The sequence below is a fragment of the Arvicola amphibius genome, chromosome 9 (genome assembly GCF_903992535.2).
Source record: "Arvicola amphibius chromosome 9, mArvAmp1.2, whole genome shotgun sequence".
Lineage (NCBI taxonomy): Eukaryota > Metazoa > Chordata > Mammalia > Rodentia > Cricetidae > Arvicola > Arvicola amphibius.
In genome coordinates, this window is record NC_052055.2 from 106,657,688 (window position 1) to 106,729,776 (window position 72,089).

Here is a 72,089-nt window from a genome sequence, read left to right on the forward strand (position 1 = left end):
AGAGAATCCTCTTAGAAAAAAAAAAAACTCCAAGAACCAGATACAACAAATGAAAAGATTGCCAAGACACTAGTTATCAGCAAAAGAAGAGTAATAAATCACGTGAACAAACAAACCCATGAATTTGGCTTTAGGGTTCCCTCTACTTACTGCCTTGCAAGATGCCAAATATGCAGGGAAATATGGGAAGTCTGGAACCACCTGGAAAATTCTCTAAATTGAAAAGAGAAAGGTAAGTATCTGGGACAAGAAACATAGCTGGAATTCTAGGGCCAGAGTAGCAGAGAGGAGAGCACCAAAGAAGAATTCTCTAACTATGCGGAGGCTCCCTGTTGAGTTTTCAGCTGAGACCTAGTGGTACATTCCTGTAAGGAAACTGCCTGTGGCCAAGAAAAGAATTCACAAAGAAAGGAGAGGCATGCCTGCCTTGAAATCTAATGAAATGTGGCACTAGGCAGATCCTGGAGTGGCTTACTTTAGTAGTACAGGAATAGGTAGGTCAGATTAAGTCTGGTGATTAGTCTTAAAAATCAAACCTGAAAGGACAAAAGAGATATTAACAGAACCTTAGATCTAAACCCAAGGAGACATGTATGCATATAAAATTGTCAAAGGAAATTTTATAAAGGCTAACATTCAATCAAAAAATTATGAAACATGCAAATGCAATCAATTGAACCCAAGCTGGAGTTGAAACAGGTGTTGAAAACCATGAAAACTGTCAAGGATGGAGATGACAAGAATTTAGCACAACCTGAAATCTCTCAAGTTAGTCTACCATAGGCTACAAATTTCTTCCAAGATCCTTGAGACTTCTGGGTCAAAAGGTTTTATTACTTTTGGTCAAGGAAACATCCTGATTTCATTTTCTCAACATTTATTCTTACCTCAAAATTCAAGGGTGGCACAGTGGGGCATGGGTGAAAGTTATACCATCTTAATTTTTTTTGTCTTAACTGAGAATCTTATCTTAGGAAATTAAGGGCTTTTATAATAGATTTTGCAAATAAACTTTTATCCCAAGGTAAAACTTTATATTTACAAGATTGAAAATCAGCAATGTGATCTTCACAGCAGAGGACATTTTTGTGACTTTGAAAAGCTCTTTATAGTACAGCAATCTCTAGAAAATAGCTCCTAATATCGCCTAAAACTCAATTTACATTCAAGTTTCTATATTCTTCCTGGAATTTTCTACAATATTTTAAAATATAACCATATTTTTATTTTAGAATACCCTACCTATCTATTTATCTGTCTGTCTGTCTGTCAGTCTGTCTGTCTACCTAGCTTTCTTTCTTTTTTCTATCCCTCCTTCTTTCTTTCTTCCTTTCTTTCTTTCTTTCTTTCTTTCTTTCTTTCTTTCTTTCTTCCTTCCTTCCTTCCTTCCTTCCTCCCTCCCTCCCTCCATCTCTTCCTTCCTTCCTTTCTATATCTATCTGTCTGTCTGTCTGTCTGTCTGTCTGTCTGTCCTCATGCTTACATATGCACCACAGCACTTGTGTAGAGGTCCAAAGACAACTTGCAGAAATCTGTTTTCTTTTCATGTCATGTGGATCTGGGAATCAATACAGTCCATCAGGCTTGACAGTTCACCATGTCAGCCAACTCTCTGTGCTCCAAATGTTGCCTCTTATGTCTCCTTTGTTTTAGAAGAGATTTGATTTTTAAAAATGTAAAAAATTATCAATTTACTTTTAGGTTTGCTGAAGCACCCTATTGGATCGTTTTACATTCTTAGCACATAAATTCATTATATAAAGAAAGTTGAGTCTATGATCTTAACTAAATTTAGATTAAAATGTCAAAGAAATTTTAAAGATGAGGTCACATATTTTCAATTGTAGTCCATTAGTCTGTATATTGTTTTTTATAGAATTAATTTTAAGGTTCAGTATCTAATAGAAATTACATTACAAGATTTTTATTAACTTAATTATAATTTACCACATTGTATATTTTCAATTCCAAATTTGTTTTTCATGACATGGTATCAGCTTAAATACATTATTTAGTTTATTTTGTAATAAAGGGCAAAAGCCAATGATTCTTACAATGCTTTCATAATAGATTTATTTAATGTGGCTCTCCTGTTGAGAGTGGTTTTTCCTAATCAATTAGAGTCCTTTGGTTCCTTTGAAGCACAAGTCCTAAGAGAAGAGCTAAGTAAACACTATCATTATTCAACCTAGGGACTACACTGAAATAATTATGCTCAAAAAGAGTGTTGGATGTTTCAGTCTCCTGGTTGACATGTTTTAAATAATCCCCCCCCAAAAAAATGATGAAGCACAGCAGTTTAATTTCTCAAGCATCAGAGCATAAAATTTTCATGGCTCCTGCCAATTCCTTGATTTAAAATTTCCATGGAGATGAAGAACCTTTTGCATTTCTCAGAAATGTAGAGGTATTTTTTCTGGGGGACAATTATGAATTTCAATACAGATAACAAGATAATTGAACCAGATAAGGGCATGCAAAATCTTCATTCTGATAGGAAGGAAGTACACCTTGGAGAAACTAGAACTGAGGCACTTTAAGAAAATGGAGTCAAACCGGACTCTCTGAATGTGGCCGATGGTGGAGGCTGACTGAGAAGCCAAGGACAAAGGCGCTGGGCTTTGATTCTTCTGCATGGACGGGCTCTGTGGGAGCCTTCTCAGCTTGGTTGATCACCTTTCTGGACCTGAGGGGAGTTGGGAGGACCTTGGTCTTAACATAGAGTAGGGAACCCCGATGGCTCCTTGGCCTGGAGAGGGAGGGAGGGGGGATATGGGTGGAGGGGAGGGGAGGGGGAGGAGAAGGGGAGGAGATGGAAATTTTTAAATATAAAAAAATAAACCATATTAAAAAAAGAAAATGGAGTCAGCATCAGAGATGCCAACTGAAATGTACTCAAATAGAGTGGTGGAATGGGCCAACAATCACAGAACTTTGGTGATAGAGACAAGTTGAAGGTCATTTGCAATTATTCAGTAGGTTCTGGGTCATCTTGAGCTATATGAAACCCTGTCTCAAAAAATATCAAACCAAGTATTCTACTGAAACATAGTCATCTGGCAGCAATGATAATAATAGAGGTCATGCTTATTTGAATAAATACACCACTGTAATAGGAGGCTGCTTATTCATTACCATCTGCCCAGACCATGAAATAACCACACAGAAACTATATTATTTGCAATACTGTTTGGCCAATAGGTTAAGCATATTTCTAGCTTGTTCTTATATCCTAAATTAACCCATCTCCATTAATATGTGTTTTGCCATGTTGCTGTGGCTTACCAGCAAGGTTCCAGGGTGTCTGTCCCCGGCAGTGGCTACATGGCTTCTCTCATGACACCACCTTCTTTCTCCCAGCATTCAGTTTAATTTTCCCCACCTAGCTCTACAAATAATATAGTTTCTGTGTGATTATTTTTATGGTCTGGGCAGCCAGGAATGAACAAGTGGCCTCCCCCAACACACCAGAGAAATTCTGTGTTTCATTAAAAGATAAATGTCTAAAACAACATGATGCTTGGAAATTTTCTTTAATATAACTCAGTGGTGGTAAAATACGAATGTTTGTGTTGAAACAAGACTATGTTGATACTGGTGAGGGAATGTGAGCAAGTCCATGAGGATTTCTTTCATAGACTTCAGTGTTTACCTTTGTACATTTGAATTATTCATCAGCAAATTTATAATTCATAATGCTTTTCAAATGATGGAAAACTATACAAAGCATGTCATTTCTGGAATGGACTATTTATCATCACTCTATCATTTGGCAGACTCCATTAGTTAAATATGCAACAGGCATTTTGGACTTTTTTGCCCTGATGGTTGAATAAGGACTGTGAATAAATGTCATTTTAATAACAAGATAATCAGAACCTCCTATATTCATTTAATTCATATATATTAAAATGGTTGTGATCAATGAAAATACCAGATTTCTTTTTAGAGAAAAACAATAAAGGATGACACAGTTTTTAGTATTTTGATTAATCTAAGTTTTTATTCTGCTAAAATACTTTGTTGTTTCTAATAGGCTAGCCTGTGGAATTCAGAGCTCCTTTAGAATGCTTGGTAAATTCAAAGAAATGGTCCTTTGTCCAAACTTAAGGGATACATAAAGGATATTTGCCCCTGAAAACTTACAAGACAAGCCGAGATCTTTAAGATGATTTAGGAAAAGCCTTTGAGAAGCTCATTTCACCTGGAATTCCCTAGTGTAGAGCCAGGTTTTTAATGTGATATACAATTCGTGTTATTTGTTTTTCCTTTGAACAGCACATTTTTATCATGTATTATTTGACATGGACTCTCCTAGGCTTGGAAATTAAAAACAACACCCCCCCCCAATCCCACAAAAACCAAAAAAAAAAAAAAAAAAAAGAAAGCTACTGGAGCTATTTTTAGCATCTACCATAGATGAGCCCTCTATCTCTTCACTTTGAGGTCTCGCTATCCCTGTTTTACTGTTTCTTCAGTTGGGGTGAGAAAATATAAGTATGTCTACAGCATCTGGGGTTACTTGCCCAAATATAGAAGCCTACTCTTCCTGCCTTTACTGTTCTTCCTAATATTCAAGAGTATTTTCAGGGAAGAAGCTAGGATAAAATAAAAACTCTATTGTTAGTATCTCATTTTGTACCAACTGCTGTATTGCTGGAAGCCCATCTACACATTCATAATGACCAAATTCTGTGTGCTAATCAGGTGCCTGGCATCATTTTTTTCTGAATGTCTTCATTTTCTCAGTATTCGCACCAATTCCCCTTAGTTTTGGTTTTTCTTTGGCTCCTCTTTGATAAAATGACTGGCAGTTATGAATGTCAATCCAAAACAAACAACCAAATAAAATAAATCCTCCCAAGAGTTAGATATTAAACCTCATGAATTACCCTTGTATCACAATTCATTCTGTGAGACTCATGAATGTGTTCATTCCATACAGTGTAGAGAGACTCAAGTCAAAAATCACTATAAAAAAGACTAATGAGGTGTGTGTATGAACATTTACAGAAAAGAGAAGGTACTCAAGTCTGGTGCTTAACACTTTGCATCTATAGCTCCCATTAATGGAGGCTGTGTGCCTGAGAAGAAGATTTCTGGAGGCCAACTGTGTGAGACGATACATGAGCACAGTGATTTGATTCTCATAGATTCATATATCCTCTCTCATTCTCCCTCTCTCTTCTTCCTTCTGCCCCTAACATGCACAAAGTCACAAATGAGTACATTCTCATGTAATCAATAAGATCTGAATGAAATCATATAATATATGGTCATCTGCATAATATATGCAGAATTTTCCCCTTCCTCTGTTTCTTCTGGGCAACAATGAAAAATTTTGATGCAGTAAAGCCGGCCTACAAAGTGAGAGTATAAAATAATGGCACTGAAAATTCATCATATGATTATACTTATGATAAATTTTAGTTTGCCAAAGGTTTTTGACAAACAGTTATGAAGAAACAGGGGTAAACACTATCCAAGTCATGTCAAAGTTAAGGCAGAAAGGCTAGAACATTCCTTTTTTTCCTTTTAATATAAGATTTGTTTTATTACTATTGATTTGTTTTGCACTATATATAATAATATATAATAATAAATATATACATATATACATATATATATATAATTTCTAATGGTTACTTAAGAAAACAAAGATATTATGACATCCAAACACCCTATAAAAGGCATTCCATATTGTGAGGCATAACTTTAAAGCCAAATTTATCATACTACAGTTACAAAAATCTTCAGCAGTCTTGGAGTAACTATGTATTTACTAAATGTATTTTCTTCAGAAATTTCTTTTTTTTTTTAGTAATTATGACTAGAAACACTTGAAAGATGTCAACTATGGATGAGTGAGTTGATTTCCTGGGTTGCTACCTTCTCTTAGATTACTGATAAAATAAGGGATTGCAGACAGCACTTTCTCTACACACTTTTCTGCTACAGTTAGGAAAACCTCCAGATCACTTCCTTCACACAAAGTCAACAGCAGCATTTGGAAGACATTTGCATAGGACTTAGTTGATGGTGTTGACAGGTACCAGAGCATGACCTCGGCAGGTTGTGAGGGCTTTACATGAGATTTCTTTTTATTCTTAAACGCATCACTTCTGAAAAGGTTCAGAGTCAGGGAAACCTGGAAGCATCTGTTTTGCACCTGTCTTGAGACTGGGGAAGTGCGCATGATGAGGTTGTCAACTTGTCAGTGTTTTGAGTATGAAAGAAATTTCAATAGGAATCAAGCTAAAAAAAAAAAAAGTCACAATCCACAAAAAAGAAAAGGAAAATAAAATGAAAAATACCCTCGAACCGTATCTGCAAAAGGAAACAATTTTGTATTCTTATCAAAATGTAATTACATGAACAGTCACAGAGACAAATCTGTGGGACTATTTTTGTAAGAGGAATTTACAGTAAACAAATACAATTAGAAACAGGAAGGACTTTGATTCTGTTTGGTATGTGACCAATAGTACTTCAAGTGCTATTGTGGGAGATTTAGAGAAGAGAACAGTTGACCAGGTCACTCAATATCAGACAGAATCATGGTGACACCAACAGTGTTCAGTTCTGCAGGGAACCGTGGAGTCGGCAGGTCGCCCTGAGTGACATTTGTCATAGGTTTTTCAGGTTAGAGTCCCTGGCTCCTGGGGCACTGTGTGACTTCAGTTCCTGAGAAACTGGCACACTCCCTCATGCAGCGAGGCATTCAGGTCTCTTTGTGTTCCTCCGTAAGTTCCCTTGGACATCAAGGAGGCATGGAGTTGTGACAGGGTAACCTTGGGTATTAACCTTCTATACCCTGTATAGTCTGCAAACGCCATTATATTCTGGAAACTACAACTGTATTCATCTGTCAATTGCCATTGAATTCTGTTTTTGATAAAGGTATAGAAAGTATGATTGCTCTCCATAAAGATTTCTAACCTCAGTTGTGCTGTAACCCCTCCAATCAGCCTGAGTTAATTCTGCTCAGCCATATCAAGTGACCATGGCCCTGTCAGTAAGCAATGGCCCAAACACAGTTGCACCCGCTCATTCGTGTGCTTGAATTCCTTGATGATTTCTATTTGTATTTATTCATTTATATTTTTGCATGTGGTGTTCTATATGTATATGCAGTGAACCATGTGTTTGTGTGGTTGTGCATATGGGTGTGTTTGAGTATATATGTTTGTGTGGGGGGGGGTATAGGCCAAAAATTGATGCAGGGCTTCTTCCTCTACATCTCTCCACCTTAGTTTTTGAGACAATGTCTTTCATTGTACTGAAGGTCACAGATTCAGTTAGACTGGGTGGCTAGTGAACTCCTGGGAGCTACTATCTCAGTCTCTCCTGCTGAAGGGTTACAGATGTGTGCCATTCTGTCAGGCTTTTTACATGAGTGCTGGGGACTCAATATCAAGTCTTCTTGCTTTCCTGGCAATCGTTCCATGGACTGAGCTATCCCACCATCACCATGATAGCTTTGTTGTTGTTTGATTGTTTAGATAAAACTCTTGCTATGTGGGGCTAGAGAGATGGCTCAGCAGTTAAGAGCATTGCCTACTCTTCCAAAGGTCCTGAGTTCAATTCCCAGCAACCACATGGTGGCTCACAACCATCTGTAATGAGGTCTGGTGCCCTCTTCTGGCCTGCAGGCATACACACAAAACAGAATATTGTATACATAATAAATAAATAAATAAATAAATAAATAAATAAATAAATAAATACCTCTTGCTATGTAACTCTAGTTGTCCTTGTATTTCCTATTTACACCAGGCTGGCCTGGAACTCACAGAGATTTACCTCTGCCTATTTAGTATTGGGATTAATAGTTTGTGCTACCATGCCTGACTGATAGTTTTACATTACTACAAAAATCATCTTCAAAAGAAGATAGTGTACTAACACCGTACAAACTGAGAATGCTTGTAAACAACTTCTGTGTGCTTCAAGCTGTATGGGCTTCAAGTCCAACAGACTCTCTAGGGGGTCACTCTAGACGCTCTCTCCCTCTTAGCCATCCACTGCCTCTGAGCCATTACTGACAAACCCTCCTTTTATTCAGGAATCCTACTCTCCCCCCCCTCAGGAGAAGAAGCCAGAAAGCTCATAAGTAGTTTAAATAGGTTTCCCATCGTTTATTTTCCTGGTGCAGTGAGGACAATTAGCATTTTTATCTAATGGTCTTCATTGATTACTCAGTGGTCCTTATTGCTATGGGTTCCGATTAACGAATATCATCGGCAGACCACTGACAAAATATTGTGTTTAAAAGTCTCCAACAAAGAAGCTTTTCAAAATAGGTGACTCCACAGATAGAGTTACTTGCAGCTGTCTCGGATAATTGGAATCCTGTCCCTGGAACTCACCTGATGGAGATTATAAGATGTGACATAGACAAACTATTTCTTACCTCTATACATTTGTCATGATATGCACCCAAGACCCCCTTACCTTCATACACAAATTATGTAAATATTAAAAACAAAAAATAAAAACAGGTGGAAAGCCTAGAGATTCTAGTAAATATTTGAAGAATTTCAAAATTAAAGAGTGTAATATATATACATATATGTATATATATATATATGTGTGTGTGTGTATGGTGTGTATGATACATATATATGTGTATACATTTTATGTGTATCAACTTTAGTATATATATGCATATATATATACACATGCATACACACATATGTATATATACATTTGCATATATATTTGTTTTTGAAGATTGGTTAGTCTTGTGACAAAACCCTGATATTTTAGGTTTATTGTTCACCCAGAGGGGACTTACTTCGTGTACATGTGAAAATTTTCATATCTTCACATAGAAAGTGGACGTTAGTTCTCTTTATTATTGCTGCTTTGAGGACCAGTCTCTAACAGCTCAGGATTTGAGGGGGGAGCCAATGGAGTCAGCAGGCTATCACTCAACTTGACTTTTCTATCTGAGGGTGTAAAACTTAGTTCTCTGGGCCCAGTGAGGGAGTTAAACTTAACTCTCTGGAGCCGACGATAAAGAGGAAAATGCACACACGCACACACACACACACACACACACACACACACTTAGGGTCTTTTCCCATTTTCTTTCATTCTCTTATGTCTTTACTTTTCCTTGACAGCTTATCTATCCCAACAAAATCTTTCAGGCAATATTAAAATTACAATGTGGTATATTCTAGTTTTCAAGTGAATGATTATAATGAATACAGGTAAATAATATGTTTCTCATTTCCCTTACATGGTTAAACAAAACCATTTCAAGAACACAATGCATTCATATCCAAGCAGCTTGTGATAGATAAACAGAGTGTGAGCAAGCAAGGTATTTTTCTCAGCCAGTTCTTTTACTGGCAGGACACACGTTACAGTTACGAAGGATCAATCACTTTGTTACTTATCTCAAAAGGTAATCTTATAAGGAAGCTTAAAAGATCACAAACCTAAACTTTTATATGTGAAAAACAATTAGTCATCTCTACTTTAAATCCCCAGGGTTCATAGCTATTCATCAAGTTTTTTTTTTTTTTTTTTTTTTTTTTTTTTTTTTTTTTTTTTTTTTTTTTTTTTTTTTTTTTTTTGTATCAGGAAGCTGAGAGCAGAAATGAGTACAAGGAAGTAATCATCACCTTTGATCATCAATCCATTTTAGCAAGAAATCGTGTGTTAGCCAGTGATAGCCAGGCTGTTATTTTCCTTGCTCCCTGAATTCAAGGAGTCCCTTGTTTAGCTGTTAAGAGTATGCTTTTAAATTATTTTTCAATTTTTCAACCTCAAAGCCATTAGCAAAACCATATTAATCTAACTTTAAGTAATTATTTAAAGCTTTGTTTTAACTATGATGTACACTGAAACCTGTGAACATGTCTCCTAACATTAAGATTAAAAGAACTTGAGCTAGCTGGGTCCAGGACTCAAATATCTCTCCTAATCATTAACCTAAGCCACAGTTTATACAGCTCCTCAAAAGAAACTAGCTGTGTGATACTTCCTTGTTCTTGTTTTCTATCCTCTGTAGCCCATGGTTTACAGGGGTGGAGGCTATATCATATCTTGCCTTTGTCTGTATTAGTTTTCCCACTAAGCTAACCTCTATTATAATCCTTTACTATAGCTATTAAAGAGTCTCAATCATCAAAATCCTATTTAAATAACACTATTATTGTATAAAATGATTGCTTCAGCTAAACAGAACAGCTTAAGAGGAAATCATCTTCATAATAATCCACAGGTAAAAATGTCCACTAGAATGGAGAACTTCCATGAGATGACATGACATTAAAGGCAGTGGGGATCCCTCACACCCATTCACACCTTGTCAGAGAAAAATGGCAGCAGCACACATGTAAAGGTGCAGTAGTAGCAAGAGACGTTCTGGGGATGAAGCTCTCAGGGCCTTGCCTACCCAAGATTCACCCATCGGTGCCTGGCATGCAGGTGGGCTTATGGCCTCAAGCGAGTTGCCACCTGCAGATTCTCTGACATGGCCACTGGCACTTTATGGCTGTGTAAGTATGCCCTAGAACAGGCATTTTACATCTGTAACCCAAGCTTTGCCAGCCCTGGTGTTCAACACATTAAAGACATTAAGCTAAAAATGTATGCGAAGAATGGACCCTAATTTAGAAGAGAGCAACAACTGAACTTTAAGCCATATGGATTGTTATTATCATCTTTCCCATACTCAAATAAAACAAAAATAAGCGAGGGTGAGTCTCCTGTGTGGAATATGGGCTGTTAGTCATGCCCTGGTCTTTCTAGGGACTCTGAGGTAATTCAGAATGGATCACTCAGGTAGCTATGTATGCGTATAGAAAGAAATGTATTAACGACAAAAATGTTATTTAGTTTGAAAAGGCAGAAGTATAACATTTGGCCTTCATCATGAAAATATTTTAAACTTTATCTGAAGATAATAAAAATATCAAAATTTTTAATCTTCCATGATTGGTGATCAATGAGTGAGATTTTAAAACACTAGAACTTTAAAATTCATAAGTTTTACCCACTGAGATCTTCAGATATGTTTGTATAGACAGTCACACACAATAATAATCATAAAGATGTGTGAACTGCTAGTTTTCAGTTTTAAATTTTTTCAGTGGAGATTTAAATATGAAAGAATGGGGCAGATACACTGATGTCTCTGTTTGATAGTACTTGAAAGTCACAAAGAAAGCCCTCCAGGACAGACAATGCTTTAAATGACTTCTTTGATCATAACTGTTTCACATTAGATTTAGAACACAAATAATAGTCTAGAAACATCCTCATGTATTATGTGAAACAAGTAGGAATAGTCCTTGCCAAACAAGATAGCTAGAGAGAAAACTCACAGGAAGTCCCTAATCATTAAATAGAACAAACAAGGTTCTTTGGTGTTGAATTAAAATAACTAGGACAAAAACATTAAGTCTCAATTTTAGTCAATCTAGTAAGCACACAAATATGTAAATTAATTGAATAATGCTCACCCTCTCTTATTTTATCCTTTGTTCTATTATTACCATCGCCCATGACATTCCCAAACTGTATCATGAAGGAAACTGGTTTAACGTACATGCTATAAAATCATCTGCTACACTTCTAAATCCACAGGTTATTGAGCTCTGCCACACAATTCCTCATTTCAAGGAATATATAGTCCTGAAAAAATGTATTTTTGAACAAATTAGTGAGGCATGGTGGTGAAGCCTTGCAATCTCAGTATTTAGGAGGCTGAGGAAAAAGAAATAGGAATTCAAAACTAGCCTGGTCTATATGAGTCTCTGCTTCAGAAGAATATGAAATCAAACAACAAAACTCAGGTTCCCAGATAGTACTGACAGTGACATGTATTTTAACCTGATTTTGAGAGCCGCCTCTTTGGTTTGACCCCTATCAACAACTAATAAAAGTTTTCATCATGAAAAGTTATAAACGGTGGGCTAAAGAACAAACAGACTTCTCTTATAACATACTAACAAACTTTTATTAGAACATAAACGTTGTGGATATTGCCAAATGAATTTTGTGCCAGATGGCGTCACACACACCAGAAACGAAGACATTTTCAGAAATACTGATAGAGGAAAGAAAGTGAGTTCTTCTCCTTTGGAAGAAAAAAATGGGATATACAACCATAATGAAAAGAAAGAGGCCATGAATTGGAAAGACAGCAAGGAGTGGGGAGAAGAAAGGAAAAGGGTAAATGATGTGATAATATATTTATAATCAAAAATAAAAAAATTAAAAAGGTTATCCTTTAAAACACTGGGGTGTGTTAGTGGGAAAGTACTGGATGATTAAGTCACCTGTGTTTGCTAATGAACATGGATTGGAGTTAGACACTTACCTTTCTACTAAGTGTAGAGCTTCAGACTCTGTCTAGTTCAGTCATTTGATTTCAATTCCTAGCCTAGGTTCCGAGATTCTTAGAAAAGACATCCTTGGGCTAGGCAATTATAACAAGGGATGAGGAAGGTTTAAATATCAAAGGATAAAGAATCACAATGGTAAGTTATCTAAAGTAGGTGCTGTATGACAGGAAAGTTATTCCTTAAATCTCCTAGCAGAATAAAACCTTTAATGTTTACTCAGATGGAAGAGAACATTAAGACCGTCTTGATGACTGTTCAAAATAAAGGTGCAATATTTGCTGTGTCTAAAAAGAATATATATAGTCTGTGTTGTGTCTGCTATTGTTTGTCGAATAGTAAAAAATATATTACTATTCAGGACTAATGATAGCTATAGTATTTCTTTTCTAGATAACAAGTTCTAAAGAAAAATACCCTCAATGACAAGGCTTGTGTATAAGACTAAGAGTTCTGACTAAATGCAACTTAACATAATTGCCAAATCAAACTTATATTTCTCTGAGTAGGAATTGCTTAAAGGGAAAATGGCACGGTACATTCTTGAAGCCTAGAAGTGGGAAATGCATAAGGTAGACAAGTTTATAAAATCTGGTCCTTATTTTTGGAGTGCTAACATATCAATTAACTTTGATGTGGGTATGTTGCATATGCATATGGCGGCAGAAATGCTTAGCATCTTTAGATGTGTGCATGTATTTTTAGCTACGTATGTGCTGTCAAAGCAGCTAGAGGTACCACATTTATATGCACAAATGCAACCTGTTTCTTATTCTACCTCATTTCATCTTTCTTCCTAGTATCTCATCTAAGAGACAGAAAGCTGATTAGATTCCCATCATTGATAGAATATGTTTTTAAAATTAGCTGCACATTGTCCAAATCTTCTTCAAAGTTCTTGATAAAAATACTTTTATTTCATATTTATTTTTTCTTTTCTTCCCGATTTAAAATCCTTTTAATGTGTAGATGTGTTATTCTCTAAGAGTTCCCAGAAAAGCTCACTGTTACCACACCCCAATGTTCTACTCTCACTTAGAGAAACATGTGTCTAACAAATTGAGGAGCTATTTATCATTATCATTATAATTTATATATTTAACATTATGTAATATATGAATATTTATTTGCACATGTTAGTGATTGACTTCCTCATTTCTAAGTGAAATTCAGCCAAAAAAATTGAGCAAACACAATCACCCAAGAATTATTATTTTTTTAAAAAAACAATTTACCTGTTGCCTATTATACTGAACATTGACCATATTAGTTTCCTACCAAAATATTGCCTAGATTACATCTAACTTTTCTAAACAAGCTACTGCTTCAAAATAAAAGTTTAATACCTTTACTGTTGAATCAGGAAGGTATAGCTACAAAAGTGGATTATTTTGCCATAATACTGTCATGGAAATAAGATTCATTGTTGGGGAAGTGAGCCACTTGTTCTTTCTAGTTTAGACCTGAAATAATCACACAGAAACTGTATTAATTAAATCACTGCTTTTCCTATTAAAAAAAAAAAGAAATGAGGAGTCATTGCCCTTTTGCAACTCCCTCCAAAGAGAAGTTAACATTAAGTATTTTCCCAGGCAACATACTGCAATGTGGGATAAATTTCTATTAGATATTTTCACATCTGAAATATCTGTCATATTGTGATTATATTCATCCTTATATTTCTTCCCAACCTCTACTCTAGTTCAATCATCCTCTGCTTAGAGATGGATCTATTTATTCTTCCTCTAAATATATAAAAGACCAAAAAGAATTCTGAAAGTTCTTGTCAGAGACTCCAATCTTTCATGGTCTTTGTCACGTTAGGGTTTTCTTGTGAGGAACAATTTCTACAATTTTCTTCTTTCATTCTAAGGTCCCGAAGCTCTAAGCTTCTACACAGGGTTATGAAATTTCACAAGGTACGATCCTTTAAAATCAGGATGCTTCTCAAGTGTAAGTGGATGGCTCCTTGTCTGGATGTGAAATTAAATTTTTAAAATTATACACACAAGAAAACAGTAGATATTTATCCTCAGGCATGAGCAGTGGATTAGAGTTTTATATATATATATATATATATATATATATATATATATATATATATATATATATTTGTGTGTTTAACATTGGGGTTCTGCCAGACTGTTGACCACAGCACCACTTTATGCCTTCAAACTTGGCCCTGCAAAAAGGTCCTGGAAATACATTTCCTGAATTCACCTCGTCTAGGGACCTGGGCCAGATTCCATTAATGATAGATCCATGCATGAGCAAAAGAGGAGGAAGCTTCACTTAACTGCTTCTGTGGTGGATAAGCTAGCTGGCTTCAGCAAATGGGAGCGTTTGCAGAATAGTAAGTTGCTCATGTTTCCCTACTAACAGCCTTCTTCTGTGATGGGGAAGGCAATGATTATAGAAGAGGAACTTTGCTAATTAATAAAGATACTAACCTTGGGAGAAATAAATGTGAGAACCAAACTGTGTGGTGGGGTTTCCTTTGGTTTTACAATTTCTTATTACTCTGTGACTACATTAGCAGGTGATCGAACACAGTCACTGTGTATATTTACCAGTGAGAGAAATCGTTCTTTGTGTGATTCCTTAGAGAGCTTTTTTCTGTCTGAAAGAGAGCTTCCTATTGTGAAATGATATCATACAGGTTTATACAGAAAAGAAGTAATTTTTAGAATTTCTGAGCCCCATTTAGTTATACTGCCCCAAACAGAAAAGTTTTGTCTTTGCTTTTATTTATCGATCTATTTATTTATTGCGGATAGGAAATTTTAGGGAGATAAGAGTAGAGTTACTTTTCATGTAAGATAAAAAAGTTCTGATATTGGAAAAAGCAGAGTTAAAGTCACAAAAGAAGCCTGATAATTGAGTTTGTTAAAGAGCTTATAGAACCCGAAGAGGAGGGACCCTATAACGGAGAGAAGCAATTGTAAAAGCTGCCAATATTAAGCGATAGGAAGGGAGATGGCAGAATTTGTAGGATGCCTTGGTATAAGAGTTTATTTATCTTCAGGATAAAGAGACAGAAAAGGTTTTAAAGTTGTGTGAGTGACTTTGAACTTGGTCATCTCAGATATTAGGAGTGGTGATTCTGCATGCAAGGTTGCCCAGACGGTACGATGCATGGGGCTTTACAATTCAGGCTGTCGGTTTGAATGGAGCTTACTCAACTGTGTTTTTTGCTGAATTACAAGCTTCACTCCCTAGCAGCTATCTGCCATCTTCTGTTGTTCTTTAAAAGACACACACACACACACACACACACACACACACACGAAAAACGAAAAAAAAGCTGAAAATAAATATTTACTTCAAAATATCTGCAAAGAAGATATGTATCAATGAGGTAACACTATTTCTGAAGCAACATAAGAAAAATGTTCCATTCAATAACATTCTTTCTCGTCATTCTACCTATCAGGGCCACTGCCCAACTGAGTCTTTCCTGGGCGCACACCACTCTGCTACTTTTAAGATATTATTTTATGGGTTGTGTTGGTACAGCATTTGAATATAAAAGTTATTCACAATGGAAAGCCATTCATACTGATTAGAGCCACAAGAGAAATTACCACCCATTCCTACTATCCCATACAATTCTATCTCTTTTGGTACAAGCTGTCATATATTCTTTTAATTGCTCAGCAGTTATTAAAGATATAATCAGAATTAAACTTCTCAAAATATATGAAATGCAAGCAATCACTTGTGCCCATGTGCAATATCTGTCTGAGGCATTATATAACTTCATTTAATTAATTCTCCTATTTCATTTCTATCAAATCTTCAATTCTGGAAACCCTGTAATTTCTTATAGCTGCCATCTATTAGTTGAAGGTGATGTTGCTTATATTAATGTATATTTTTCAATGTGCACCTTAACTACAATTGTCCTTACTCCTGGACCAAATTTGAATGTATCATTTTGTCCTGGGTTATTTCTTTGTTTGGCTATTTTTCTAATTAATTATTATTGTAATTGTGTACAAGGCTTTGATAGTTGGATCTATGAATTTTATGTAATCATGAGTCATATTTCCTCATATTAATTTAATTATCCCTTGAATTGGGAAAAGAAAATATTCTGAGAGACAATAGGATGCTCACACCAGAGAAATCATTAGATGTCATATTATGTGTCATTGTATCTCTTAATAGTTATTTCTATCTACTGTGGGAAAAAATGAAGGGTACTTTTTAGAAGCTTTTCTTAGATTTTACATAGTTTTATTTGATTAATGTAGCTCTTTTGCCTAGATGTATTTGCATGCAACATTCTCATGCCTGGTGCAAGTGGATACCAGATGAAGACATTTGATTTCCTGGCATTAGATTTAGAGACTGCCCCAAGACTCAGTGTTGGCTCTGGGGATCAAATTAGTGTCCTCTAGAAGAGCAGCTAGTGCTCTTAACCTCTGAACTATCTCTCCAGTCTCAAGAGGCATATTTTGCCTTAAGACTTAGATTAAACGGCACTCAATGCTATCAGTATTCTTTTATCTGTTAGAGACACAACAGGAATTTTTCTATTGAATGTCTGTGTTTACAAAACCCTTATTACCTCTCTGTATAAGTTGTAAGACACGACTTTTAGAGAGGATCAATTATCTTTGTGTGGAAAGAATAAGTCAGAGAGTTCCACCTAGACCTGTGAGCTCTTCTTTCTTTGTTGCCTGACTTGTTGCTGACTTGCAGACTCTTGATATAAAATGCAAACACAAAAGGCCTGCTGTGCTCTTGGCCTCTTCAAAGCTATTCTGTTTTTTGAAGATGAAATTAATGGAAGAAATGGAGAAGAGTGTGGAAAAAAAGTTTTTCCCTATATTATATATTATTTAGTACTTTGGCATCATTTCCCTCTAAGAAAAGGATAAAGGCTCTGAGTGCACATCTATCAAAGAAACGCCTTGTCTTCAGATTTACTTTTTTATTGCTCTACTCCTAAACTCAGAGATCATCTCTTGGATTCATTCACGAGTCCGAATGACTTTTATTTCCTTATACCTTCTTGTCAATATTATGGCCAAATATATTTATCTCAAGAGCAGAGGCAGTAAATTTAATCAATGTGTTTGTTATGCTATTACATGAAGCAGTTACTTTGACTATTCTCTGTTTCTGAAACTGGCGCAGGATGCCTGGTTCAGGTAGCTAGTGTGGGATGCTGGTGTGAGATGCCTGGTGCAGGTGACTTACCTCATTTCTTTTCAGTATATTAGACTGAGACAGAAGTGCTGTCTGTCACATGTTGAACTCAGCTGGAGCATGTAGAAAATTAACATGATAATTTTAATCAGCAAATATTGCTATAGATTATTTTTAATTTGAAGACTTGTTCACAAATAAAGCAGGCATGGAGCTTATTTAGAAATAGGGTCATCAAAGACAAAATTAGGATGATTCATACTCTAGTTGGGTATTATTTTAGTACAGTACTATAGTAAGACTTCTGAGGAGGTGAGAGAAAGGGAAAGAGGGGAGGAGACAGAAAGAGAGCAAGTGAGAGAGATGGCAGAGATACAAAGACAGAGGCAGAAAGACAGCCACAAACACAGAGAGAAAGATAGAAGGGGGTGAGAGAAAGAAAGAGGGAGAGGTGGGGAGATTCAGACACGCAAGTACCCCGAAAGAATGATAGATGAGGATGATGCTTCACGAGACAACCCAGTAACTACAAACAGACACAGAGGGGCTCAGGGGACAGATTCTTCCCCATTATCCTCAGGGAACTCCAACCTTTAGACACTGTGTTTTCAGACTCCCATACTCCAGCGCAGATACCACTAAGTCTACTGTTTAAGTCACTCAACTCATGGCACTGTGTTATGATAGCCAAAGCAAACTGACATAACCCTTGGTTGTTGTATGCTCATAAGACTTCCCATTTGTCTCTCACTCCTGAACCCACTGGATTGCATTACTCCCTGCCTAATTTCTGATGATTCCCATTATCTGTAAGGTTGAGACCTCTTATCAAGGCTCCGTCTCTCTTTAAACTGTTTCTCTCCCAACTGATTTTTAGGTGTTTGTATAAATAATAACCTGGCCACTGCCTTACTGCACGGCTTCCTTGAGTTTGCCAAGTTTATACCCTAGAGCAGTGGTCCTCAACCTTCCTAATGCTGGGACCCTTTAATACAGTTCCTCATGTTGTAGTGATTCCCAACCATACGATTATTTCATGGCTACTTCATCACTGTAGCTTTGCTGCTATTATATATGATAATGTAAATATCTGATATCTAGATTATCTGATGATATTCTACGCTTAAGGGGTTGTGGCCCACAGGTTAAGAACTGCTCCCCTGGAACTTTCATGAACATGATGCTCTACATGAGAAATACTTGTCCATGCCCTCTTCACCTGCTAAATACCTATGCTGCCTTCAGTCTTCACCTTGACTTTGACCGTTGTGTAGATTTTCACTCTTTCTGGTAAACATTTGCTGAACACTGAAACAGTTCATTTGAATCTACCCACAGACCAGCTATTGGCCTAATCAACATAACTACTGATATAATAATGACTATTATTCTCTGAAGCTTCAGGCTCTACAATGTCGGAGATCCAGGATAGTGGTGATTCCATAGGCATCAAACTCATGGTAAAAATTCAGATCTCTCACTGATCGGCACTGGGAAGCTGGGAAAATTACCAACCTCAAATATCTCAAGTTCATTCTTTTGAAATAAGATGTGTCTCACAGTATAGTTAAGAGATTGAGGGAAGATAATTCACACACATCCCTGATACTGGAACACTGGGCCATGTTGGTTCTTGTTGCCAAGTTAATACGTTCACTGATACAGTCAGGAAGATTTAAATAATTTTTTTTTGTTTTTTTCGAGACAGGGTTTCCCTGTAGTTTCTAGAGCCTGTCCTGGAACTAGCTCTTGTAGACCAGGCGAACTCAGAGATCTGCCTGCCTCTGCCTCCCGAGTGCTGGGATTAAAGGCGTGCGCCACCACCGCCTGGCTAAATAAAATTTTTTGAATATAATTTTTGTGGATAATTATCATGCTTTAGAGTGAATAATTACATGATTGCTGACACCACAATTAGTTGAGTGTAGGAAGCAGGTGACTTGTTTCACAATAGCAGGATTCTGAGGACTGTGTTTAGCACCATCTAACAGTGGGCTTATATAAAATTTCCATGTTGATTTGCAGAGAGGAAGGTCAATCCAGAAATAAGTTTGCCATCACACTGTGTTATCACGATGGGTATGCACGTGTGTACACGTATGCGCTTCTGTGAAGGTGTGCCAATATGACTCTAACTGGAGACAGATGGCATGTTGAAATTGGGAAGTTCAGAGTAAATGTAATAAGGGATAATTTACAGTGGTGTGAACGAGATCTGGGACGACTGATGTGATATAATACAGAATTAGAAGCTGCTGTGAGTTTATTTGAAGAGGCAAGGAAAGGAAATGTGATGAGAATCTGTAGTCTGAAGCTATACAGAAAAGACATTCCAACATGAGCTGTGGCTTGGCTAGAGGGATCAAGAATAATTGCTCCGAACTGACTTGCTCCCCATCTTGGGATCTCAGTTCCCCCTCACTTTCCAAACCTGGGTAGATGCTGAAGAAGGGGGTCTACTCGGGGTACACTTGCCCTTGTCTGGGGTAAAATTTTTCATTTTTTTTCTGAATCTCTACACATCTATCCCTTTTTCTTCCCCCTTTAACTGTTTCTCAACAGTGAGAGTTGTTACCTATCTTCTCCTGTCCGTCTGATCTTTCCCAGAGACGTCCGTTGGGGACAGCGGAGCACTGCTGAATCAGTGTTGATTTTATTGCTGAAACTGGATAAGGGCTGTGTTAGGATCTAAAGTTTGTTATATTGTCTTAACACCTTGGCACTATTGTGTTGGATAGCCATTGATACAACTAAGGCGGGAAAAGTACTTATGCGACAGCTATTTATATGGTACTTCTCAGCACACATGGAATAAATACGATAAGTCAAATGTTCTGACTTGGAAGCCATTGATGATAATATTAAAACTTGCCATAGGCTGCAGAAATAATTCTGATAAAGTGCATATTTATCTTTACTTATGAGATACACAATATTTAATTGTTCTATAAAATAACAAATAGATTGTATTTAGTAACTGTATAAAATATCTTATCTTAAGATACCTTATACATTTAATGTATACTATAAGTACTATTATAGACCTATGATGATATATTTTTAATATGGATTTGCATGGAATATCTGAAGCTGCAACTCAATGAAGCTAAAATCCCAATAAAACATTCGTCAACTTTTATAAGCTGGTACTTCTTTAAAGATACATAGATGAACAAAGAAAACAATATATAACCTCATTATTGAGTATGGAAATTCTAAGTAACGTATGATGAGATAATACTGATCACTCAGTATCCTGGACAAAGGCTTGCAGTGGTTAAGTATTGATAACGACACAGGAGAACTGGAATTCTTACACAGTCCTGTAGCAAAGGCAAATGATACAACAGCTCTGAAGGAACACTTTGGTGTTTCCTATTATTTCAATGTACATTTACCATGTGGCCCAGTAACTTCAGTCCTAGATGCGATGTCATACAGCAGCACAAGGCATATAACACAATTGTAAGTAACAGTCTGCTTCTATCAATACTTAACTATTTATTTAGCATAGTCCCCAAACATAATCAACTTAAGACCATTTGCAGTTAAATGAATAAGCAGGTAGTAAATTGTAAGTGAAGATGTTATATCCAAATTGGAGAACATTTCTCAACATAACCGAGAATATATTACTGAATTCCACAAGTGGGATAAGTAAACCAATCCTTAGAGAAAGAAGACAGACTCTGAAGTCACCTGCTGTATAATTACAGCCACACAAAACCCTAAAATACATAAATCTAAGTTACATGGACATAAAGATAGCTCATGATTGCCCAGATGTATTGTTAGGAAAACAGTTTCCTAAGATGGGGACAGAGAAAAACTTTTTTCAGTGATAGAAATATCTTTTCCGGATACCTGAATATTCGCATATTTGAACTAGTTTCATTTTAGTCTATAGGGATTATGTGTCACTAAAATAGTTTTAAATATTTTAAAAATATGGTAACCTCATTAACTAGCTCAGAAAGTTTCCCATAGTTTTAGAAGCTTCCTAGAGTTCCTTACGTAAAACTCCTACATAATATTTAGGACTCTTGAGACTGATAATGCTACAGTGGATTCTAGGATCTTTAACAGCATTTGAGATGCTCCATTTATTTTTGTATAATTTTAGATATACATAACATACACATATGTCTTAATATTTACTTTCAGGCTGGGATTTCTTTTTGATTTGTGTGGAGATCACAGTTTTAAGAGGAAAGATTTGAATAGGTTACATCATTAAACATTTAGCTATCATTGAAAACTGCTAAAATTTCAAGCCAAAACCTCAAGTTTAGAAGAAATTAAGAGAACAAATAAGGAAAGATTTATGAAAAATGCATGAGAAATAATGAATAATGCAGTACATAAAAGACCTTTTGGGACAAGGTCAAGTTGAGCACCCAGGACACATATCGAAGATCAAGCTCATGGATCCCCTGTGCTTGCCCTAACATCATAATCCACACAGCTGGCCCAGAGTCTCATGGAACCCTTGTGGGCCTATTTTTGTCTACCCTGGAAAATTTCTCTGTTTTATTTTCCTATTCTTCACCTTCCAATCATGAACTATGTTTAGCATTTAAGTATTTTGTCAATGTTTTCCACATTATAATTTTCTTTATTAACCTCAATGTAGCATATATGAATAAGAAAATTAGTGATTTTTCTCTCTTCCTCTTTTTGTAAGTCTCTGTTGTCTCTCTGTTTCTGTCTCTGTCACTCTGTGGGAGGGTGTGTTTGTTAGGATGCTCTACAGGACACAATACAAGTAGCGAGGCTGTTTTCTACCTGTATCTTTTGGCTTCTGAGAATCAAATTCAAGCTTCCATGTTTAGTCTGAAGTGTTTTATTTGCCAAGCCATCTTAGCACACCTATTCTCCTGCTTTTGAGATCTTGCTATGCCTCCCCTCCACTCCCCCAGGCCAGCCTTGAACTTAAAATCATCCTGGATCAGTCTTCATTGATTAGAGACATTGATTAGAGAATAAATAAACATAGTTATTCTTCATTTTGTACATGGTGTGTATATGTATATGTGTGTTTAGATCAAATGTCACATGTGGCTTGTAGACATGTTCAATCTTTCCCATGCACCCAGTACTCCCATTGTTCTCCTTACTGTAGTTTTATCTTGTTAGCAGCTTCCAGATTATTATTATTATTATTATTATTATTATTATTATTATTATTATTTTATTAAAAATTTCCATCTCCTCCCCTCCTCCTCCCCCTTCCCTCCCCTCCCTTCCACCCATACCCCCACTCCGCCCCTCTCCAAGCCAAAGAGCCATCAGGGTTCCCTTCACTATGTTTAGTCCAAGGTCCTCCCAGCTCCCCCTAAGTCCAGGAAGGTGAGCAACCAAACTGACAAGGCTCACAGTGAGCCCGTCCATGCTGTAGAGTTCATGCTCATCACCGTTGCCCTTGGTTTCTCAGTCCTCCTCCACTGTCAGCCACATTCAGAGAGTCCGGTTTGGTCCCCTGTTCCATCCGTCCCATTCCAACTGGACTTGGTGGTCTCCCGTTAGATCTGTCCCACCGTCTCAATGGGTAAACGCACTCCTCACGGTCCTGACTTCCTTGCTCATGATATCCCTCCTTTTGCTCCTCATCATTTTATATTCAAATGATAGCATGTGTATTAAAAAAGAAAAGTCAACACAAATGATAAGTTTCTGAAGGCGCCTAGGATGAGTATCTATAGGAGGCTAGGATGAGTATCTGAAGGAATTTAGGTTCTTTCCCTTTACAAACAGATGGCCCTTTCTTCTTTAGAGTTTCTGCTTCATCTGCAGATGAGACTACTAAAACAAATTATACTTCTAGATATCCTTTGTCATGACAACTCCATAATTGTTGAATTATGTTATGAAAACAAATTGAATGGTATTAATCAATACTGCCCACACTGTACCAGCCTATTACTTTACTATACCACAGTGGTTTAGTAACTGTTCACATAAAATGCAGGTAAGTGAATAAGTTCTCTAATACTCTATCACTTTAGAGTGTCAAATATTAAGCATTCAAATAATCTTACTGCCCATTGCATTTTGTGTTACAATATCTTAAAAATTTGTACTAAGTTTTAAGACTGCTCATTTCTTACCATTCCAGGCTTTAAAAAATGTTTGTTATCTAGACTTAACAAGTATTTTAAAACCCAAGTTTAAATATCTGATATTTCTGCCTTTCTATTCCCTGATAATCTTCTGGGTTGACTGGAGACTTAAACTATTCAGAATTGAGTCAATTGCATAGAAGTGTTGAGCAATTATTGACTTATTTATATTCTATCAGTGACAGTAACAAAGAGGCATAATCTGTTAATGTCTTAACTTTATTTTACCTTACCTTTGATTTTGTAAGACCTAATATACTTTACAAGAATGTCTCTTATACGTTATGCTAACTACAATTTCTTTCATGTGTTTGCGATAAAGTAATTGATCATATACTGATCAACATTTAAGAGTTTATTTGATTATTGTCTCAAAAACAAAATTTCACAGGAAAAAAATAAATACCTTGCCATATTTTATTGTTTTCAAACAGGGAAATTATTATATTATGAACATTGGAATCATTTCTATGTCTGCATATTGAGAAGAAAACATGTTACAATGCATTTATTTTTTCAGATAGTAGTATCTATGTTTCCTATCATGGGTGCCAGGCCATTTACCTGCTTAAGTTTCTTTTGAATTATTAACTTTCAGTTTACAAAAGAAAGTACCATAGCTGTCTTTTCAAAAAATGCATTTGAGTAATTTACAGAATCATGTATATCTTTTCCAAATGATGGGTGATCTAAATGACATCATGAACCAAAGCAATTTTCTAGCATATTCAATGCAATTTCTTTTATTTGAGCAAAATATATTGTATGAAAAAATGATTATTAGTTTTACTCTGCACTTTTTATTCATTCATTTCAAGCCTGTGTGCTGTGAGGCTTCTCCTTAGAATTCAGTCTGCATATGTATTGCAGGAAGACCATATGGAGATTAATTTGTGATTTTTGCCAAGTTCCTTCAAAATCTAAATTTCACAGTAGTCAGAGCCAGAAAGGAGTTCTGCATTTAAAATCTAAATTTGAAATGATATCATTCCTTTAATCATTTAAAAATATTTACTGCTGGTTTTTTTCCCTAGAGATGAATACAAGACAACACCCATTCTATCAAAGAGCTCATGGCCAGCTGGCAGATTCATGAGGTTAAAAGTGGAAATATTCCAGTGAAGGAGGAATATCGCAACTATTCTAACTAAAATAGGATTTCTTTGGAAACAAGGAAAAGGTGTGAGAATATAGGATCAAATAAAGGCAATGAAAAATACATAGAAATACAAAAGAATAGAATGTTTTCAGAAAGGCATAAGATATGAGACTGAAGGTAGTTCATAATGAGGATAGCAGTGAGCCATGAAGAAAAGAAATGATAATTTTCAACTTCTGTTAGACATTAGCATCAGAAAAATTTGGAGGAAGCCCTCATAACCAGAGAAGATGCACACTGTGCTTTATTAAGAATGTATAAGTGTATGTTACTCCAATCTCCATGGACTCAAACCTTATCCAGTCACTCATGGTATACTACAGGGCTTGTATATGTGCATTCTGTACATTGAGAAACAAGGGTACCTTTAGTAGGCCCTCAAAATGTACAGAGATATATTTGATTTCCTCATGCATACCCATTACAGAGTCATAAGCATCTACATAACTTTACCAAGGTCACTGCATCTTTTGAGATTACCGTAATTTTCCTGTTGCCTTGTTACAATCTCTGATGCAGATAGCTTTGACTTACTATATTTCTTGGCTGATCTACCTCTCTTTGGATTAACCACCCCTTAGTGTGTGCAAAGGGCATTGTTCTGCCTTTTATAACGAAGCTCAAGAAAGGTGGAAAAAAGCACTTTCTTCTCTGTCCTGCAGAAAGCTGAAGAGCAGGGTGTAATTTTAATGAGCATGATGAAAGTGAAGAACACTGAATGAGAATTATGGAGCAGATGTAGTCAATGGGACTGAGCATGGGGCTTCAGGCTACTTCAGTCAGCAGTTTTCACTGTTTCAGGTATCATTCAGGACTTTGCTTTTGGCAATATTTATTCCATCACTCAGAAAAAGAAGCCTCTTGACTTCATATAAATATCCATCTATGAAACTTATTCTTCATAATACTGTTTGTTCCCTTAGCTTGACTGACATTTTTAAGAGAGATTTTTTTGGTCAGGGTATGTGACCTCTAAGAGAAGAGGTGTTATATTTTATCTTTAGATGCTTCTGCTCATATACAGAGTTTAAGAAGTGTATTTCTTTTCATCTCAATTTGAATGCCCTTGACTGGCTTGATAGAGCATGTGAAACAGAAGAAACCCTTGACAGCTACTATGCTAGTCATTAAGACCTTAACCTTCTAATCTCTTCAAATAATATGTCTGACTACCTTAAGGCTACCCTTCTACAGAGGTTCCAAAAACCAGACACAGAGAAAGGGGGCAGATCAACTTTCAGCTATGTAAGTGGGAATCCCAATGTAGCTATAAGATAAGAAAGGAGCTGAGCACTGCTACAGACTGAACTGTTTTCTCACAAATTCTGTTGTAGAGGACTTCAACTTCAAGGTAATTATGTTTAAAGATACAGCCATTACAGTGGTGGTTATAAACAAATGAGACCATGAGAATATATCCATAATCCAATAATCTTGGTGTCCATAAAACAAGAGAACAAGACTCTATGAATACACCTGGACAGGAAAAGCCCATGTGAGTACAGAAAAGGTAGATGCCATCCAAAGTCATGAAGTAAGGATTCCTTAAAAAGCCAAAAGCACTATCAGCATGATCAAAACTCCATCCTATAGAACAAGCATTTAAAAAGATATGAAAGTAGACCAAAAAATAATATCCAGTGTTAAATGCCAGATGAAGAGCTTAGTGTAACTTCATTAACCTCTTTGGCCTACAATGCAAATTCTTTCTTAATAAAATAACAAGCTGGGTAGAATTGAAGAATGGAATGCTTCTATAGACCAGGTGCTTTCCATTCATTGACCTCAGGTTTATCCCTATTATGCAATCAATTGTACTCCAACCTCCTAAATCCATATCAACTCCCAAAGTTGTATGTATGTATGTAGAGTAAAAATTTTTTAGAGAGCCAGAAGCTCATTACATTTAGTTTAGGTCTTGAGTAGAGAACCTTTATGGGTGGCATGTTTCCCTTATAAGAGAAAGGGACAACAGGGATCTCTCTTTGTTTGAACACAGAATAACCATTGGAAAGCCCAGCAAATAGAGCTAAGAAAAATCTCACAAACTGTTGGTTGTTTCTCTCTTTGTTGTTTGCCTGTCAAAACTAGAAAGTCTGTAATATGCTGTTCTTGCAGGCAACTTATAGTAATACTTTAAATGTACTATTTTAATTACTTAATTTGGTCTTAACTCTTCTGATGTTTCCACAATAGTGGCTGAAAGGTATATGTGGAGCTGAAGAAATGGTTCAGAGATGAAGAGCAATAGTTTCTCTTCCAGAGGACCCGAGTTCAATCCCCAGCACCCACATCGCTGCTCTCAATAATCTATAACCCTAGTTCCGGGGCATCTTATGTTCTCTTCCAGCCTCTTGTAAGCAGCATGCATGCATGTGATAGACGCAAATATGCAAAAGACACATAAAGTCAAATATAAACAAGCCATGCACAGCATCTGTTGAAGGAATGTGAAGTAGTACAATCAATTTGTTTGTGTAAGCAGACGTTAAAACTGTGATTAATAGAACTCACTTACAATGGAAGTGACATGTGGTAACAGTGATTGACATGGAAAACGGTGCTCCTGTTTGAAATCAAAGGTGCAATGTAAAACAATCAAGTAAAAGACTATTTTTACACTAATTGGGCCACTCTCAGCAGTCCCTAAATTTCAAATTAAACAAATACTTTCTGCACGCTCGCTGTAGCATCAAATTACATAATGCATTATAAATTATAGTTAAAAAGACAGTTTTCTTTTGAGTGTGTGATACAGGGCTGAGAGGCAATCAACCTCCCACTGTATTTTTCTTTGCAGAAGGTCTCTATTCAGCAAAACATGGAGGTCTCAGTGCCATCCAATGCCCCAACAACCCGCTATTCATTCACCTTTACATTTTTGTGATTTAATGGACTTGATAACCTTTTTTAAATGGTCCTTATGCCATCTTCACATAAATATACCAGTAATCTATAATGTCTCTGAAGTTTATGTTTAAAGAATAAGGTTGTACATCATTTCTCTTAGCTAGTTTGGGAGGTGAAGTTGCCTTTACAGAAATGATAGGAAATTTAAGGTGAGAAATCATAACTCTAAATAATATCTAACCCAATTAGAAATTTGCAGAGGAAATCTCGTCTTCTGATTAAGGTTTTTTTCCATTGCAGATCGTATTTCAAAGTCCTATGTAATGAAGTTCTTCAGATAAATTATTGAACAGTAAAATGAATTCATTTTGATCAAATATGAATTGTCTATGATCACAGGACAAATCAATCAGCTTAAAAATGTATGCTGTGCTCAAAGTCATATATTTTCATTAATATTTTTATTTATGAGGAGCAGACAGGAATATGGGACAGGCTGCAATTTTAACAGGAGGACAAAACTTGATAGTGCTGAAGTTGTTAAACTCATTCATTTCCAGCAGCTAGATCTCTAACTCAGAGATCAGATTCCAGATGTAGTCATCCAGAAGAGCAGTAGGTCAAACTGAAAACAAGCTAACAGGACGAGAACAATAATGTATGGCGACATAACAGAGATGGAGGAGGTAAGAGTAAACAAAGGGAAGAGATGCTATTTTCAAGTTTTAATCTTCCTAGCCTTTGTCAAATCCCATAAGAGATAGTTTTGCAATAAGACATTGTTGGCCATTGGCTTCCCCACTCTAAGCTTCTGAAAAAAATTAAAAAGGAATGAGACAGGGAGGTATCAAAGTACACAGATGAGATCTAACAGAACAAGACTCATAGTCATGGCCTGATCATTTTGTCCTAAGTTGAAAGAAAATACAACCACTAGGGTGATTCTTATTACACGGGTTGTCATTCCAGGTAGAGTCCTGCTTCTGTGCTCGCAGTCAACTGATCAGTATGTTATGAGCTTCTGTATGGTACTTTAATGATTATCTTTTGATAGGGTTTAGTTACTGACACCTCCATAGGTGATAGATCAAAGGTTTTGCAACATAGTACACAAAATTATTTTTAACTCTCTCCATTTCAAGCCATGGAAGAAGCTGTTATATTTTCATCAATGAATATATTAAAAATTCAAATATCTATCATGGTTTTTTACTGGTATGAAAGTCTTGAAGTGATGCTTTTGATTATGTAGAGTTTTGGAGACTTGGTAAAAATGTTATTGTGCTTTCCTTTAAGAATTAAGCCAACTAAAACTGTGAATCACTTAGCCAGAGACCATCTTTCAGGAAAGGTTATTGACCTGAATAAATATTAAGGAGATGGGATGAATAATTATCTCCTTAATGAGATAATACACTTACATATCCCAGGAGTCCTTCCCTCCCTGCAGGCGATTGCTTACACATTCTTACAGCTAAAATTGCCTGTTTTTTGTTTTTTTTTCTGAGTTCTAACTCAAACATCTTAACCTTTCCTTTTCTCCTCTTGCTATCCTTTCTTTAGACAAAGTGTAAAATCTTAAAGCTACCAGTTTGGACATTATATTTTTTGCACTCTTTCAGGAAAAGCCCCTGACTTTCCAAGCAAGGCTTGCCAACTTCTGTCTCATTAGTGTCAAGATGCACCTAAAAACCTTAAAAGAACATAGTTTAAACACATATATATCTAAGATGCTAGATCCCTAAGCTATTCCACTGCAGACCGCCATGGGGCAGTGGTGAGAACATATATTCTAGCTCAGTGACTTACACTCATAAAGTGGAATAATCTTCATTCATATTTATTTAATGTTTTCAAGCAGACGTTATCATTAGTACCTCCTTATTGGCAGAGACTAGCTTCTAATTGAGAGTTCCCCAAATCCAGATATTTATATTTTGCTTTTCTTTTAGGGTGGTAATGAGCATTGGCTCCTAAACATGATTTTACTCTGCTCTGTCCAGGAAGGTCTTCATCCAGTCATAAGTGCCTAGTGTAGAGGTTTTGTATTTGGCCATATGAGGAGCTTTGTAAATCCTGTTATCACAAAGGAAGCCAGTTATTTCTCAATGGAGCAGAAAAAAATGAAAGAAAAATTTAATAAGTCTTTAAAGCTTAAACATACAGAAAACAGATTTTGCATAAAGCAATGGTAATTGAAGTTTAATTGAAGCATAAACATATCAAAAATGAATATGGATCTCAAGTCAATAACCTGACCTTCTGCATTAATATCAAAAAAGAAAGAACAATTATGTATCCAGGAAGCAGAGAGAAGGTATAAATAAGCTTCTATAAATTAATTCAGTTGTAAACATGCTAGGAAAAAAAATAAAAATTTCTCAAAATTCTACCCCAAAGCTCCCCAAATTCTTCTTCTAAAATTGAGAATTTAGGAAAGTACATCACTACCAACATCACAGAGATAATTCCTGATGCAGTATTATGAAAACTTGCATGCAAAGGAATTGCAAAATTCAGATTTTAGAAAATCCTACAAAGATGAGAATTACTGAATCTTACTCCAAAAGAAGAAAATATTGGGCAGATTTTTAAAAACTGAAAACATTTACTAGTAAAAAACATATCTTCCACAAAGAAAAATCCAGGACCAGATGGTGTCTTTGGTGCATTCTACTAAATATTGAAAAATAAATTATAACACTTTTTATTTCCAAAAATTAGAACAGGATGAAACTTTTTGAATTAATTTTCTGAAGGCAGAATTACTCTTAAATAAAAACAGAATACACAGCAAGAAAAAGTTCAACCAACCTATACAGCAATGCTCTTCATGATAAATATTTAAAAATCACAATTCTGTGCCAAAAAATTTAGCCAATTTAGTAGCCCTAACTAACTAAATGTCTTAGTTAGTTTTATTGCTGTGAACAAACACCATGACCATGGCAACTCTTATAAAGAAAACATTTAATTCACTGGCTTACAGTTCAGTAGTTCAGTCCATTATCATCATGGCGGGAGGTGTTAGCATGCAAGTAGACATGGTGCTGGAGAGGTAACTGAGAGTTCTATTTGTGTAGGCAGCAGAAAGTAGTCTGAAACACTAGGTATGGCTTGGGCACATATGAGACCTCAAAATTCACCTCCATAATGACACACTTTTTCAAACAAGATCGCATCTACTCCAATAAAGTCACACCTCCCTATGAGCTTATGAAGGCCAGTTATATTCAAACTACCACAGTGGTAGAGAATTTTCCTAGACTTTCTGGCCTTGTGGGTTTTGTGAACAAAATTTTGTTCATAAAATCAAAAGTATTACATAAATAAGAAAGTAGGATTTAACTCAGGCATAAATGCCATTCTGATATCCAAAGCTCAATTAAAATAAACTAATAAGTGCGTCAACCAAGCGGAAAAGTTAACGTCATCATTAACCACAGAAAAATGCCTGACAGATTTTTCTCTCTCTTATATAACAACTGCGCAAACTAGAAGTAGAAAGAATAGCTACCTTTCTGAGAGGTGACGTCAGTATGAGAAGGTGAAGTGATGACGATCAGGAGTATAATCAGTAGTGATGGATGACACATTCCATCCTCCAATAATAAACAAAGCAAGGATGTCTTTGCACCACTACTTAAGGTTCTATCCAGAGTAATTAGGCAAGAAAAAAATAATATAACGGATGCAGGTTGGATTGGAAGAAGTAACGTGTAATTAACGTGTGTCTAGATAAAAAGAAACTCACCACAGAGACAAAAAAGTTCAGTAAAGCAAGGTGTCGAACAATATATAAAATGGAGGTCCGGGTGTGATGCTTTTGCATAATGTTATTCGGTGTGTTTAAGCTTCAGGTTTCATCTGTCAAATGGGGAATACACACATCATGTTGGTCCTGAGTTTTTTCTTACAACCGTACACAACAATGGTTCCAAAAGTATTTGCCTCATCCCATTGCATTTAATCCACTCAGAATTATAGAAGGACTCAAATATCCTCTTTGTCTCCGAATCTCACATCAAGAGGTCATAATTTCTTAATATTTTACATTGTATATATATGCACATGTGTGTGTGTATTCTTGATTTCAGCATCCATCCCCCTCTCAAATCCTCAGCATGATGATACTTGTTATAGAGTAAATGCTGTCATTTATAGCCTTTAAAGAACCTGTTTAGAACTGTGTGACTAGTTTTCCAGTGGTTTTGAAAAAAACAGCTTTAAATGGCAGTTTTTATATTATGCTCTAGAAAATGATCACTTGCACCTGCGCATTTCCTTTTATTAGATATGGTTCTTTGTGAGCTGCAGCAAAGTTCAGAAATTTTATAGAAACAAATACTCTAATGCTTTTTAAGAGCTGCTCATGTTTCCTTTGTGACACCTATTTTTTTTTAATAAAAATTATCCTAAGGAAACTATGCAAATAAATACAGGAATCTTGAAAAAAAAATCTTACTAGAGCTTGGGCATGTATCTCCATTTTAAGGTGATTTCCTAGTATATGCAATGTCCTCTGTTTATTTTCCAGTATAGAGGAGAGGGGCAGAGGGAAGAGAAAGCAGAATAGGGTAAGAGGGTGAATGGAGAGGGCAGATAGAGGAGGGAGAAAGGGTAGGGAAGAAAGAGAAAGAGATGGGGAAGGGAGGGATAGAGGGGCAGAGGAGAGGCGGGTCTTACAGGATGCCATGGCTTATACTTCCAGAGCACCGCAAGTACAAGAGGTCCTTGTACTAAAAGCTTGGTCATGACCCTCACTTGGGTAGTAATGTAGGCATTGAACAAGCAAGGCCAAGTGGAAGGTAAGGTTAGGTCCCTTGGGATATGGCATCAAATAAAATGACGAGGTTCTGGCTCTTTCCTTTCTCACTCTTTTTGATTTCCAGCCTCAGTGGGATGATAAGGTTTTTGTTCGGTTTCTCTCCTCTGACATGCTCTTCCAGCAGTATGTCTATCGAGACATCCACAAGATCCAAACCAGTGGAGCCAAACATGCAGAAACTGGAACCTACTCACCTGAACTCTAGAATAAATCACTCCTCTTTAAGTTGATTATCACAGGCATTAATATTTTGTCACAATGATGGAAAGCTGACAGTCACAACAGCAGTCTTACGAGGGAAGTGTAAATGAAAACTATAGTGAAATGTCACCTCATCCCTGGGAGCATGTCTGGTATCAGCGAGATGAGACACAGCCTAACAAGAATGCGGGGAGCCGTTGACAGGAATGCATACAAGCACAGTCCCTAGGGATTCTACATGAAGGCTACTGGAAACTTAAAAATAGGATCCTCACATGACCCAGACATTACCTTTGTGGGTGCAGATTAAGAGAAAGTGAAATCAATAACTCACAGAAAATGCTGCGCTTCTATCTTCACTGTAGAATTATTCATGATGAGTAAGACATGAAAAGAGTAAGAGCCCTTTAGAGGTGATGCGTGAGGACACAGCATTAATATTTCCATATGTCTGAAAATACAGCCATTCACAAGAAGTATGTCTGTGCCTGGGGGCCGGGACATTGAATTAAATCAAATAAGACAATGCTGTAAAGAATAATCTTGTGTGATGTCATCTACACATAGAATTTTAAAATGAAGTCAAATACCTAAGAAGAGTGTAGACTTGCTGGGCGGTGGTGGCGCACGCCTTTAATCCCAGCACTCGGGAGGCAGAGGCAGGCAGATCTCTGTGAGTTCGAGACCAGCCTGGTCTACAAGAGCTAGTTCCAGGACAGGCTCCAAAGCCACAGAGAAACCCTGTCTCGAAAAACCAAAAAAAAAAAAAAGAGTGTAGACTTTTTGTTACAAGAGTGGAATGGCAAGATGAAGGTCAACAGCTAGAAACTATCTGAAATTCTGAAAGAGGAGCATAGAGAGAACATTCCTAACATGAGTGATGTAGTTATCATATTTTATAATACAAACTGAATTAAAAATAGACTTCAGGTATCTGTACCACAGAGGAAGTATGGGAGATGATGGAGATGTTAATTTACTTGATTGCCGCCATCACTTTACTCTAAATATGTATAAAAATGTCTTGCTGTACACCAGAAGGATGCAGTACAGGTTTTCAGGGTGCCACTCTTTCTCCCGCGGAAACAGTGCTTTAAGTTTTTAAAACTCAAGTGCACATAAACTTGTGCACATATCTTTCGAAGCCTTTTGCAGGAAGTGATTGACACTACTCTGAAATTATACCATGCTTTTACAAGAACCCGGAAAGTTTGGTGTGCGTGCAACTCTTCGTGAAACTGTGTAAATGTCTTTCTAGATGTGTTCCGAGTGTTACGTCTCCTAACTAAATATGAACGTGTTATCTATCACGCAGCTGAAGTCAGTAAAAATAGAACTCAGAGCTTCAAAAAAGAGAACAGTAGTAGGAACTTACATGGTTGAAAGCAAGTTATTTAGTTTTATACTCTTGAACTTTTCACAGATTTCTATAATGTGTGAATGATGCAATGTCCAATTATAATTTCAATATTTTAAACAGCACTTGACCCAAAAAACTTAAATTGATATAAAATGTTAGCTACAGATGAGTAAATAATCTGGGCAATGGGAAAATTTAACCATATTTTGTACTGATTTTAATGTATTTATTTTTAATATATTTTTATTCTTTGGACATCTCATATATTTATACAGTACCTACTGATCATTTCCATACACTACAGTCAACTCCCCCTAGTTCTTTGCACCCTTTGTCTCTCCCAGCCTCAGGTGTTCCCTTTATTTTTGTCTTTGAATGTTTTGACTGATTTTTCAGGGCCAGGAAGCAAATACACAAAATGAAAGGGTGAGATGTTTTTCGTAATGGAATTGCTATCCTTGATGTCAATCATATTGGGAAAAATATGAGGAAGAGAAAATAAGAGCTTTTGAGAATAGGCTTATAAGTGTTTTTAAACACCAAACCTCTCCTCTGTCAGAGGGAATTTATCTAACATTGCAAACCATGTGAAAACTTTACTGGTCAAGAAGGTAAAGGAGAAAGACAGGAAAAGAAGATGGCCTCTTTGAGGTGGTATGGGCATATGTAGTAGCACTCAGTCCCGTCATATGTGTGAATGTGTGTGTGTGTGTGTGTGCGCGCGCGCGCATGCTCTCATTTAACCTGTATTCCTATGTAAGTCTTGTGAATTCTACACCCTCCTTCAAGTTGTTGTTCCATGGGCAATGGGTCAGTACAACTGCCCAGGTGATTGGATTAGAGTTCACTCACATAACAGACCCGCATTTTTTTCTTCTCCTACTACATAGTGTCAGACAGTGTGAGCTTATACATTTTCTACCAGTGAAGAGTGCCACTTACCATTAAGAATTTGAGAATCATAGGTCTTCTTATTGAAAATTCAGTTACAAATGAAGCCTCAAAGAATGGAGGTTAAATCACAGAAATGTTGGTAGATTTTTGACAGGATGGTCACAGCTCCAATTGCCAGCAAGGACTGTACAGATGCCCAGCATCTGAACAGCCACTCGAGATCATGTTGGGGCCTTGCTCCTGCTGTGGTCAGGTATATCTGAGTGGTCAGAGCTGCCACCGAGGCCATGGTGATGTCTGGGCTCAATCTGCTGCTTAGAGCCATGTCTGGGTCCATGGTACTGCTGCAGCTGCAGTCCGTGATGGCATCCATGGCTCATGTTGCCAAAGGGACTCATAGGAACCATGAACTTTGAAACCTGAGGGCCATTCTTAGACAGCCCCATCCTTCTTTGTCCCTGGGATAGCTGGCTTCATTTCACACTGAAGCAGGAGAAATGGCCTGGCCTCTCCATGGGAGAACTGGCCCTCATACTCAGGAGGGATGGCCCCACCCCACACCACTGGTGTGGGAGAGCTGGTCCCTAAGGCATGGACCTGCTAGGAAAGCTGGCTCCACAGCAGCACCACATCACCTGAAGGGGTTGCTCCCAGTGGCCCAGACCAACCAGTTCAGCCACCACCCAGATCAACATCCTCGGTCTTTGATTAGGCAACCCTACATCTCCCACATCTTCGACCTGCTGGAGTGCTTGAAGTGACTGGTCCTATGGAACAATAGCCACAGGATCTCAATGACTTAAAGCAACAACAGGATGCTTGAGAGGAGTTTCAGCGAGGACGCAGTGATGATGAAATGACAAAGGATTTGAACCAGACCTATTAATAACTCATTGCAATGAACATCTTATAGTTGGAGCTGATTGGACATTTGGATGCACTGGGTGCCATACTGCCGCACCTAATGCCAATAGGATGAATGAAGAGGTGTTGGAAAAACAGAAATAAGGTGGGCTTTTTGTGTGTGTTTTGTTTTGTTCTTAACTGATTTTTGTGTGATGTTTAGAGGGTGTTGTATGGGTGAGAGGTGCTATGGAGGGTCTGGGAGGTGAGTGGGATTGGGGTGCATGATGTGAAACTCCAAAATAATTAATACAGAATTATGTATTTAAAAAAGAAGATATTTCGAATAAATATTAAGACATGTACTATATCTAAATTCATTAGTGTAGAATAGGCATTTTAGGAAATATAAATCAAACTGTGTAAATAAAAATAAGAATGCTATAGATTAAATAAATACTAGTAAATAGTATATCTATTTCAAATATGCAAGGGAAATCTTTTCCCATCTCTTCCCAATTCTCATACCGAACAAGAAAAAAATATCTTTAGACTATGACAGACACCCTCACAGACTTGGCGTTCCTATTAACATTGCAAGATTGGACCCCTCATAATGCTGAAGAGTGTACTTAATACACAATAAAGGAAAACAATGATATTAGAGGTATTCAAGCTTTCAATCTTTACAAAGCATTTTTGGCCACATTTAATGAGCCATCATGGCTCAAAGATTTTACTATTGAAGATATTTTTATTTATTACATGTCCTCAAAATTTCAAAGCAATTTAGTTAAGACTAACCACAGCATACACTTTAATTGCTCATCTCTTTCTTAGCATGAATAATTCTTTTCTGTAGTCTGTGCATTTATTTACTTATTTATTTTTCAGTGGAGGGACAAATTAGAAGAACAAGGAAAATTCTATCAATTCAAAGCATAGTTGTAAAGGCTTGAGTGAATTTCATAATATAAAAAAACCCTCAAAATATGTTGATGAAGAATATATTTCACAAAAGCATAATTGAAATAAACTCAAGGTTTATAGTGAAAATATGTCTATTTGAAGACAGAAAACGTGTTTCTCAAAGAGGATAATGTTCCATTCTGGCCTGTATTTGAACCATTTCGAATCTGATTAAAGCCTGTTCTTGGATGACAAACTTGTTTCATCTTCAAAGCTTGTCATGGCAGCAACTAAATCTATTGCCTTGAGAAGTTGATAGAAAACGGGGGAAAGAAAGAGGTTCACTTTCCTGGTGCTACAGAGAGAAGCAGAAGAGGGCAGGTGAGCCTACAGTTTTGCTGCAGCCTATTAATTCCTTTCATGTTCCGTAGATACTAAATTTCATTACACAGGGGTGGAACTGATATATGTAGAACTTTCTTCAATTATATTTTGTGTCAAGTCAGCGTGCGAAAAACTTATTTCTGAATCACAGCATTCAAAGGACTTTTATGTTTGTTTTCCACTGTGGGTCACTGATATCACTTTATCTATCTATCATCTATCTATCTATCTATCTATCTATCTATCTATCATCTATCTATCATCTATCATCTATCTATCTATCTATCTATATCTATCTATCTATCATCTATCTATCTATCTATATCTATCTATCTATCTATCTTACTATCTATCTAATAATATATGTCATTTATCAGGGTTATAGATGGAAATTTTTGGCAGTGAATATTATCTTGAGTGGGATAAAGCAAGATTTGTCTAACCCTGTTTGAGTAGACTAGACATTTTTTCACAATACCCAGTATTGTTTGCTAACATTAACAAACTGAACAATTATAAAAGTAAATGAACTAGACCCTATGGAAAATATGTCCATCTCAAAAGAAAACAAAATAGAGTTAAACAAGCAAATAACACAGTAAAAGCAACTATGAACTTATGGATCAGTGAGATGGATCAGCAACTAGAGGAGCTTGTTGCCTAACATTGTCAGATCCCTGAAACTCATATTGTGAAAACAGAGAACTAACTCCCAAAAGATGTCTCCTGACCTCTATTGGTACCCTGTGCTCACACATGCCCCAGTCATACATGATATAAATAAATAAATGTACACACAAGTCACATAATCACTTAATATTATCTATTATGTCAATTAAATGGGCTAATGCAAAATATAGTTTTATTATTTTCACTAATTTTTAGTTAATTCACCAAGAATGGTAGGTGGAGCTTTAAGGAAAAGATCACTATCTCTGGTGACTGCAGATACCAGCTCCCTTACTAATAAGATTAGAATAAAAGATGGTTTAACAACAGACATCTCTCAGACCACAGAGGCATACAGAGGAGATTTCCTTCTTGCTCCCATATAAGTCAAGAGAGCGCTAGTTCCCACTGTTGCCCTGGAAGTTGGAAGTCCCTCTGCATGTAACAGTGCTTCTCAAACTGTGGATTGTGACCCCACAGGAGTCCCATGTCAGATATCCTGCATAACAGATACTTACATCATGATTCATAACAGTAGAAAAATTACAGTTATGAAGTAGCAGCTGTAGATGGAGACTGTACTTCAGTTTTTGGGATGCTCAGATCCAAATAATCATATGGAAACTATATTAATTGTAACACTGGCCAATGGCTGAAACGTATTCATAGCTAGCTCTTATATCTTACATAAAACATTTCTATTAATCAATGTATCACCACGAGGCTGTGGCCTACTGGTAATGTAGCTGCCAAATTTCTCCTTTGGCAGCTAAATGGCATCTCCTTGACTCTGCCTACTCCCCTCTCCCCCCCCCCTCTCTCTCTCTCTCTCTGTGTGTGTGTGTGTGTGTGTGTGTGTGTGTGTGTTCAGATTCCCCACCTGGCTTTATTCTGCTAAGCAACTGGTCAAAACAACTTTCTTCATCAACCAGTAAAAGCAACAAGTACACAGAAGGGCATCCCACATCCAGCTGCAGAATAATTGTAAGGTTGGAGTCACCACAACACGAGGATTAGGAAGGCTGAACTCCACTAGAAAATGTTCTCCTCAGGAGTTACTGAAGACTGAAAGGAAGAGTGGAACATTATATGCTAGTATTTTATTATGTCAGCCTGGAAATTAGAAATTAGAAAAATTTCCAACAAAGGACAACTCTAGTATCTTTTAAGTCACACGACTAGATTAATATAAACTCATTAATATAGACTTAAGGATAAATCCTAAAGAGAGAGTCTTATATCCTTGATGAAATAATTATCTAGATATGAGGAGTATATGGGAATTTTTGTAATTCAGTAATCATTATCCACAAATATAGGGGCATATATTGATAAAATAAGTGATTTTAAAAATCAGATAAAATACTTGTCTGTTTTTAAATTTGATAAAATCCAATGCTCATATTTCACAATTACTAGACAAAATGAGGTAGGTGTAAAAATTATTACAGATAAATTATCAATCAATATAGTAGACCAGTGTAGGAATTGCTGTGATGGGGCAGAAAGTGAGTAATCATTGTGGATCATTGTGGATGATCATGTCTTTGAATGTCCTTCTGTCTCAGAAACTGATAAACCAATATTGAAATAGTCAGAAGGTGTTGTGTGTGATTGTAGATGAGGTTGGAGATAGGCCAGAGCAAATTGAGGTCACATATTCAAACAATAAAAAAAGAAAAGCAAAATATATTCTTGTGTTTTATTATAGTGTTGTAGGATATTTGATCACACTGACACTCTGAGACTGTCAATAAAGTCAACCTTCAATCGGGGGTGGAGTTAACAATTAAATGACCAAAATTAGCCATAGAGAAATCAGGAATACAGATAGAAAGATGCACAGGTAAAAGAAGGGAAGAACTTGGATTTTGATGGTCTTTTTGATGTGGGAAGTGTGGAGGGATGATCAGCTGCTTGGTCCTCTGCCATGTTCTTGATTTATCAGGTTTTTACCCCAATATTTGACAACTAAGATCTTATTGGTAATAGGATAACTTAGATAATCACATCATTATTGAGACAAAAATACCTGTTTAAAATAGAGCCTCTTAAATATCAGAAACAAAATAAGTAGTCAGTACAGTAGGAAAAGCAGAAATCCAACATACTAGATCAATATAGTTGTCATAATTGATCAACACATTCACCTGAATGACACTAAGTCCCTGGCTCTCATATTCAGTTGGAAAACTAGACACTAAAATGATAACTAGAATTAACACATTAACACATTTACTTTCATATGAGATAGTACACACTAGCCACACAGATTTTAAATATGTAGATTACATCTAATTAGTAGCATAGATCAATGAGCATGCTATGAAAATGTCCAATGTTCAAGTCATTTAGAGGTCAATTGGAAAAATTTAGTGTATTTATTAGGCTACTGAAGAACCTTATTTAAAACTACATAATTGAATATTAGATTATAACTACATGTTAGATCTACATAATAACTATTATTACTGTTATTTATTTATTTGAACATAAGGCCTTGATGAGTAACCCTGCCTGCTCTCTAATTGTTTTTTCTGCTTCTGTCTGCCTTCCAAACACAAGGGCAAGGGGCCTACATTCCTTCAATGAATGTGTCTGCATTTCCTTATCTTGCCATTGAGTCAGACCAAATAATCAGGAGGCTAGCTACATTAGTTGCCTAGTTGATCTTCCACCACAAATGGTAGCAAAAACCTGCAATCATATTGGCCAATATTGAAGAAACTCATAAAATTTGATTACAACAACATAACATTTATCCCCTTTATTCCATTAATTAAATGATGCAGCTCATTCCTTGCTTCATCTATTTGGCCTCTGTGACCAGATTCTTATCTGAAACTTCTTTATTTTAGCAAGGACTTAAAAGATGTTGTCTATTGTTTTTGAAACCCCTCTGAGAATTTAGTGCATGAAGAAGTAATTGACAGAAAGAGTTAAGTAGCTGAATGGGTGTCTATTTCATTTAAGTGAATTGAGTTTGCAGCTTAGCTTGATTCTGAATGATTTTTTGACTAATATATTTAAATTTTAAAACATTCCTACTTTTCTACATCATCTTCTGGGTGTTCCGTGACCTCTGGTGTTAGGGATTTTATGGATTCATCCATTTAGAGTTGTGTGTTTCTAGGTCTCTCTCTGTCTCTGTCTCTGTCTCTGTCTCTGTCTCTCTCTCTCTGTCTGTCTGTCCCTCTCTCTCTCTGAACAATGTCTGTCTCTCTGTTTCTTCCAATACACTTCAAGAGGAAGCTTCTCTGATGATGGTGGAATAAGGCATTGATTTTTGAATATAGTAGAATATCATTAGGTCTTATTTTATTAATTTTCCTTTTTGAAAATCAGTAGCATTTAGTTTTACCCTACCTAAGCTGTGTTGGGTTGTTTTTTCTGGATGAGAGAAGAATGTGTTAACAACCCAGCCCCCTTGGAAAATTAATATTATGAAACAATATTCTGGAAATAGCACTACTTTAAATAGACATAGAGTATTGCACAGAGTTCCAGTATTAATTATGGAGTAGAGTATTGAGACGTAATGCTACGAGGTAAGCCACTTTCCCCACCTACCTCTTCACTGGTGGGTTGGTTACTGCTTATGATGATAAAAGAGAAGAAGGCCTTTGTCTATGCAAACTTTCAGTCCAGTCTTCTGTGATTGGTGCATATGGGAAGCATGAAGCTCTGGTGTCTGGATAGGCAGCTGTTAGGCTATGACCCTTTCACACACTTGCCTACTTTCTCTGTGCAGAATTCTGGGTATAATTCAACAACCAATATTGTATCTTATCATTATTCATGGCCAAGAAAGCATTAAGTTACTTATTTGTAATTTGACAATTTTATACAGGTGTATGTTGGATTTGGTCCTCTTAAACACTTTCCTATCATCTATTAATTACTCATTTTTTTTCCATTAAAACCTTGTTCTTCTCACCAACTCCTTTCCTACTCCACTGTCATTTAGTACTTTTCATTTCTAAAACTTTCATAGATATATACAGTGAAAGAGGAACCTAGTTTACCCTCTCATTTCTGCTATCCCACTTCCCCCATATCTACATTAACATTCCTTTCCATTCATGGTTGTTTTTTAGTTGGTTGGTTGATTGATTTTTGATAATTAAGGGAGTCCAGTTAAGGGCTGCCACATGTGCATGGGTGTGGAGCCATTCAACAGAGGATGAAAAGTCTACCATTGGCCATATTCTCAATGAAGAATTATTTTTCCTACCCCAGCAACTATCCAATATCTCCTCAGCATGAGGTGGCGCCTGGAGATCATCTACCCCATCTATATTAGTATTTTGGTTGGCTTGGTCTTATACTGGTCTTACACGGGTAGCTACAGCTTCTGTGAGTCCGTGAGTGCATTAGCTAGCCATGTCCAGAAGACAGTTTGACATTGCATTTGCCCCATCATTCTGGTTTTAGGTTTTTTCTACCTACTTTCCTCAAATCTTGGTAGTGAGAAGATTAAAAGTTTATGTTATTTCTTTTGACAATTGTATATTACTACTACTACTACTACTACTACTACTACTGCTGCTGCTACTACTACTACTACTATTTTGGTTTTTTGAGACAGGCTTTCTCTGTGGCTTTGGAGCCTGTCCTGGAACTAGCTCTTGTAGATCAGGCTTTCCTTGAGCTCACAGAGCTCCACCTGCCTCTTCCTCCCGAGTGCTGGGATTAAAGCTGTGTGCCATCACCGCCTGTCAATTGTATTTAATTATGATTGACTACATGAACATGAACGGAGCGTTGAAGTGCAACATGAGCAACTTGCCAGAACTCCACAGAAGAAAATCAATCTTCCAGCACCCATAAACTTCCAACAATTCCTCCATGATGCATGGGACCTGAAGGATATCTGTCATATATGATGTGATAATGAATCAATTTTGTGTAAGTCGTAGGCAGGCAACTGCAGCTGCCATGACTACTACATGAGTGGAGTGGACATGCCAGGTCTAGAGGACAGTTTTGCAGCAGTCCTCCCGAGCACTGGGTCCTACAATCCTTTTGCTTCCTATCCTAAGATGTTCCTTGGAGGGCTGATGCAGGTGTCCTGTTTATGGCTGAGTTTTCCAGGCATTTATTCTCTACTCCGTGAACAGTTGAATCTCTCTTTTAACTACTGCCCACTGCACAAAAAGCAGCTTCCCTTACTTTGACCAAGGTAACTTGATAAGTCATCTTCAGAATATAAAATGGCAAGTTCGTATTAACCTCTTTTTAGAAGGAACAGTCTTTGATGGATCTTAGGCCCTATTCATTAATGAACCAATTCAATTCTCCTGGGAAAGCAAATAGAATTTATTTTGAAACTTCCACCAAATGATTCCAAATCATAAAAAGAAAACTGCACAGTGCAAACTATAAAAAGAATTCTAATGTAGAAGAAAGAGCATTGAGAGGACTCTTGCCAACCCAGACCTAATTTAAATAGTGTGAAACTGATGTCAAATTGGAGTATCAGAGTGATAAAAAAGAGCTGACTGCCAAGAAATAGAACTTATTAAATATCATCTTATTATGTGATAAGAAAGAAAGTATAGGTCAAGAAAGAGGAAATTCATTTTCTGTAATTTTGAGACAATCTATTAACTACTCTGGGAACTGATGCACTTAGCTTTTTTTTTAAAATCTCCTAAATAAATACCAATGAATTATTTTGGCTAAAATTTTCCTAAAATATTTAAAATTTATATATGCAAAATGGAAATCAAAATCCACAGATTAGAAAAAAGGAGAAATAGACATTAATTTTGGAGATATAATAATATGTTTGCTATAAAACATGAGAACCCAGTCACTGTCTCCAGAACACAGGACAATAAGCTGCTCCATGTTTGTTATCCCAGTTCTAAAGAGTCCTAGACAGATAATTCCCAATCTCACTGACCAGTCAGTCTTTCTGACTCAGTAAGCTTAGGTCAATGAAATACCAGGTCTCAGCAAAGAAGTTAGGTCATACTTGAGGAAGGAGAGTCAGTATGGTTATCTGGCCATCATGAACACCCACATATATGTGAACCAGAGCACACAAAAATATTCGCACACAATTATACATAGTCACAGAAAGATTTATTGTTTTTATGATGTACATTTGATTCATATGAAATTGAAATAGGAGTCTTGAAAACAATAAGTGTAAACATAGTGTCATTATATTTAAGGTGCAAAAACTGCCAACAATTAATTCCTTTACTCATCGAACCAGCAGAAGAACTTATTAACAAGGTCTCTGCAAACCGCCATCAGTGCGATATAGGTAGAGGGAATGAGAGAAAGACTTATGTTCTTGGTTAGAATGTCTTCATGAGTAGAGGATGGGTTGTGCTACAGTTAGGGCACGTGATTCCACTGTTAAGAATTTCTAAAATTTTACAGCTGTGTACACTACATTTCCATGCAGATGGGGGGAAGGCCATGTACAAGGTGAGGAGCCCACTTAATATAATTGTATGCAACCATTAAACACTTTTATTACAATTAGGCAGTGTTTTGGGAGTACACTAGGGAAAAGCTTATTATCTGAAGATATTAAGAGGAAAAAGGATTAAAATCATATCTAATAAGATTCCAATTATTTATGCATCACTTTACATGGGAAAACATGCAGGCTTTTCACACATCATCGACAGCATTTGTGGCTGTATTTCCGATAGAAAAATTTTTTACATTTATGCTTTTCTCTTAATGAATACAAGAAAAGCTTTATAAGGAATATATTATTTGTGGTCCACAGCTTTTCTTCGTTACTTATGAATGCATTTCTAAAGCTAAAGCTATAATGTCATCTTCAGAATATCACATCCAGTTGCCACAAACATGTTTATTATTCAGATGTAGATACCAAAAGGCTGATTTCACAGAGGCATGCATCTAATACAGGAGAGTATCAAGATACTCTGCATACATAGTTTTTGTGAAGATCTGCCACTGCAATCAGGAGTACCAATTAGTGTCAATTATCCACCATCTTCGCCATCACTGAGTATCCGTTTTGAGAACAGAAGCAGAATGTCATTGCTCTGTACATCTTGACATCAAGGGATTTCATTATTATATGAGTCTGAATCCATTCGTTCCTTGAACATGAAAAAGGCTCAGTGAGGCTGTACAAATTAAGACTTATGATAAATCATGATGTTGTCTGAAATCACTTTTACTGCTAACTTTTCAGTTTGTGACATCGAAATGTGTACATGAGATTATATTCTCAGAGGCCTGTCAAGGTTTAGAAATGAGCACAAACTATGGAAACTGGAACTTAATATTTTTAGATTTTAGCCTTTGAAGAAAATTAATGTAAAAATGCAGCTCAACTCTTTCCTGCCTTTCCACTGCATATTGTCTGTTGAATTTCTGATTGGAGAAAGGGGGAGCAGAAACATTTTCGATGCAAAGATATTATCTTTCACAAGCTTTTTGTAGCTTTCCACGAAAATGGAAACACTTTCTGTGATTTATTTTGAGTTATGATGGAGTTATTTGTCTATTATCTAATTTTTTTTCTGAGACATCATTTTTCCTACTTCTTTTTCTCTTTCCCACCTTTTTAAAAGAAATGAAAGATAAATTGGTCAATATCAGAGAGATGCACATTCAGTGTGACGAAGACTAAGTTATTCAAATCTAAACAGTTTACAAAATCCAAGTGTATTTTTCCTCTTGCATTCAACAGCAGTGAGAACACAGCCAATGTTACAGCTGCATGCTCTCTTTAATGACCAGATCAGAATCTCTGTCTATGTGCATATCGCTGATCATGCTTGCATAACATTCTTGTTTGTATTTTGCCTAGAAATGCTTACTCTTTTTCTTTCCTAAAACTCTCTCCACCTGTATTTATTGAATTCCATGTCTACCTATTCTTCATCCTTCCAATGAAAACAAGAGTCTCCTGACCAAATCGAAGAATCAATTACATGAAAATAAAATATTTGAGAGTTGGTAAGAGCAATTCAACCTGGAGTTAAGATCATAGTGGCAACAGGTGCTAGCAGGCCCCATGCTCTAATTCTCCTCTCTCACATGCAGTGTGATTGAAGGTAAGAAACTCCTGTGGAGGTCAAAGGCCACATAAAGTGGCCTATGGAATGAATTAGACTTTATCACACAACTACACGAGGCTTTCTCTGTGTTACCTCTTACTATCCCTGTGGAGTACTCAAAGAAAATGAAAGCTGCGAATGCCTTCAGCACCTCTAGTGGGTTAGTCAATAGGTATCTATGCAGTGTGCCCTTCGTTTCTTCATTAAATGGGAACAAATGTCTCTTGTTGCTTCCTGTATCACATGTAGTCAATTGGCTTTCCTGATGCTTTCAACTTATGATTTTTATTCCAAGACACTATTTGTCATTTATTTGTAACATATTTTGTTTACTCTGTGTTGGGTTTCACATCACTATCAGGGTTTTGTTATTTTAACATTTTAATATTTATGATATTTGGTCAAATTACAGTCAACATTTATGCAATCAAATTTCTAGATTTCTTTATGTTTACATCATCATAAAATATTTAGATATCAAGCAATATGTTCTACCGTTGTACAATACATATATAATATATATATATATATATATATATATATATATATATATATATATATATTCATTAAAGTGTTTTAAGTCTGGGATAACCTTGCATTTGCTTTTGTTCTCAGACAGAAACTGTACCTGCATGCAGCACTCTTTGTGCCCCCTACCCCGGTTATTTTCCTCAGGCATTTTTCTCTGATTATGATATTGTCTTTCTTCTATTTTCATATGCCCTTTCCTCTATCAGTAGTCCATATGACATCTGTGCAAGGCAAGGGAAACTTATCCTTAAACAGAAATTCCAGCATCACACATCTTTTTCTATCTACTGCCCTGATTTTCTTTAAATAAATTGTTTATAATATTAAAGTATCATCTTTCACTATCCTATAACCACCTGTATTCCCTAGGTTTAAATATAATTAGTGAAATTAAGTTTCTATTTAAACTAATTTGAAAATCACCTTTACAAATTGTTTGTTGCCATTTGGTTAAAAACAAAAAACCTTGACTCATTTTTCTTTGGTTTCTACAGGTTTGGGGACTGAAAGGTCCACTTTGATATCTCCAACTCCTTACAGGTTGCTTTACTTTTTCTTTCTTTAAATAAATGTCAGCTGTTTAAGTTTCTGAACAATGTATTCTGACATTCTGAATGATTATCTTTTCTCTGTTTTCAGAATGTATCCAAATAGAGATCAGTTAACTCTGTTACTGACTCTCTGCTGACAACTTCAATTCTGGTCAGCATTTAATTAAGTATGACTTCTAATATTCAGTTCCATGCCAGGAATCTTAAGCTTAATATGCATGAAACAAAAATAAATGATACATCACTCAACTCTTTCTGTATTCTGTATTTTGTAAATGATATTTTCATTGACTCATTATATCACCTGACAATGTCCAAGTCATCCACACACCCTTCAATTAACAATTGTATTCCACACGTAACACATCCCAGACCTTCATAATTGACCAACCATCTCATAGTAACTGTATTCAATAGTCTCCCATCACATAAACCATTGCATTTTGCATTAGTTTTTCTAAATTGTGACAAAATCACCAAGGAAATTAGTCAAATAAGGAAATAATTAGATATGTTGACTACGTGTAAGTCAAGTAACAATAGTTGAATCTGTATTAAGCTGCCTTACCACATTAGAACTTGATATTCCATTTCTAAAGCCAAGAGCCAGAATAGTCTTTCCCCTTCTCCTTAGGAAAATACATATATTTGTTAGAATAAATAATATCTTAGTACTTCAACTTTTACGACTCTATCTGTTGTAAGTCCTGTTGTGATTTAGAGATCTCTGACTGGAAAGAAAAGAAAATGTGCAAGACCCAGAAAGTTCAAAAAAATTACAAGATCCACAAGCCCACTCTCCAACGCTGTCTAGCAGTACCAATCTCTGGTGAGAAGGGACACCCTTTCACCAGATGAGCTAAGGGTTTCCAGGGTTCAACTCTCTCGAGTCATCATCAGTCACACTGGCAAACCATTTTTGGGAATACAGCTCCTTTTGTCTCATCTAAGTTCTAAGTAACCCCTCACTACCACTCTGTCCAATAGACTTGGTAGTTTGCCAAGTTGGATTTTGATGGGAACAGCATTTTTCTCTGCCAATGGTGCTGTAACTGGAATGAGCTAACGTTCCTTCCTGTTTGCATAAGAAAGCCACACAACACATGATGATATTATGATGAAATGGTACGGACTTATCATAAGAGAATCATGTTAATTCAAGTTTTGAGTTAGCATGCTATTATTTCCTGTATCTGTTAGGTAGGCTTTGTGGTTCATGCTAAAGAATAAATATTTTCTGTCTTATTGTTTCACTGCTTTGCCTATTCAAGAAAAACAATTTTTCCTTCTGGTACTTTGAATGTAATTGTCCACCAAAATTTCATTGGTAGTAGCACTTTTAAGAGATGTCACTTCACTGGAGAGGGTATGACTTTGTCGGAGAAAGTACGCCAATGTGGGAGCAGGCTTTGTGGTTTCCTATACTGAGGATGCCATCCAGTGTCACAGTTGACTTCCTGTTGCCTACAAGATGTAGTACTCTCAGCTCCAGCACCACTTCTGCCTGCATGCCATGTTCCCCATCAGGATGATAATGGACTGAACGTCTGAAACTGTAAGCAAGCCATACTAATTAAATGTTTTCTTTATAAGAGTTGCCATGGTAAGGATATCTCTTCCCATCAATAAAATCCCTAGCTAAAACAGAGTTGGTACCAGGAGTAGTGTATTGCTGTGATAGGCCAGACAATGTTGGAGAAATTTGGACGTTGGTACTTTATATTATAAAATCAGTGGAATGATTTAATTACTGCTTACTGGGTCATACTAGCAGTAACATGAAAGACAGAGGTGCTGAGTATTATTTGAATAATCAGGATTTCAGTCAAGAGGTTTCAGAAGGGAAGAATTTTGGTATGTTGCCTAGAGATCTCTCTTGTGATAGTTTGGTGAAGAAAGTGGCTGCCTTTTGCCTTTGTCCAAAGAGTCTGCCTGAGGCTAAAAGGAAGAATTTTGGATTAATTCCATTGGCAGAGGAAACCTCAAAACAAACTAGTATAACCTTTGTCGTGTGGCTATTAGTGGTAACACTAATGAAGATTTATAATGAAAAGGGGCAAGACGAGCAGGGTAAATTACATAATGGGAATTTGGGGAGAAAAAGAGTATCAGGAAATGGAATAAGGCTAAGTCCTATGTTCAAGGAGATAAACAAATTAAGAAATGGAATGAAGTGAGTGGTAACCTCAGGGCAAGATCCCACCCAACTAAATTTTCAGCTCAGTGAAAAGAAACTACAGGAAAGTTTAGAGGCAAGTGTGTGGTGCATTAGTTTAATCCCAACACCTTCAAGGCAGAGGCTGGTGGATCTTTGATTTTGAGCACGGAAAGCTGGTGAAGATGTAATTGAATGAGGAGGCCATGTTTCAGCCCCAGAAAGCAACAGAACTATGTAGCTTTGACCATGTGGTTTTGGCTATAAAGTTAAGGGTAGAAAAAAAACAGGTTATGAAATTTGCCTCCGCACCTAAAGAAAGCCACTGAGGCCAAGCATGTGTCAGAGGTCTAGTGGAGAGGTCATTGCGTGAAACTGTAAAGTCGAAGTCTAGATTTCCTTGGAGAACCCAAGATGTTTGAAATGCCAGAATCACGGGATTCCTGCTGAAGAGAGCGGCTAATTGAGAGTAGAACCAGTCCAAGAAAAAAAAGTATTTTGTCAAAACTGAATGGAGTCGGAGACTTGAAGAGTGATTGACATCAGACATGGAGATGCAAAATTTGGAGTTTACCCAGGTTGTTTTTTATTTTTATTTGGTCTACTATTTCCTCAGTATGCTGCATTTTGTAATGGGAACATATGTCTGTCTTGTGCAATTATATGTTGAAAATATGTGATCTGGTTTGTTATTTTGAAGTGACAGGTGATTACAGTAGATTGCATGAATCTCAGAAGAGAATTTCACCTTTGAACATTGTTGAGTCAGTGATAGACTGTGGGGACTTTTGAAGTATTAAATGCATTTTGCATTATGGTATTGTTACAAGCTTATGAGTGGTAGGGAGTGGAAGGTGGTAGTTTGAAGGTAATTGGTCTTCATAATCTCATACATAATGACACTATTGGGAAGTTTGGCTTTATTGCAGTGGGTATGACATTGTTGGAGAAAGTATGTCACTATGGGAGCAGGCTATAAGATTTCTTATGCTTAGAATACCACCAAGGGTCACCACAGTTGACTTCCTGTTGTCTGTAAGATGTAGCAGTCTCAGCTCTGGCACTACATCTGCTTGAATGCCACCATGTTCCCATTATGATGATAATGGACTTAACTTCTGAAGCTGTAAGTGAACCACAATAATTGAATATTTTCTGATGTGGAATTCCCCTCTGTATGCTGTGAATATGTTTTGTTGCCATTGGTTTAAAAAGAAGCTGTTTGGTCCATGAAAGGGCAAAATAATTAGAAATGGGTTCATTTAAGATGTAAGAGTTAGCTAGAAATATACCTACGTGATTGGTCAAACAGTGTAATTAATAATAGTTTTTGTGTGACTATTCGGGTCTGGGTGGCCAGGAAACTAAAACGCAGTCTCAGTTTACATTTTCTTTATAAAAGTTTCCTAGGTCGTGGTGTCTCTTTACAGCAATAAAAGCCCTAACTAAGACACCTCAGGCTGAGCAACAGCGGTGCACGCCTTCAATCTCAGCACTTGGGAGGCAGAGGTGGGTGGATCTCTATGAGTTCGAGGCCAGCCAGGTCTACAAGAACTAGTTCTAGGACAGACTCCAAAGCTACAGAGAAACCCTGTCTCTAGAAACCATAAAAAAGGTCCCTCAGATATTTCTTTTATGGGTTTCATTGAAAATATCCAGCAATGAAAATATAACCTTTTATATTTTAAAGTTCTATTCTTGTATGGATGTGAGTCTGGCACCTGTATTGTACTATCAATCCTAAATATGATATGCTCCATATTGACTTGCTAAACAGAATAAATCTTTGTAAAATAAATATTCATAAAATATTTATTATACAGCATGAATAAAACAAATGACCAAAGTGCAAATTTGGGACAAAATAAAAAATGTCATCTCTTTTATTGGCAAACCAGTATTTGATAAATATGATAAGTATTTAATTAGAAAAGTATAATTTGGTCAAACCCCAAAATTTTACCAAACATAGTAAACAACAACCACATGTTGAATTCAATATTTCACAAAGGAAGAACATTGAAATATAGGAAAATTACCAAAGGCAATAGAAATAACAGATGTGAAGTTCTGTAACCTCAGATTTCAGAATACTTAGGAAAATCATTCTCAGAAGAGCAAAACCACCTGTAAAACTACATTTCTGATATTTGCCTACAGACAAATGGAGAATGAAGTAGACAGGCAAAAAAGCACTTATGTGATCTGAAAAATTCTCCATCGTGATGTCTTTTGATCACACAGTGTTGCCTATAGCAATGACAGAATTTATTTCATTCCAGCATTAATATGCTTAAATGAGCTGATTGTGTATGTGCATATCAGAATAAACAGAACCACTGTGAAGGCCTTTGAAAATGGCTCTTAGATAAACATAAGACAATTAGTGTAAAGCAAAATGTCTCAGAAGTGGATCCTTCAAGAATTTGCATCATATTTGTATAATCATTTATCTTAAATCTGTAATAAAATTCATTAGTTTATTCACTGAAAGATAATAAATCTTGACAGAATTTAGACTTTGAAAGTCAAAATATTCTTCTTCTGGGTTCAGTCATATTCCAGAATTCATGTAATTGATGTATCTACTTCTACTGAAATGTCAATTATTAATTAGAAATATCTTGGTTCCTACACATTATCTTTGAGTGACACTAATTATTTCACTGGTTTCAAGAGATTTCTGCTATACTTGATTTGATAAATTGCACATTCCACTTGAATGTTTTAAAGAACACATGATAATGTACTGCTTTTCTTACATAATTCACATTAAATATTTGCTTTTTTAGAATTGTCAGGAGGAAAACCAGTTTAAGAAAGAATAAGTTAATAAAGATAATTAGGGTAATAAAGAAGAAAATAAAATATAATAGCAAAAGCAAGGAAAGTAGAGAAATGTTAAGGCTAGCACTCATTCAAAGTGATAAAATCATCATTTACTAATATATGTGATACCAAAGACTGCATGATGAGGGGAAGGACAGATAGTTCAATGGTTAATAGTACTGTCTGTTCTTCCAGAGGATAGAGATTCGTTCTGAGCATCCATGAAGCAGTTCATAGTCTTCTGTGACCCCAGTTATAGGGAATCCAACACTGTATTCCAACCTCCCTAGGCACCAGACACACAACTGGACATGCATACAAGTGAAGAAGCTGTCATGTATACAAAATTCGAATGAATAAAAAATGCTTACTTGTAACCTATGTTTCTTTGGACCGTCATCTCCCAAATAATGGCATGGAGACTTCTTATTAATTAGGAAATCTTGGCTTTAGTTTAGGCTTGTTCCTAACTAGCTCTTAAAACTTAAACTAACCTTTTCTTATTAATCTATGTTCTGTCGTGTGGATCATTGCTGCTCCTCAGCACCATTCTATGTTCTTATTTTATATTATATTATTAAATATTAATTATAGTATATTATATATTAATAATAAATAAATAGGTACTTCATAGTCCTTAAAACCATGTATTAAATTATGTATTACCAAGTTTTTCAATCGTATTATTATTACATATTCCCTGAGAACATGTAATTGGGTTTTCATTCATGGTGCTCTCATGGTTACTGTTAGAATTCGCAATGAAGGAATGATGAAGCCAGTCTTGTACTGTAGTAAAAGACAGACGGAAGGCCATCTAAGACTACAAAATTCCTCATATGGTATGGTGTGATCCTTCAGTGTGCCATTATAGAAAATGGATGTGATGTCTATGAGGCAACTTACACTTGCCATAAATCAAAAGATCTCTAAATTCTAGAAACATAAACCACTGGACTGATTAACTGCTCACAATGAAGAAAAACTATTTCCAAATAATCTGGAATATTTATGTCCTTAGGACTCATATCTCCTCATGGGAACAGCTATTCAGAAAAAAAATGTATGTAAAGTTTGTTTGAAATCAGTACTAGAACAGAGAGACAGATAATATTTCATATTATAGTAATGATTATCATCTGTCTATATAACTCAATAAGTAAAAGCACTTGCCATGTAATCATGAAGACCTGGATTTTATTGTCATAACACATGGTTGTTGTCCAATACTGACTCCCCAAACTGGTCTCTATTTCTTTACATGTTCTATGGAATACATGTGATTGTATGCACACTTTGTTTGGGGTGGGGGAGAACAGCAATAATAAATAAGGGAATATACAAAATTTAAAAATTAAAAATAAATATTGATCCCTTTGTCCAAGTATGTTACTGTCATTAATATAATTACCATTGTTGATTATATTACATTTATGTAATTAGGAAATAAAAAACGGTGATTAAATAGTAATACTTAATAACCATTGAAGGTATGTTTAATTATAACTAGAATTATATGCTAAAGAATTTTATAAAGGTATGAGAAGAAATTCAGTTTAAACAAATGTGGTCTTTTATGAATAACCATCGATGTAAAACCAATAAATTAAATGCTTATCATTTAATTTATTGATAATAAATTGTTAATAAACAGTATTGTTGAGGAAAGTGGCCTTAGTTTTGGGTTTCTATTTTTATGATGAAACGCCATGACCAAAAGGTGAGTTGGGTAAGAAAATATTTATTTGGCTTACACTTCCAGATTGCAGTGCATCACTGAAGAAAGTCAGGATAGGAACTCAAACAGAATAGGAACCTCAAGACAGGAACGTATGTAGAGGCCACAGATGATCACTTCTTATTTGTTTAGTCATCATGATTTGTTCTGTTTGCTTTCTCATAGAGCCAAAGAGAGCCAGCTCAGGGATGTCACCACCCACACTAAGCTGGGCTTTCCCCAGCAATCACTGAGAAAATGCTCTACAGCAGGATCTTAAGGATGCATTTTCTCAACTAAGGCTTCCACATTTCTGATGTCTCTAACTTGTGTAAAATTGTTATAAATCTATCCAGGACAAATGTACACACGAACTAAAGTAATTTTAATTGTTAGAATGATGTATGCAGAGGAAAACCAGATCAAAGGTAAAACCTATGCGGAATCATTAATAGACTAAGTTTAACAGTAGTGGTAATGCATTTGTGTAGACAGGTTGTACACGAAGAACATGCAAAAAATTCCCATTGATACAGACAAGTGACAGACACAGAAAATAATAATGATACAAATAAAAGAGAACCTTTATTAAATTTAAAAATCACCTTATTTATGATGGTTATAAGACTTACAACAGATCAAAAACAAGATTACTAAGATTGCAAAAGATTCACCATTATTTAATTTAAGGTATATATGAGAAAAAAATTTTCTCCGAAAATTGAAAATGCTATTTTTTGTTTATGAAACTTTATTTTTTCATTAAGAAAGAAGCATGTCAGAAAGGCCCCAATAGTACCATTACATGCAAGTCATATAAAATATAAATTTAAATATTGTCAAATATATATCCACTATAGTTATTAAATTGTGTACAAAAAGAAAACTGTATATATATATATGATATGATAAATCTCAAAATGTATTTTAACTATGTTTGCAATATCATTTTTATTACACTCAAGATACACAAAGCATAATAGTGTCTTTTAATACACACATACTCAAAGGCAGGGTATTTTTTTTGGTTTTTCGAGACAGGGTTTCTCTGTAGCTTTGGAGCCTGTCCTGGGACTAGCTCTTGTAGACCAGGCTGGCCTCAAACTCACAGAGATCCACCTGCCTCTGCCTCCCGAGTGGTGGGATTAAAGGCATGTGCCACCACTGCCCGGCAAAGGCAGGGTATTTTTAAGTGAGAGGTGGTAAATGCATATATCAGACATTTATTTCATAGTGATTGGATATTTCAAGGATGGTTACAAAGAGTGGAATTTTGAACAATCGCGGCTCACAGTTTTACTTTCAAATGTATCCATTTTCTATTTTGATAAATAGGATTAAAGTATCTCCAAAAAGAGAACGCAATGAAAAGGCTGTTAACACTGTGACTGTTCATGTTCAGACAAACCAGTACAGATCGATTCATAAACATAACATTATTAAACACCCATTGGTGCGGGACTTTGAATGTCAAGGCCTTTCTTAGCCCAGATGAGCTTGATTGACTGACTAAGATACTGAAAAAGAAGTCTCCAAACATCAACGCGGGGCAATGACTCTGGAATTAGGTTTCTCTCGAGGAGGGGCCTTACAGGACGGAAAGCAAAACAACAGAATTCAAAAGAACAGAGCATCAAAGATCAGGGAGGGTGATGTGCTGTGCTTTAATGGAAAGCATTTAGAAAAATTATAGTTGGGCTTCTTCAAAACCTAAAATCATGTTCTTGAGGTTGCTTAGTTCCCTGGGTTTGTGGTAGGTCGAGCCAATGGGAGGCCCGCAAGCTCTGTCTGTGCCCCTCTGGTACAACACAAGCAATGGTCACAGGTTGCTCATGTGCTCCTCACACATCGGCTATACATTCAGCCTCCCACGGTCCACTTTTTAGTTCTTTTCTGTTAGCATATGACCTTGGTTTGATTGCCTCGTTGAACTTACTAGTTAATAAGTACGTAATTGTGGGTCACTATGTTGGAATGAAACCTCAATGGTCCATCCTGAGCTATCATATGCCCCATCAAGTCACAAAATAGGACTTCATAGCAGCCACCTTTCGTCAGGTCGGGGTGGTAGATCTCTGATTTGACTCAAGCAAGCTCTGAGAGTACAAGTCAGATGCATATTGAAGGAATTCCAATGCCTTTGTATATACTCTCCTGCTGTCCTGCTTCATCTGAGCCTAAACATATAGCTTCCTGGATGATTCCTTGTGACTGATGGAAATGGGAAGAAAAAAAATCAGTTCTGGTTATAGATTGTTCTGCATGAAACACAGATATCAATGGGACATATTCGAAGGGGTGAGGTAAATGACAAACATTCCACAGGGCGGAAGAACCTAGGCAGGGCACCTACACATTCGCCTGGCTGGAGAGGAGCGCTGATTTGGCCTATATGTATGTATGAGTTCATGAGCTCTGCCTGGTGGTTTGGAAGGAAGATATTGGGAAATTTGTGCTAAAGAAATTTGAAAAGTCCGCCTTTAATCCCAGCACTCGGAAGGCAGAGGCAGGCGGATCTCTGTGAGTTCGAGGCCAGCCTGGTCTACAAGAGCTAGTTCCAGGACAGGCTCTAAAAAAGCTGCAGAGAAACCCTGTCTCGAAAAACCAAAAAAAAAAAAAAAAAAAAAAAAAAAAAAAAAAAAAAAAAAAAGAAAAAAAAAGAAATTTGAAAAGTCTATTTGACTTCTCTGAAGAAGCTACAAGGAGCGAAATAAGTGAAGATATTTGTTTAACACATGGATGCTCACATTGACAGAGAACGATTTCCACAGTCAGGAGATTAGGATGATTTGCTTTCGGGACATAAACTCATTTCTTTCTCTAGGATTCTCTGCTATTATGGAATAGAATCATGAATAAAGTGGTCAGTTGTGACCAGAATGGAGTTAAGTGCGTGCTTAGTGACGTGGCCTTTGACTCACTGTGCCTAACCTAGAATAACCACTGATACAGGTTCAATTTGTCATCAGTAAAGACCTACCCTGCATCCCTAATTTGGCATTATTCCCTAGAGTAACATGCCAGCTATGGGTTGGCAAGATGATTATGCTAAAGCAATCTCACCTGGGAATGGGTTAGGCTTTCTTCGTACTGGCGTGAACATTTGTTTTAGATATTGTATTGACAGAGCATACAATGCTTCTATGCAAACTACCTTTATGAACATCACTTGCACCGTTGTGTTATTCTACAGGGCATTCAGTCTGAACACAGAACTCACTTAACAGTCAAGGTCATGTGAAAATGGGCCTGCACGTGTCATGTCCGGTATATGGTATCATTCTGTCTATTGTGTACCTTGAATATCATCAGGATCCCTTCATTATATCATATTTCCTTTATCTGGTCATGTTCTCTGCAACTTCCAATAGATTGTCAGAATGCAGTAGACTTGAAAACTGACTTACAGTACCACCTGGGTGGCAGTCCTTTGCAGATTTGGTTTATGTCTCTTCTGAGACTATCTGTGCTGAACCAATATTTCATATACTATGTACGTGGTTTCCCACAGGGTTCACAAGTCCGGGAATTAAGGGGTGTAAATGAGAGGGACATTTCTCACTGTTGTCCTTAGTGACCCATTAGAAAATAAAATTCGCTTTCCCCACAATTTTATGCTGTGCTGAACTTAAACATGGCTGGAACCACAGTAACCTTTCTCGAGTCTCTAGTTTTTATATGGCAGATCCAGGACTTTGTAGCCTCCATAATCGGGCCAGCCAATTGTCCATAATAAATCTCTTTCTGCTTTTGGCTCTGAGTCTCTCAAGGGCCCAAGTTCCCTACAAATATGCTGTCACCTGGAAGGTGAAGCCTTTTGTCTTTTGGTTTATTTTCATCAGCAATTTCATTTTAAGCTGTAGATCTTTTTATATCCTGACACATTTCATTTACATCCACAATCATTTTTCTTGACTATTGTCCTTTGTTATTCAGTAAGAATGATTAATCGGTTCTTGCTATGGAAGGCACCATATTAAAATGCGCAGAACAAAACATATTAAGAACTGGCTTTTGCATTTCACAGTGGGAATTTGGAAACCATGAAAGAAGGATTATTTCTCAAAAAATATTTTGTGTAATAAAAACCACGGTTCAGAATTTCTATAGACATAAATGTATCATACAGGCTGACTAATAGCACAGGCATGCATTATTAGTAATCATCGGTTTTCTTATCCACATAGAAATAGATAGAAAAGAAAAATCTTATAGTAAAGAAGTTTAAAGATTATCATTCTGTGTTTTCATGTGAAAGAAGCATTGGCCTACTCTCTCATTCTAAATCCTGGGGTAGAAATAGATGAGTTAATGAATTCAATCCCCAGATAGTTGTGAAGATTAAGTCGTAAGAAATTTCTTCTCGGAATCCTTCGTGGATTTCTAAAGAAAATCCCCATGCACTCTTATCTCTCTGTAAAGATCCAAAAGAATGACACAGTGTATAAATAGCACTAGGAAATGACAGTTTTAAGATTCTCCTCACAGCCCCAAAGAGGTGATAGTTGGCAAGAAAACACTTCCCATGTCCCTGACCGGAGCATCAAATTAATTGAGGAAGCGCACAATCGAATCTGGCCGTGTAGTTAAGGGCAAAGAGAAGAACTGTGAGTTGTGAGAGCCATGTGAACTGATGGCTGATGGCATTTGATATCCTGTCTGAGCCAGCATGGATAATGATCAGTGGACATTCTCTCTGTAATCCGTTCTTCCTGAGGAATAAATGTCCCTAGAAGAGACTCCTTCCTCTGAGTGGTTCTTGGGGACAGTAAAAAAGACCCTTTATCTCAGAGGAAGTTTCTTGTGGTGGAATGAAGGCTTACATGACAAGTTCAGTCAGCTAAAAAGAAAGTAGAGTTGATTGTCAATGTTTTGTTTCTTCAAAATCAAACACGAGTTAGGGAAAGATAAAGCTACTTCCTCAAGGATTCTTGTGTCAATGTACATCTCCTGACGATATCAGGCCCTTGTAGCCAGTACACCTGCATTCACTTGAGGGTAGTCTTTTTAGGCAACTGAAGAAAAAGAAAAGCAAGCAAGCAAGCAAACAATGCCAATCATATAGATGCCTAAGTCTTCTCTTTGTGTTCAAATTAAAGTTAAAGGCATCTTACTCTACCTCCTAATTTAGCCTACAATGTAATCAGCTTCCATGTAATATTAGCATACCTACTTTATCTTGATTGAGTCTCTCCCTTCCATCCTTGGCTCCCCCTTTATTTTCCTGTCCCCCTTCCCTACCTTACCCTTCGAATATTATCTTCTAGTCTTACACTTCACTTCATTGTCTTTCCCAACTCGCTTTCTTTAAACACTCTTGTTTTCCAGGGTTGGGATTGCTTTCTAGTTTCCTGAAACTGCTTTCTACTTTACCTGTGACTGGGATCCGTGTGTTCTTTGTGTTTTGGAGCCTGGGTTAGCTTGCTTAACGTGTTTTCCATTCCATCTGTTTTGCTGTAAATTTCACTTATTTTCTGTCTGAATGAAATAGCTTGTATGTATGTATGTATGTGTGTGTATGTGTGAGAGAGAGAGAGCTCTCATGTTGTAGCACATTTAGTATATTTCAATTTTTCTTGTTATTGTGAATAGGGCTGTGATAAACATGCATATAAAGTATTTCATAGCAGTCCATTAGGTATATTTACAGGAGTGGTGTCGTGTAGATGGGTTATATGTTAATTCATTTCTGCTTTATGAGAAGGCTCCAACAGTTTTTTTTTTTCAAAACCTGTCTGGAAACACAGAGCTTTTTTGCATGTAGCTAATTTAGAAACAACTACCAGATATTTTTGCAGTTGATGTCAACCTCATTTTTAAAAAATCAATAAATTTTGTGAAATAGATTCTGGCTAAAATGTACTATGGGGCTGGAAAGATGGCTTGGTGGGAAAAAGGCATAGCTACACAAATGTGAGACTCTATGTGTGAATCCCCAAAACTTCCATAAAATGATCAAGTATGGCTGCCCATGGTTGTAATCCTAGTTTAAGGGGGCAGAGGTGTGCCAAACCCCAGGATTTTATGGCCCAGCAGTTGATCCTAAATGCTGAGCTTCAGGCTAAGTGAGAGACTGTCACTAGGAAATAAAATAAAAAATGACCAAGAAGAGCACTCACCCTCTACAGGCACCACGGAGGAGGCCGTACCAACCAGCAAACACATAGCCTACCCCTCACTCCTGAAAAAAGTCAGGGTGTCAAGATCCAGTCAAAATCTCTAAAACATGAATATTGTAAATATCAAAGTTTGATAAAAGTTTAAAATGTAACACAGTATTGAGAGGGAGAAATGAGATGAGCAACTTGGTCAAGGGATTCTTCTCAGAGGTGGAGGTGGGAGGATGGATGATATCGCTGATACAGAAGACCTGCTCTTTATCACTGCAAAAGCCCCAGAACGGGGCAATCTAATTAAATTCATATGGCAGAAAAGTCCAGTAATCTAGAAAGCTTATGAAAGAACAGTTATAAGAATGGATATTTGTAGCCGGGAGGTGGTTGCGCACGCCTTTAATCCCAGCACTAGGGAGGCAGAGGCAGGCGGATCTCTGTGAGTTCGAGACCAGCCTGGTCTACAAGAGCTAGTTCCAGCACAGGCTCTAAAGCTGCAGAGAAACCTTGTCTCAAAAAAAAAAAAAAAAAAAAAAAAAAAGAATGGATATCTTTCTGATCTGCACGGAAAAAAGCAAAGTGCTAGGGTTAAAATTAATTCTGATTTATTTTGAGGTACAGTGGAAAGGTATGTTCTGGTTTGAAATGAAACAGCCTGACCAGAAAAAAAACAAAAAAAAAAACAAAAAACCCCGACTAACAAAATAAAACCAAAAAAGTCACATAAGAAAAAAAAAGGAAATAGTTTATTTTAGCCTGCTGTCCTAGTTCACACTCCATTATTGTGAGGAAGTGAAGGCAGGAACTTAAAGTATCATGTCCGCAGTCTGAAACAGAGAGAGGATAAGTGCACTGATGGATCCTTGCTTGCTTTGCTAGCAAGCCAATCTCCATTCCTTCATTCTTAGAGCCCTTGCTCAGGATGCTGCCCAGCAAGCAGCGCTGTCCATTAACAATCAAGACGGTCGCCATCAGTCATAACCACAGGGCAATCTCAACAACTCCTCACTCACCGCCACTTCTCAGAAGTTCTAGGTTGCATCCTGCTAGCAGGTAAAAGTCACCCACACGAAGTATGATATCTAGGGTTTCTGCTGCTCTGGTTACTTTCCCCTATTTCTCAATCTCTAGGGAAATGTCTGCAAGATTTTTCTTGAAAAAATACTCTTTTTGAACATTTGCTTATTGCAGAAAAATAACATAAATTAAAAATAAGTACAGTTAGTTTCGCTGAACTATATCCAGGGATGAGTTTTGGGGAACAAAGGAGGAAAACTCTTTTGTCATCTCTTTCTAAGAAAGAGATAGAGGCCTATTCTTAGTACAAACTATAAAAAATAATGCTTATCTCTTTTGTGAATCTTCTCTAAAAGAGAAGCTTCTGATCTGATTATAGGCTTAGCTCAAAACCTCAGCACTTGGGACACTGGGGCAAGAGGGTTGCTGAGAGTTTGAAGCCAAAACATAGTGAGTTTGAGAACAGTGTGTTCTCCAGAGTAGTTTCAAGGACAGCTTGGGATACAGAGTGAGACACTCTTGCAAAACCCACCTATAAGATACAATAAAATAATGTAGTTTTGAGTTTGCTGGAATACGCTAAAAACTGAGGTCTGCGAAGTCTTTTCCTGCTGCAGCAGAGGGGCTCAATGCATGAAGATGGTGTGGGATGGAACAAGTGACAGTTGTCCCTGCAACGTAAAATAAGACAACACATTATTTATATTCCCTTAGGAATAAATCTTGCTAAATGCAATAGAAAATTGAACTAATGAGCATATCTTAAGTGCTTTTTAGTTTTCTCATTTAATCAGAACTGAGAGATTTTGTGTTTCAGGTTAATTGGTGGTTTGAAAGTGTGGCTGGTTACTGTCAAAATTTCTGCTCATTAATTTTTGGAGTGTGGTTCATACTCTCTATATTGCTACCTCATGATGATGTAATAGCCACTTTATGGGCAATATCACCTCTGCTTCAGGCAGAAACAGGTGACAGGATTCTTAGCTGAAGTTCTCCCTAGGTGCTGCCTCCCTCTGATTTTCAATTTCAAATTTTATTAAAAGCAAAAACAAAAACAAATGTACAACAGATATTTCTGCCACCTTTTAGAAAACTGCTAAAATTTTTTAATAAGTTGTGCTTAAGAGTGTTATGAAGTACATCATGATGACTCAATAATTATAATAGTGACATCTCACAATAGTGATTTTAAAGAGAGAACATAAAACTAACAATATTTAAATTGAGCTGAGGAAGGCCATTATAACATGCATCAGGAAGCTTCACTTAGAAATATGCAAAATACACGAAACAAAAGAAGACATCAAAGTAGAGACTGCAGAGGATGAGGAATAATTTTATACTATCAAGGGCCTTTGAAATACAAGATAAAGTGTGGGTGGGAAGTTTTATCCACTTCTTGGTTCAAGCATTTCAGATTTGTTTATTTAAATGACGTAATGATAAAAGGTTCCCATAATTGTAATTGAGTCACTTGTCCACCATTAGGGGCTATATGTGGTATTGTTTCTCTGTACTTTTTCTTAGTATTATTGTACATAGCAACAAGTAATTTTATAAGCACTCATTTTCCTTTGAAGATTAAATCAGTCAGGAGTATATTATCTGGGATGTGATTTTTATTTTGTTGTCTTGAAGATAATTATCAAAAATAAATACACAATATACATGTTAATCACATCTATACAATACTTATTAGACATTGTCCTATTAGTAGAGAGTTGATTTTGCAAACAATGTGGTATCCTAGGTAAGATAATTAAGGGATGCATTGTTCTGAGGCAAATTACTGTGTTGAAAGGATATTTGTTTATAATTTTTACAGATAATGCCAAATTTCTGTTAACAGATATGTCTCTGGCATCCTACATTATAGGCTTGGAGTACTCAGCGCTCTATATTAATGTGATTTAATTCCTTAAATAAATTTCCAGTTTTGCATATACTCTTAACTAGTTTTGAATTTCTGGATAAAGTTAACTTCCACACATCACACCATTTTTCTTTTCTGGTTAGTCTTAACAGTCAACTTGACATAACCTGCAGTCATCTGAAAAGAGTAGTACTGGGGATTATCTAGATCTTACTGGCCTGTGGAAATGTCTAACGGGGATTGTCTAGGTTATTAACTAATATAACAAGACCCAGGTTTGTGGGCAGCACTATTCCCTAGGCAAGTGGTTCTGAACATGTAATCAAAGAGGAAACTGTCTGAGAGCAAGCACCCCTGGGCTTATTCTCTCTCCATTTCTTACTTAGATTGACAGCTGCTTTAAGTTCCTCTCTGTCTTCCCTGAAATAATGAACCATGACCTGGAATTGTGGGTCCAATAAACTCCTTCCTCCCTAACGTTTCTTTCTTGCTATTTTATCACAGCAACAGAAATGACATTCGAACATTTTCTTCCCAGCTTCTCTGTGTCTATGGTTCATTTCTAATCATGAGTGTTGGAGGAGTTTCTTCACACAGATTTTACCTATTTTCTTCTAAAATAGACATGTGTCTTTTGCTCCCTAATAACTCTATATTATAGTGACTGATGAAGTCTTCATAATGTTTTCATACCGATCACACACCTATCCATCCCACACAATTATCTTACTTGTTTTAACTGTTGTTTTTGAGTGTAACCCCCTTCAGAATGTCAAGCATGCAAACTCTATATTTAAACCTAATAATTGAGCCGGGCGGCGGTGGCGCACGCCTTTAATCCCAGCACTCGGGAGGCAGAGGCAGGCGGATCTCTGTGAGTTCGAGGCCAGCATGGTCTACAAGAGCTAGTTCCAGGACAGGCTCCAAAGCTACAGAGAAACCCTGTCTCAAAAAACAAAACAACAATAAATAAATAAATAAATAAATAAATAAATAAACCTAATTGAATCTCCTATTTGACATGTTTACATATTGAATTATTTTCTTTCTTCTAACTCTCTAGGCTACCACTTTCAAAACAATATAATCCTCATGTGGATTTCTTTTAGATTATAATTTAATCACAATATTTCTATCTTGCCTTAATTCTCTCAAAAACCCTCCTGTGCAGCCCTTCCCACTCTCTTTCAAATTCACAACCTCTTTGTTGTTTTTTTTACTGATTGTTACTAATTGCATATATGCAATCATAAATATACATTCCCAATATTGCGTGTTCAATTCATATAATGCTACCTGTATGTGTGCTTTCAGTGCTGTTTGGAGCTGAACAACCAGTTGATTGCCCTTACTCTTTTGTTTTCAGCTTTTTTCTGTTACATATGTAGCTCTTTGTGTAGGGATGAGGATGCATGGGACTTTCTCCCATCCATTTGACAAGCTCATTGGACTCATCCTTGTTCCGCTCATATTTGGGCAGTTGTGTCCGTGAGACTTTAGGATGTAGCTTCTGAGATTCCTAGGAGACAGGATCTCACAGAAAACTCCCTGATCCCCAAGCTTTTACAGTCTTTCCTCACCACTTCTTCAGTGTGCCCTGAGCCTTCTGTACCAGGGTGTTTTGAAATGTATCCCTTGGCAGTGGGCTCCACAACTCTGCATTTTGATTTGTTCTACCTTTCCTCAGTGAGCTTCATGTTGCAAAGAGAAGTTTCCTTGATGAGAGATGAGGACTACACTTATTTGTGCATATAAAGACAAATTTTTATTATTTGTTGTTAAGGGATAGAGCTGGTTTAGTAAACTATTGATTATTGATTATTCTCCAATAACCATGAATTCACTAGCGCTGAATAGGTAGCTAGGTGTCTTAGTAAAGATTTCTTTTGCTGTGAAGAGACACTATGATCACATTAACTCCTATAAAGGAGAAACATTTAATTGGGGTGTCTTATAATTTCAGAGGTTTACTCCATTGTCGTCATGGTGGCAGGCAGACATGGTGCCAGATAAGGAGCTGCGGGTCCTACACCTTGACACTCAGGCAACAGGAAATGGTCTGTCTTCCACACTAAGTTCAGTTAGGAGACCTCAAAGCCAAACTCACAGTGACCCACTTCCTCAAACAAGGCCATCCCTGCTCCAACAAATATGCATCTCCTCATAGCACCACTCCTATTGGGGGTATTTTTTTTAAACCACCATACTATATTTCCAGGCATTGTCTACCTCTTGTGGAGAAAGTCTTAAGTTCAATTAAAGAGCTGTTTGTTACCACCAAGGTACGTGTTCCTTCTGTGCTATTGATAGTGGAAGGAATGACCTCAACATTTACCATGCTATTTTAAAGGCAGTTCTAGTAATAAACATCATGGTATTGAAGTCAAGTTCTGCTATTTTTCTGTCCTTCCCAAAACACCACCACAATATATCACATCACTCACGTACTAGAAATGTGTGTGTAGATGTGATATGTGTGTGTGTGTGTATATATAATTGTGTGTATGCGTGTATATATATTGTTCAGTATATATATTGAGATAATACACATGTCTATTTAATCCAGATAAGGAACAGAAGACTTATCAAAGTAATGTGTTTATTGAAGTTACTCAAAGGAGTATGGATGAGGAATTACTTGCAAGAGTAGAGATGACTCACATTTTCCTGCCTCTCTGAAAGCTTAACCAATCACAAGTGACAGGAGCTCATGACAGTCTCAAGGGACTCTCTTCTCCTTCCTGGAGGGAGTGTAGTGTTTCAATTAAGAGGAAATTGCTAAACAAAACTGTATTTTAAAAAATATGCTTTATTTTTGCTTCAACATTTTCAAGCATGTCCCCAATGTATCTTAGTCATATTCAATTCCAACTCCCTAAAATAAGTATTTTTAGTGAAACAGATTACAAAACCATGAGATGAGTTTAGCATCCTCTCCTATGGTCATACTACAGCTAACTCAGTATTTTTGGGTATCCAATCATGAGTAGCTTTTTTTTAGTGAAAAGATAACAATTGTCTGTCCTTCTAACATAGTGAGGGCCCCCAAAGACCTATCATGATCTAGACCTCACAGTATTTGCTGATAGTTGACTCTTTGGGCATGAATCATAGTTAATCATTTAGACCATTAATATTGGAGATGGAGACATCCCCAAAATGGTTCCTGCTCTCAGATTTATAAGCTCCATCTCTTTCAGCAACTAAGTCTTTCTAGTCTACCTTGCGGGCATGCTAGATTTTAATTCCCACTGGATGTATCCTCTCACCAACAATTCCAAGCCTCTATTGCAGGAAAACGGCACCTATTTCTTTTAATAAGTCCTATTTTTTTTTTCAGATGGAAGTCATTAGGTGTTTATTCATCAAGGTAACTTTTATTTTTTTCTAATATATTTTATTTCAAAACCATACCTCACCACCCCATGTTCAGTCTTTATCAACATTAACTCAGTTCATTTGGACAGAATATCAATTTCTCTCTTTTGGTTATGTTCTCAGGGACATGTGAAGTTTTTATCTAGTTTCCCAAAATTTATTGATTCTACTTAAAGAGTTCTCTTTATTTAACAACCTTTAATATCCTATAAGGGATTTGGAGGCTGTTCTCCTCCTTCTTTAGAAGGGTGCAAAGGTTCCAGTATGTGGATTTTCCTTTTAAGGAAGCACCTTTCTTGTACCTTATTTAGATACCTGTGGTCTAAGCCTACAGTCACAAAGCCTCAGTTAGGTTAGGCTTCTGATTGCAGAAATAAACTGTAGTTCTCTAAACAAGAATATCTGCCCTCCTGTCATGACAGAACTGAAAAGCCTTGTGACCTGTGCAGGCTCAGCCCTTCCCTTGCTCAAAGACCGATACAGACACTACACAGAGGGGTTGTGACCCGTCAGCAATACCATTCTGGCCTTTTCATTTCGTTAAGTGATGCATAGAAGCTGTATGAGTGAGCATAGAATGTGCCCATAATTTCTTTCCACAGCTCACACAGCACAAGCCTGCCTGTTTTCTGTGAACTGAACCAATAAGCACCTGCAGGGTCGTCTTTCCGGGTCACGTCTTTGAGGTCTGGGATGCCTACTTGTGGAACTCTTTTCCTTCATTATCTCACGCCCAGGACCTTTTGTCGTAGCTTACTGGAATCTTGTTATGAGAATATTCCTCAGCTGTTTTCTTGAATACCTGTCTTCTGTTAGGAAATTCCAACTAGAAAATAAAAAAAAAAAAAAAACCTGCTTTTAGATTGAATTTAAATTTTTGGTTCATTGAGAATATTGTTCACTGGAGAGTGGAATGAGTATAAATTGCAGCTAACTTTTTATTATTTCAGATGTCCACTTTTACTTGTATTTATCTAACTAAATACTTATTTTGGAGCAAGAAAATAACAATTCATCTTTTTATCTTATCTAATGTAACACATTGTTTTTTAGTGATAAGTTAATTTACATAAATGAGTCAATATGTAGAATTTTTTCTTTTTCTTTTCTTTTTTCTTTTTAATTTTTCAAGACAGGGTTTCTCTGTGTAGCTTTGGTGCCTGTCCTGGACCTAGCTCTTGTAGACCAGGCGGGCCTCAAACTCACAGAGATTCACCTACCTCTGTGTCCTTAGTGCTGGGATTAAAGGTAGGCGCCACCACCGCCCAGCTCAGTATGCAGATTTTTAAAAAAATTTTTTATGCTTCCATATCATAAAGCTTGGTCCTCTTATCATTCTTTCTTTCAAGTTTTTTTTCTTGCATATTCTTGGCTTAACTTTATTTTCACATGAAACTACAAATGAATTTGTCATACTTTAGGGAATAGAAAGCCAAATGTTATTTTAAATAAACGTGTTTTAATTCCAGTTCCTCTTACTTTGATAAAAAACCCAAACAAAACAACTTAAGACAAAGTTTTATGTGGCTTACAGTTCATTATATTATTATTATTATTATTATTATTATTATTATTATTATTATTATTAGATTTCTTTTTTTTTTCTCATGGTTTATTTTTTTTTATATTTAAAAATTTCCATCTCCTTCCCTCCTCCTCCCCCCTCCCTCCCCTCCTTCTCCCCTTTCTCTCCCCTCCTTCTCCCCCTTCCCTCCCCTCCCCTCCACCCATACCTCCCCTCCCTCCCTCTCAAGGCCAAGGAGCCATCAGGGTTCCCCACAAGGAGAGAGAACATGAGAAAGAAAGTCAGGACCGTGAGGGAACCTCCAGCTGGCGACAGATGGGGAAGGTGACTGAGCCCCACATTGGAGCACTGGACTGAGCTCCCAAGGTCCCGATGAGGAGCAGAAGGAGCGAGAACATGAGGGAGAAAGTCAGGAACGAGAGGGGTGCGTTCACTCATGGAGACGGTGGGACAGAACTAATGGGAGATCACCAACTCCAGTTGGAATGGGACTGATGGATCATGCGACCAAACCTGTCTCTCTGAGTGTGGCCAACAGCGGGGGCTGACTGAGAAGCAAAGGACAATGGCTCTGGGCTCTGATTGTTCTTCATGGACGGGCTCTGTGGGAGCCTTCTCAGCTTGGTCGATCACCTTCCTGGACCTGGGGGGAGTTGGGAGGACCTTGGTCTTAGCATAGAGTGGGGAACCCTGATGGCTCATTATTAGATTTCTTGAGACTGAGTTTCTTTGTGTAAAAGTCCTGGTTGTCCTGGACTTTTAGAGAGCTTTACTTTCCTTCTGATTTGAGTTACTGAAAGCTGTGTCAAAGTTGTTTACCAGCTCTGCTTCACCAGCACGTGTTGCCTTGGTCTTGAGGATCAGAGGATAAGGTTTTCACCTGTTGGCCCACCTGACTGTGTTGGGTATATAAGCTCCATGGTGCTATTGAATAAATAAAGGGCTTCTTACCAGTGACTAGAGGTCCGTGTCTCTGTCTCTCTGTGAGTCTTTGTGTGTTTCAACCTCCAGCCCCTTGCCCGAAGCTCGCAAACTGTATGGTAGCTCATAGGGCACAGACAGGCTCTGTGTGCTGCAATTTTTTTATTGTTTTCATTAAACTATATATTTTTTTCTGTTTCTCTCCCTTCTAATGGTAAAATGTTCAAATAGATATCATCTTTAGTCTCTTTTCACGTCCTTCTTCTGTTTGTCTCTTTGCATGGAGTACTGGTTTAAGGGGGGGGAGAGAATAGTATCTATATTCAATTTTAACTTGATCATAATAATTTTTAATCTCTTGTTAATTTGTTGTTTTTATTATTTAAAGTGTGTTGCCTGTCTCCACAGGAAATTGAAACATGTCCACAAATCATTGGCCCTCCTTTAATTGAGTGGGGATTTATGTTACTTTCCTTTGGACCCAGGATACTACGAGACTTCTTTGAAGTAAGAGAAGGGCAGGAGTAGCGCTTGCCCAGCTCGCATGCACCATCTTTAAGAGAAATGGAATCTCTCAGCCATAGTGAAGTCAAGGTAATCAGTCTCCGAGGGAGATGCCTACAGAAGCTCAGAGAATGAATTGCACACGGGTGATTCACGGTCTTCCAGCTCTCCGTGTGACAATAAACCAGTATTGTCACATTTATGTGAGTGAAATTATTATCAATCTTTGAGACCAGGCCAGTCAGGAGATGAATTCCCCTAGGTAAGACTAGACGAGGATGTGTTTCCCAACAGGTTCCTCCCTGTTCTCCTGGCACATTATATCGATAATAAAATAGTTATTGTTTAAGCCATCAGGTTGTAAAGTTGTTATTCAATGGCATCCAATAACAACAGAAATAATTGTTTTCACTTCATTAATTATTGCTTTTAGAAGAAACTGCATTAGGCTATACTCTATATTTTCTAATATTTTTCAGCTATCTGTATTTCTTGAAAGTAGATTCTACCTTTGTCAGTTATGTTTGTGTTCTAATTACATCAGTTTTAAACTTTGTTTTTATAATAAGATTTATGGAGTTCTGGTTATTTGGGCATTTTTTATGACGTGATCAAATGTAGGGATTATTTTTGTTAATTCTTTTGTTATGATTTAAATAGATCTGTGGAAATATGAGTGGCTTCACTTACTGTACCATAGGCCACTAGCTTGCTAACCTTCCATGCTTTCCTTGAGGTGGTAATTTTATTGAGAGGTGTGATGCTGTTATTCAGTGATAGTTAAAGTTGCAGTATAGATAAGATACTTGACCTGTCTGTCTGCTTCAGGTATTCTGATTTGGTGAGAAAAGGTGTCTTCATTGTGTTCCATGAACTAAATCATCCTTGACTGAACCAGGATCTAGAAATACAATTCCAGATTCCTTCATGGCAAAACACTGAGAAAAAGTTAGAATAAAGAAAAAATAGTATTCAAAATGAATAAGTAAATATTTCTCTCAAAATACAATAGCTAAGTAAACAATAAGATTTCTATGTTTTTTGAAGGCATGAAGTGGAGACTGTTCTGTTTCCCGACTGCCCAGACCCAAATAATCACACAGAAACTATATGAATTGCATCACTGTTTGGCCAATGAGTCTAGCGTATTTCTAGCTAGTTCTTACATCTTAAATTAACAAATTTCTATTTATCTGTGTATTGCCATTAGGCTGTGACTTACCGGTACTTACTTCCTTCGGCAGCTTCATGGCTACTCTCTGACTCCACCTACTCTTTCTATATATCTCTGTTTGGATTTCCTACCTAGCTATATTTTTATTAACCAATGATAATCATATTTACAGCATACAGTGGGAAATCCCCACATCAGTGTGAATTATATTTGTGTGTGTTTGGTGTATGTGTGTGTGTCGATGTGCAGGTATGCTAGCTTGTTCGTAAACTTTTGGATATCAGAGGACAAATTTGACTACTTTTACTACCACACTCCACTTTATTTTTTGAGATGGACTTCTTCACTTAACTTGGAGTTTGCTATTTGAGCAAAACCAGCTAGCCAGTGACCCCTCTCTCCCTGGGTCTACCTGTCTCTCTCTTCAGGTATATGGTTAAAGTCACACACCAGGGATTTTGTGGATTCTGGGGATCTAAACTCAGGTCCTCATACTTTAAACACTAACTACTTGAGCTGTATCCTTAGCATAGGACATGAAATTTTAATATTGGTTAACATCAGGACTGGATGAAAATGTCTGACACAGTTAAACATGCTTATTTTCATTAATACATGTTTATAACTATCAATATTGCTGCATATTTAGAATGTTTTAATGTATTTCTTTTTAAAAATATGATGAGATAGATTGGAAATCAGACCAGAAAAGGTCTTTTGCCAGGTTTAAAAAAATATTTTTAGTTATCTTAAGAGTGAATTTTGCAAATATAATTTTAAATTTATTTCAGTAATGTGATACCATATGCTCTCCTATGGTTTTGCACTCTAATGGCTGGTTGATTCTTTAGCCTAGATCTTTGAGTAAGTGTATAAACACAGTCTCCGAGTAGAATGCCATATCTCACATTGGACATCAGAGGAAGGGGAGGTAAAATTCCGGTAAGCTGGCAATGATTTTCTGCAGCTTCTGACCACATGCTGTGATATTTTCTTCAAACAAAAAAGATGGTTTTATATCATCCTTTGAAAAGATTACAAAGCTAGATGCTGAGGCGCTTGCTCTGTATCTTTCAATAAATCATCAGTGATCTATAAAGTGAGGAGTGTGAATTAAATGATGTGATAATTCATTTGTATAATTTTATGATTCCTTAAATTTTCTCTGAGTTGGAAATGTAAGCCCATTCTCAATCTTCTGCAGTTAAAAAGAGGAATAAGAACAAAATTAACATGACCAGCATCCAAGCAAGGATTTGCCCTGCTGTCACTGTTCTGAGATCATGACTAAATTATTCTCAAAATTGAGACGTATGTTCTTATTAAATAGCCTCAGTGTTTACGTAGTGTAAATTATTTGACTTCCCTAATATATAGATAGTGTATCTTATTAATCTTTGCATTTTTAGCTATTGAACTGAAACACACCCTTCCTGTCTCATCTTCCTTTTTATTGTGTCCTCAATGTCATATTGCAGGGAACCATAAAGTTATCTGCAAGACACTTTACATCACTTTAGTTCTCATACTATTAATTACTGGATAATATATTACTGGATCATATTGCCCATAAGCTCGTATCACCCAGTTTTCTTTAGAAAACCAATCTGAAATACTGCTTATACTTCTAATGTCCATTCATCTCTTTCAATTTGCCTTTATAGTTTTCCATAAAACAATTTCCTCTTATTTATCCAACCATCTCTTACCTAACCCAGCTTTCTCTTAAAAAGCATGGCCCTGCCTTAATTGACATAACTCATAACTTCAGAATGTCTCTTACTGGTCTCATTTCAACTCTATTAAGCTCTCCCCTATGGCCTATGACCTTTCTCACCAGAGGCTCTTTTTCTAGGAATCGTAAAATATATGCATTTTCAGAGTAGGCTTAAAACCAATTAGAAAGTGGTTGGTGACTCATATTCTGTTCATGCCACTATTGCACCAGTGGGTATGCCTTGCTGTATGGTAATCACTATATCTAACAAGGTTCATAACTGGGC